At 34.0% G+C, this 72,089-nt stretch overlaps 3 protein-coding genes and 1 long non-coding RNA gene across 7 annotated transcripts; 2 read left to right on the top strand and 2 right to left on the bottom strand.

Annotated features, from left to right (window-relative positions):
* Positions 1 to 4,045: 4,045 nt before the first annotated feature.
* Positions 4,046 to 8,013, top strand: LOC101217744 (bifunctional TH2 protein, mitochondrial). Its single transcript, XM_011661950.2, has 6 exons — positions 4,046 to 4,541; positions 5,484 to 5,592; positions 5,810 to 6,100; positions 6,204 to 6,621; positions 6,720 to 6,983; positions 7,196 to 8,013. Exons 1-6 carry the CDS (start codon positions 4,186 to 4,188, stop codon positions 7,609 to 7,611), a joined length of 1,854 nt encoding a protein of 617 aa, XP_011660252.1. The 5' UTR covers positions 4,046 to 4,185; the 3' UTR covers positions 7,612 to 8,013.
* Positions 8,014 to 29,544: 21,531 nt separating this feature from the next.
* Positions 29,545 to 44,507, bottom strand: LOC101217983 (probable UDP-N-acetylglucosamine--peptide N-acetylglucosaminyltransferase SEC). Of its 2 annotated transcripts, XM_011661949.2 has the most exons (28): positions 44,071 to 44,507; positions 43,407 to 43,552; positions 43,120 to 43,218; positions 42,985 to 43,035; positions 42,067 to 42,183; positions 41,722 to 41,778; positions 40,987 to 41,106; positions 40,794 to 40,856; positions 40,590 to 40,668; positions 40,148 to 40,257; positions 39,983 to 40,036; positions 39,830 to 39,897; positions 39,621 to 39,723; positions 39,221 to 39,423; positions 38,660 to 38,756; positions 38,086 to 38,157; positions 37,919 to 37,995; positions 37,727 to 37,843; positions 37,567 to 37,651; positions 37,324 to 37,491; positions 36,806 to 36,916; positions 36,642 to 36,728; positions 36,423 to 36,550; positions 36,233 to 36,315; positions 36,007 to 36,112; positions 35,765 to 35,911; positions 30,321 to 30,441; positions 29,545 to 30,248 (listed from the first exon to the last, which is right to left on the bottom strand). In XM_011661949.2, exons 1-28 carry the CDS (start codon positions 44,243 to 44,245, stop codon positions 30,135 to 30,137), a joined length of 2,958 nt encoding a protein of 985 aa, XP_011660251.1. In that variant the 5' UTR covers positions 44,246 to 44,507; the 3' UTR covers positions 29,545 to 30,134. The 2 variants fall into 2 exon arrangements, with proteins under 2 accessions (XP_011660251.1, XP_031736234.1); XM_031880374.1 differs by lacking the exons at positions 41,722 to 41,778; positions 42,067 to 42,183; positions 42,985 to 43,035; ... (1 more) ...; positions 43,407 to 43,552; positions 44,071 to 44,507 and adding an exon at positions 41,172 to 41,218 and having other exon boundaries at positions 30,099 to 30,248.
* Positions 44,508 to 44,542: 35 nt separating this feature from the next.
* Positions 44,543 to 47,307, top strand: LOC116401802. 2 transcript variants are annotated; one of them, XR_004214181.1, is made up of 2 exons: positions 44,543 to 45,801; positions 46,788 to 47,307. It is a non-coding gene; the product is annotated as an uncharacterized LOC116401802 (long non-coding RNA). The 2 variants fall into 2 exon arrangements; XR_004214180.1 differs by having other exon boundaries at positions 44,544 to 45,796.
* A 9,246-nt stretch (positions 47,308 to 56,553) lies between these two features.
* Positions 56,554 to 64,577, bottom strand: LOC101218222 (probable plastid-lipid-associated protein 4, chloroplastic). Of its 2 annotated transcripts, XM_011661947.2 has the most exons (6): positions 64,185 to 64,577; positions 63,208 to 63,321; positions 62,927 to 63,022; positions 59,967 to 60,041; positions 57,613 to 57,680; positions 56,554 to 56,838 (listed from the first exon to the last, which is right to left on the bottom strand). In XM_011661947.2, the coding sequence occupies exons 1-6, from the start codon at positions 64,488 to 64,490 to the stop codon at positions 56,766 to 56,768; spliced, it is 732 nt and encodes a 243-aa protein (XP_011660249.1). In that variant the 5' UTR covers positions 64,491 to 64,577; the 3' UTR covers positions 56,554 to 56,765. The 2 variants fall into 2 exon arrangements, with proteins under 2 accessions (XP_011660249.1, XP_031745469.1); XM_031889609.1 differs by lacking the exon at positions 59,967 to 60,041.
* Between the last annotated feature and the right edge of the window lie 7,512 nt (positions 64,578 to 72,089).

Below are 72,089 nucleotides of genomic sequence, written 5' to 3'. Positions count from 1 at the left end.
TTGCATTTGTGGTTTCCAACCTCTCCTTTAGCTCTTTTATTCGATGTCTCAAAGAAGATACTTCCATATCATAACTTTTAATTTTTTACTCGACAACCCGTGGAAGAAACACTTATTTTATAATAATGATCTTCTTTTCATCATTGAGATAGAAAGTGATATCCAAAAATATATAGAACCCAGCTACAAATTTTAAAATGTTTATTTTGGTCATCGTACTTTTAAATTTAAGTCATCTTGATCTTTATACTATATGTGTTTGGGGAAGGAATATGAATGGTAGTGTTATGATAATATATGTTTGAGGGAAAATTATTATTGTTGTAGTATTATGATAGCTTGCATTTGGAGGAAGAGTTATAATTGTGGTGTGTTATTATAACATGTGTTTGGGGGAAGAGTTATGAGTGTAGTATTAAAGGGTTATGAAAAGGTGAAGTAGGGAAATTTGTAGGGTTATGAAAAGATGAAGTAGGATAGTTTGTAGGGTTATTTAACCATAATCCTAAAAAATGGACACTCTTGTTTGGGCCATAATCCTTTTTCTAATCCCCCTAAATCCTCACCTCAAACACACCCTTAAAGTTAGGCTATGATTTATATCTAATCCGTTCGCTTGTATTATAAGTAACTTCTCCTTAATTAAGGTGGGCAACCTTTCGGTGCTTTTGCCGCACATTTTAACATCTTTACAACTTATGCAAAGGATGTATTCGACAATGCTATTGAAAGCGTGTATACAAAATATATGTGCAGCCCAAAGCTTGTATAGTAAAATGTGTGCTTTCACTTGTCAGGCGATTGCTATCAATACTATTGTCTTTCTCTCAAATAAACAATGTTTTAACATCCATGTTTTGTTAAACAAAGCTTATAAGACATACATTCAGATTATCTAGTATTAGTAACACATTTCATTGCTCATGAACTAATTAAACAGATATTGAACATGGATAACAACACAAAAATGGGAGAATGATAGAAGGAATGCATTACTATTATAAACATATCTTTAGGCCTTTCGGCCACGGAGTACATACTGCAATGTAATTAAATAAAAACATAAAATGGATTAAAAAGAAGTGTATCAATCTCTCATACTCTACAACTCTAATTTTTGCTTGATTGTATGGTGGAAATGGTCAAGGAAACACTTTCTTTCCTGTTCGTTCTAAGCACTCACCTAAAACTTAGAAAGAAAAAAAAGAATGGAAGACAATGAACTTGCTATCCGATCCAAAGATTGCACACTTTGTTATGAAGTAGATTTGTATAGGCGAGGAGTGATGTTGACAGAACATTTCACCCCTCATTAATGATTCTGATTAAAGCTATATCACTCTGCGTAGACATCCTTCTGTCATTTTTCTGACATTCGTGTCAACAAAATTTTTGTTTGATTGCTCGTCGCCTTGTTGGTAAAACGTCTCTCCACGTAACATTCTATCGCCAAACTCTAATTCTTTTTGCCTATTATCCTACGATAAAAACATATAAAACGCGATAAATTAGGGATAAAGTTTTTTTGTAATACGTGATACATTTAGATTATATCAAAGTGATATTTAAACGATATTGATATTCTAGAAGATGAGTTGGAATAAAGAAAGAGAAGATGAAGAAAGAAAGAAAAAGAAAAAGAATAAAAGTAGAAGAAAGAAAATCTTGAAGAGGAGTCGAATAAAACACAAAGAAGAAGAAAGAGAAATGCAAATTTTCCACCATATCAAGGGCAAATATGAAATTTATGAAAATATTATATTGGGTTCATGAGATTTTTTTTTGTTACATAGGTCGTAAATATTTTAGTATTTTGTTACATTTATGAAAAATTAACCTTTTAAAAACCTACTATTTAGTTAACATAAATTCTAATATAAATATAAAAAAAAACATAAAAACTACTATAATATAAGATTTGAAAGTTTAAAATAGATAATCATATATATATATATAGTCAGCTTTGAAAATGATTTAGAAAAATTCAAAACATTGTTTGAAGATGCAACATAGTTGTGATACACATTTAAATTGTTTTCAAATCAAATCATAAAATTTATGCCGAATTTTCCGCATATAAATTAGTTCCTAATGAAACTCTAAAATGGATATGTAGAGTCCATATTGTAAATTTGATAAATTAATTACAATGTAATTAAGATTTTTTTAAAAAAAATATATAACAAACCCTAAAATATTTACAACACAAATAATTTTGAAAAAGAAAAAAGTATTAGACATGAACGATTGTTTAATACCATATACGGTAATTGTAATGGATGAGAGGAATAATATAAGGATATAACAACATTTAAAAGAAATTGCAAATATAGCAAAACTATCGCGGATAGATTTGTATCGGTGATAGACTCGTATGATCTTTCGGTGATAGACTTCTATCATTGATATAATTTGAAAATTTTTGCTATATTTGTAAATTTTTTAAAATGTTGTTATATACTTAACTATTTTGAATTTAATTGCTAAATTTGCAACTATATCTCTATAATATAATTACAATGCAAGGATAGACGAGAAATAATATACTTTAAATGATCGTGATAATCATAATAAACGATAGTATTGATTATGGTAAGTGATCGTGTTACTTATGTTAAGCAATCATGTACTTCAATGTAAACTATTATAAAAAATTTCAAATCTAACAATCGTATAATACAATATACACAATCGTTTAGATTTTGATATACAATCATTTAGAAATGCAACGTTACATAGTTCTTTGTTAACATTTTATACTACTTTTCTAAACAATTTAGAATTCTTATTGTAGATGATGATGATGAAATAAACGCCGAATAAAGAAAGTTTGAAAGATGAGATGAATAAATCACAAACAAAATAATAAACCATTGTAAAGAAGAAGAAGGGAAGAAAACAAGAACATATATAAAATTTATGAAAATGTAATCGAATTCATATGTTTTTCTTATTCCGTAAGGAACCAAAAATATTTATGGATTTTGTTACATTTATATAAATTAATCATACAATCAACCGATGCATAATTAATTAAATTAATTAAACTATAAAGACTTTTAAGCAGTCCGACCCCTAAGTCAAGTACACATATGAGAGAAAAAGAATCAAATGCTAAATATTAGATATTCTTCTACATCACGTATAAGTCAATAAATTTGAAGTTTATTATACGTGTCAAATTCTCATGTGAATAAATTGGCACGCTCAATAGATCTATCTTTATCTCTCATCGTAAAATACAAACATAGTGATGTAATTCAAGGTTTGTTCGATTGTTGTTGCATGATTATCATGTATATAAGCTTTTCGTATTGTTCAGAATATCTACTAATGGTAATTTATCATTATGCATCAATTGTTTTTTAGTTCAGTAGTAACTTGTCTGTTAATACAACAATACAAGAACTATGAAAGATAAGTTATAGGAGCAAATCAACACCTTAACGAAAGTATGTAAAGAATGACGTACTTACAAAATGTGAATGAAAACAAAAATATGGTTAAATCAACTTAAAGTCTTGAGAATCAAATGTGAAGCACACTTGTATGGGTTATTGTTTTTTAGTGTCACTTGTGGGTGGAAATTTCATCATAGAATTCTACCTTGTGAAACCAATCATTTTGGAGACTTGCCCTACTACAAAACTAATCGTAAACACATAATTTGATTGGATTAACTTTATTAAACACATTGTAGACTTAATTACGACTAATTTGGATCAAATTGACTTGTTAAATCTAGCCATCATGAAAAATAGAGACTTACATCATCGAAGTCCACAATCTTTTGACTTCAATTTCAATTTGAGACTACGTGAATTCGTACGTATGTAGAAACAATTTGTGATTTGTTAAAAAATTTAGGATTTTGTTTGTTTGTTTAAATGTATAATCAAGTTATGGAGAATGTAGTTGAAATATATTTGTTTTTGAAATGATTATTCTTGGTAATACAGTAGCAAAAAGTAGGAAAATGAAAAAGTATTTGAATCAATTATAAGGAGAAATAAATTAATGAATTGAAAGAGAGAAAAAAAGAAAAGAAAAGAAAAGAAAGTTGATTCATCAAAACTTCCCTCCCTTTCAACAAAGACTCATCAGCAGAGTCCCCCCAAAACCACCGCCGTCTCCCCTTTTCCATCTCTATAAATACCCTCTCCCCCCCCATCCCTTCCATTTCCGATGCGAACACTGTTCATCCCCAAATTCCCACTCAATTCCCTTTTTCTCTTCTCCAATTCTCCATTTCCATTCCCAATCGCCGCCTTCCGATCCCTTTCTTTCCACTCCTTTCACCGATCTCCCTCCTCCGCCGCCTCTTCTTCTTCTCCCACCATGCCTCCCCGTCTCGCTATGATTTCTCATGTCGACTCTGGCGGCCCTCTCGCTCGGAGATTGTGGAATAAGTGCCGTAGAGAGTCGATACTTTCGATGTACACCCCTTTTTGCGTTTGTCTAGCTTGTGGGACTCTTAATATTGATACATTTCGACACTACATCGGCCAGGATGTTCATTTCCTCAAGGCTTTTGCTCGAGCGTGAGTTCAATTCCTTTTGTCCTTTTTTGTTATTGGGTTCAATCTTTATAGAATTGGGTTGTTGTGTAATCCATGATCTTGAATCTTCATTGTATTGGGCTTGTTTGTTTTCTTTATGATTGTTCTGGTTTCTTTGATTTGGTTCTTTTGAACTATTGTTGTGAGAGAAATTACCTGGTTCTTGAATCTTGGTTGAATTTGTTATATTTTATTGAGTAACTTCTCGTAGTAGGTCTATTTGATCAAATTTAGTCCTTTTTTCGGTGTAAAATATTTTCGTAAAATTGATCCTTCAAAGGATTGGAATAGCATTTATTCATTGATAAAGACTCGATTTCTTGCAAAAAAGAAAGTAAGGAAGAGAACACGAAAAAGAGATTAGTAAATACATGTTCTATTTTAAGGCAAGCAATTGGTTTCGATGTTCTTCCCCCCGATGTCATGGAATCTTTAATTTTATGCTTGTTTTACTACTGAGAGATATTGCCACGTTTAATTTATAGGGCCTGGCAGTGGTTGTTTGGTTGTCTTCAGAATCTTTACTTCTTTAATGTTAAAAAGAAAAGGAAAATGGAAAACTAGTAGGGGAAATTTCTTTTCTTGATGACCAACAATCAACAATGATTACAATGAAAAGAAATGCTTAACTATTTGTTCAATTATGCTTTAGTTTCTGCCCATACTGACTTCTTGAAATTTATTGCTTTTTGATGTACTATTGCTGTAAAGGTCCTTCGATTTAGAAAAGTAGGTTTAATTTATAGTTAGTGAAAGAAAGAAGCATGGGATCAGGATATGATTTTGTTGACTATGACTATGTTTTGCATTGACTATTAAGAATGCTGTCTGATATTTAAGATGTTATTTGTCTGTGTTTCCTATCATCTTTCTTAGAATCAAATGGAAGGTTAGAATGTAAACGTATTTATTTGTATAATCCAGGTATGAACTAGCTGCAGAATGTGCTGACGATGATGATGCAAAACATTCAATCAATGAGCTGAGGAAGGCAGTGTCGGAAGAACTGAAAATGCATGCTTCATTTGTTAAGGTAGAAGATCATCCATATTTGATTTCTATTTGTAAACTTCATTTTTTTCTTCATTTTCTTTCTGTTTTGTTGGCAGCAATATGTGTTTCTGTTTGATAAATGAACATATTAATACCCAAGCATTAAAATGGAATCCTGGCATTGTATGTGTTTTTATTTTATTTATTGTCTTGGGGGATGTTACTTGACTCTATTCCCTTGGTGCACAATCTTTAAGGAATGGACTGCTGCGGATGGAAAAGAATCTCCTGTCAACCCTGCTACCGTCAAATACACTGATTTTTTGTTGGCAACAGCTTCGGGTAAGATTGAAGGAGCTGAAGGTCTTGCTAATCTTGCAACCCCATTTGAAAGAACAAAGCTTGCTGCTTATGCTCTTGGTGCCATGACACCCTGCATGAGGTTGTACGCCTATTTAGCTAAAGAGTTTAAAGGAGTTCTTGGTGCTCTCCATGGTGATCACCCCTACAAGACGTGGATTGAAAACTATGCATCTAAAGGTTTTGAGGTTGGTAATTTTGAGTTGTGAATTTTCTCTCCTTGTTTGGATTCTAGTTTTGTAGTAAGATATGGAGTACTGAAATGACTAGCCGTATTTATTTTCATTTCAGGAAGCAGCTGAGAGAACGGAAGATGTGCTTGAGAAACTTGCAGCCACTTTGACAGGTGAAGAGCTTGACACCATTGAGAAGCTGTATCACCAAGCTATGAAACTCGAGCAAGAATTTTTCTGCTCTCAGCCAGTTTCTCAGAAGACAGTACTTCCTTTGATTAAAGACCACAATCCTGCAGAGGATCGACTGGTGCTGTTTTCTGACTTTGATTTGACGTGCACTGTTGTCGATTCTTCTGCCATTCTGGCTGAAATTGCAATTGTAAGAGCTCCAAAACCTGAACAGATTCAACCTGAAGACCAACCCATTACCCGAATGTCATCAGCTGACCTCAGAAACACATGGGGTGTTATTTCCAGGCAGTATACAGAAGAGTACGAGGAATGCATTGACAAAGTCCTGCCTCCTAAAACTGGTAGTTACTTACAACATGGATTTCCTTTTGTTCCAGCGAGTATTCTTTATTTTATGTAAAGAATTGTAATCAATATTGTGAATTTTTTGGGATTGCAGAGGAATTTAAGTTTGAAGATCTGTGTACAGCACTAGAGCTACTCTCTGATTTTGAGAAAAGGGCAAATAATAGAGTCATCGAGTCCGGAGTACTTAAGGGCTTAAATTTTGAAGATATAAGACGAGCTGGTGAACATCTTATTATTCAAGATGGTTGTTTTAATTTCTTTGGAACTGCTTGCAAGAGTGAAAATTTGAATGTTGGTGTCCACATTCTCTCTTATTGTTGGTGTGCGGATCTCATTAGATCATCTTTTAATTCAGGTACATTTCTTTACTGTCTTTTAATAGATTTGGAATTAACCATGTGAATTCAGTTCATAATGTTAGTTAAAGCTATATAATGCATGTGTTCTGTGTTTTAACAATATAGTGCTATCATGCGTTCTGTGTTGTTAAATCTCAAGCTTACTTCCAAATGGTAGCAACCTCGTCCGAAGTTAGCATCATAGTTTTCTTTTTTATATCTGTGTCAGGTGGTTTACTAACTCAAGTGACTATACATGCCAATGAGTTTGCGTTTGAAGAAGCAGTTTCGACGGGTGATTTGGTTAGGAGGGTAGAATCTCCCCTTGATAAAGTCCATGCTTTCCGTAAAGTCCTGGAAAACTATGGTAATGATAGAAACAACCTCACTGTATACATCGGAGACTCTATCGGTGACCTGCTTTGTTTACTGGAAGCAGATATAGGAATTGTAATTGGGTCGAGTGCCAGTTTAAGGAGATTGGCAACTCGATTTGGAGTTTCTTTCGTTCCATTGTACCCCAGTGTGGTAAGAAAACAGAAAGATCTTACCAAAGATTCACGACGTAGTTGGAGAGGATTGTCTGGTATCCTTTACACGGTCAATTCTTGGGCTGAAATCCATGCTTTTGTTCTTGGATGCTAGAACCAGGCTCTTTTTTTGTGGTTCTCATTCATCTCAACTCGTTTGGTTTTTCGATATTACCGAGTCGTTTCTGCATCATCGATTGTAAAGAAGATACAAGTTGATGGCAAATTTTGTAGGGCCAACAACAACGTTTTTGCTGTCGTTTGTCCGTCCTCCATTAATTGATATGTACTTCTGTATACTTTTGGTCAATGTGAAGGAAGGATAGATGAAAAGCAATTATTTGAAACAAAAAGTTGTTCATATTAAACATTTCAAGCTTTTACTGTGTATCCATTGATTGATAAATAGAGATAGGTGCTGTTCTATATTTTGGGATGAATGGCAGTTTTTACAACACAAGACAATTGTAATTTCCTATTATGAATGAAAGAAGCACTATAATAACTTTGTAGTTAACTTTTTTGTGTGTTTCAGTTTAAGAAAATGTTGTTTCTTTTTTTATAACTTGTTATCATTTATCGATTTGTGTTTGCTCAGATTTATTACTAATTTCTAGTTCATACCTTCGTTTAATTTGGGTTATAATCCTCTACTTATTTTATGTATATTGAATTTATTTCAAGTTTATTTATAATTAATTAATTATAAATAGTTACTAAACATACTAACCATAGATGTCTTTTACTTACTACTTTATGTTTCCCAAAAGAAATCAAATCAATTTCATTCTTGGTATATACGTTATTCTTCAATGAATAATAAAAGCAATTTGTTTCATGAATGCTTCTCTTTCTTTGAAGATAACAGAATCCAATTTGATTTTAAGTCAGTTGAGTGTAGTTCTAAACAAATTCAACCCTTGAGGTGGAAAAACAAATTCTTCTGTCTTTCCTTTTTATGTTTTTTTATGTAATATTTATACTATCCATATTGTACAATAGTTGAAGACCTACATTCTTCATATATATATTACATGTTTATACCTTTTCAATTCATCGTGTCTCTACTTTCCATCAGCCAATATGTTATTGATAGTTTAGGTCGGTGATAATTTCTTGATAGAAAGTTTCATTTATCAGTCTTATCGTGTTAGCTGTACTATTCTCATCGCTTGGCCAGCATAGGTCGTCAACTACCCGAGAGGGTACGCAAGGACATGGCTAACGCACGCAAGGAGGAGCTTTCTATCCATTTGCGAGGCAACATCCATCATTTGTATCCTGAAAGGAGAACATGTGTAGACACTAGGCATCGAGAAGTTCCTACCCTTAATCGCAAAGTTCTATACGTCTCATATGTGAACTCTTCTAGATATATCTCGTCTAATCACACTTAGTTGTGTGGATCTCAAAAGGCGACCATATGTGGCATTTAATGACTTCGAGAGGAGCACACCTTAATCATAAGATGGTTGAGTAAGCTATATCACATCAAGACTATTGCATTGCTTAACCGTGTTATAATGCATAGATATTATTTCACTATTTCTTGCATACAAGTTAGTTCACATATTCATCTCGCATTCATTTTCACCCCATTCTAGATTCTCTAGGCATATTTAAGTAGTGTTATTTCCACATTATTCTTTTATATGTTAATTGTTTATTCTTTTATATCATCGAATCGAGAAGTAGATCCTAGAACTAAGATTTGATATCAGTTCTCCATGTTCGACTCTAAATCACCCAGATAAACCTATTGCTTCACTTATATTTAGGCAAACAGTAGAAAAATTTGTACTAAACTAGGACTCTGTGGTTATGCGATGAAGAGGTACATAGTGAGTACTTCATATACAATGATCATGGTCAATGACTTATCGCATAGACACACATTCAACAACAACAAACCATGCCTGTGCAAAATCTAGGTAAGTGTTGCACACTCTTTTCTAGTGCTACAACTCTCCAAACATTTTTTACGCGAGTAAGGTATGCATTTTTGAATGCCTTTTGGCTGATAACTTCTCTAAACCCTTTTAAATCTCCTATTTCACTTCTCTAATAACAAATTCAATCACTTTTTTATTTGTAAGTGCCATACCTCGCCTCAGCTGTCACTCCATGCGACTAGATGGGGTTGTGCTACCAAGACATCCATTGCATACCTCTCGCAAGATGAAGTGTGAACGCCTAGTGAGCGGAACAACTCTCTTCACCATGTCTCTTTGCAAAATTCTGTACTTGAACCTTACAAACCTTCTCAACGCTTTGCAATGGAAATATAACTCTTGAACTTAGCTCCTTCGCCTAATACCTAATACTTAGCTCTAAACAACTCTTGAACCAGCTCCTTGATTGCAAAGGTATAGTGACGCAACTCTCATGTTACATAAGCTTACATGACAATCATTCATTCCCTCCCTAACTTGGCTTCAACACCTGACAACTTGAGGAGGGAAAAACTTAAAATGTAAGTCAAACAGACTTAGTGAGTGATGGATTTGAGAAAACCTCTGTAGGAAAACAATATTAAAATAATAATAAGGTCAGATCATAAATGTAAGATTCTCATCTCATTAAACCACCATCACAACAAGCACAATAGGTTCCATACATTTAAGTCATCATGCATTCCAAACTTATCACCGAGACCTAGGATTCTCCCCTTGCCTAAACGTGGAATTTACATTCAATTAGAGTCACGTGAGTTACTTGAGATTTCCACCAGCGTCTTGTTACATTCCATCTTTTTCTAAGAACTAAGATTCACATTCAATCAGCGTCTCTTACATCATTCCTTGCCTAGTTTTGGGATTTACACTCAATCCCCATCCAACGTCAATATTTCATCACAACTCGTCCTAACTTGGGATTCTTCCCTGCCTGGACCTGGAATTCACATCTAACCAGCGTCACGTGAGTTACCTGCCACTAGCATCTTATGATATATCATATCACACCATAACAAACAAACCACACGATTAATTACAAGGGAGTATTAGCTCACAACTTACTCCTAACATAGATTATCACAGAGATAACAAAGTCATGCAATAAGCATATACACGAGGTTACGATAGAATACTGGTAACACCACCTTTATAAAACAATTCTTTCCAAAATGAAGATCATAAATACGAATGTTTTCAATATAAACAACAATTTAACCGTATATGAATATTCGTTTTTCTTTAGGAAGAATCATGCATTCACAAATATTAATTCATATACTCATTAGAAAACATTTAATCATAAATAATAGTGTAGAAATCACTTTCAAAACATATTGTGTCACTCACAAACAATTATTCATTTATAAGGATCACTCACAAAAATACTTAGCCTCAACTCCTTCCTTCACTGATTTTGGCTTCCTCTTCTCGCCTAGCGGTTCGCTCAATCGGCCATTCAACACTCAAACTTTTCCTTTGTCATTTTCATCAGAAAATCTAACATCTTCAAAAACTCCTTTGTCCTTCAACTTGGTCCTGTTTATAGTGGTCTTTCACATCCAAGGGTCACTTTCATACTATACACGTGTCACTTAACGATTCGCTACACCATGAAGCCAACCCAAACCCGACACATAGACTAAATATCAACGATGATTGGACATTCCTTTAAGATGCCAACCACATTCCTTTAAGCTGTCAACCTTATCTCCTTGGAAAGCGAAAACTCTTTAATCGCTTGACTCTCTCTATCTTCCTGGGAAGCAATAGAAATTTACTTTCCTTAGAGGATCGTCTTGTCATTTCAACAAAACACCAACTTCTTTGTCGAACTCCCTTAGATGTATGTACTTCTCCTTGCATAACTATATTAAATGTCTAGCTCTTGGCATCTAACACATACTTCTTTCTCATCAACTATTCTTATTGTGTCGCGTACTTTAACGTGATAGAACTTAGACTCCACATTTTCCTTCATGTCGCCTCTTCTTTTCTCGCATCCTTCCTCGCAAAAGGCCTCACACAGGACTCCTTTTTTTCATATCACGGCCTCACAGTAAGCAAAATTACTCTTCAAATTAGTGTAATCTTTCTTAGCTACTCGATAAAATCTCTTCATTTTTTGTTGCAAGAATGAGTCAATTTCTCCACCAATTCTCTTTTGCTTCTCCAAATTACTTGATGGGTAAAGGTAATTCTTGCGAACTGGGTGATTATGCTTTAATTCTATGAGATTACTTATTTAATTTTGCATATCAAATTGATCTTGGAGCTTTTTTCCTTTCTTGTTTTCCAATAAAAAAACACTTTATGTATTTGCTTAATCACCCAATAATTTTATGGTTTACTCGCAATATCTAGAAGTGCTAAACTCACTATTAAAGCATGAACGTTATTAATCTTGAATTGAATTCTTTAGCTTTGTCTTGAATCCTATTGAATTTATTCTTGATTGTTCAATTAAAATAAGCCTCATTAATCTTTTTGAAGATAGTGGCTATCCTGCTTTGAAAAGTTTTGATTCAAAATTCTTGTGCCTTATGCAACTCATTGTAATTTTATTGAAACTACTAAGATGAATATTATTGCAATAGTTAGTATGAATCTTGTTCTTTCACTTTATTCATTAAATTATGGCGATTAGTCCTAAAAAGACTAATTGATCAAGGTTCAATTTGATTGCATTGGTATTTATGTTTCAATGATTAGAATCACAGTGGATCACCCAATTCCCTATTTTCATAATTGAAAGAAATATCATTTTTAATTTCTTTAATTTAACTTCCTCAAGATTGAAATCTTTTTTCTCTTTTATTACATTCAATTTGTCGCAATGAAACCCTTCCTAGTTCTACTATTTGATAATGTGTTTAAACACCCGTTATTATACCCTCTTTTATTGGAATAACGAGGTCAAAACGCATAAGAAGAGGATCAATGAGTGTGGCTCACTTTGTAAATTCATAAATATTTAGAAATATAACTTATATAAGTATCATGTTTGTTTTATGCGATTATCATGTTTAAATGCAAGATAAGTGGAAAAGAAGAAATGAGGAAATCATAGAGCACATCTCGCGCAAACGCTACACGATGGAAACTTGCTTGGTGATTAACAACTCCAAACGAGGAACCACGACATCACGCAAGAAAAGCTCACTAGAAGACAAGAATGGTAGTTAGAGTGATGTGACTTCACAGGGCCAGAGTCAGCGCTGACACACTCAAAGGAATAGAAGTTTTCTACTGAAAAGCAGCCTATACAAGCACTTCATCCTCTTCGAAAAGAGGAGACCTGAATGGGCCAGTTTAGAGAGCTTGTAGCTGGTGTCGAGAAAAAGGCTATTCCTTACGATCCCCTAACTTGTAACATTGATTCATTTCCATGTCCCCCATTCAACTGTATATTCTTTATATTTTAAGTTGCACATATTAAATATTGGCCTACGGCCTACATTCTTTGTATTTCTTTAAACACGTATAGCTTCTCAATCCAACATCCCTATACTTTCCATCAGTTAGCGTATTATTCGTAGCTTGGGTAGGTGATAAGTTCTTGATAAGAAGAGTCACTTATAAGTTGTAACATGTTAGTTGAGCTAAATGCATCGTTGGGCCAACATTAGGTTCCAACTACCTGAAAGAAAAAGTATCTAGAACCTAATTAACATGTGCGAGGAGGAGTTTCATCTCCCCTCACGAGATCATTCCTAACATTTGTGTTCGAAAAGAAAAGCAAGTGTGAATAGTAGTACTGAGAGATAACAACCCTTAATCGCGGAAGCCCATATGGGTTATACGTAAACTCTTCTAGATATAACTCAAAAAGTCATAATTAGGCATATGGATCTCCAAAAGCAACCATGTGTGACAAATAATGACTTCAAGAGAAGCATGCCTTAACCATAAATATGATTTAGTGAGTCACATCACATTAAGCTTATCACATTACTTATTCTATGATAATACGTAGACATTTCTTCCTTCATTTCTTTGAGACAAGTTAGTTTGCATCATCATACCTTCTTCTTAAACTCGCTTTGCAAACTCTCGTTGTGTAAGTAGAAATTCTTACTTTTGTTATTCTTTAATTCTTTCAATTCGCCTAATTGACGAGTGACTCCCTAAAAGTAATAACTTGAAACAATTTCTTGTGTTCGACTCTAGATCACCCAAGTAAGCCTACTGTTTCGCTTGCACTTAAAAAAGCCAGTAGGAAAACTTGTACTCAACGAGGACTTAGGTATTATACGATAAAGAGGTACATAGTGAGCATTTTGTATGCCATGATCGTTACCTGTGACTCAACGACTAAAATTAAGTATACAACACAGAAAGATATGATGAGCACATTGCGTGCAATAACCCTACTTAGTAACGTATATACGTTAAGTCACATCAATATATTGTTAGCTACACTATACACATGTGAAACTGTTAAGTCCAAACCAAAATGAACCACTATTCTTTTAAATTTTTTAAATTACTAACCTCTTTGCATTCTTGATTTCAAGTGCCTACCAAAAACTCTCTTGGGACACAACCCCGACTTTCATTATACTACTTGTAATCTAGGTCATCATGCTTGACAGGAAGGATACCTTACAAAATTACCTCCTGCTTAATCACATCCACTTGTTATACCCTCTTTTCCTCCAAAGAAAGAAACCATTACTCACACTTTCTTACCAGAGAACTAGGTAGACCTCATCTTCTCCTTCCTTGTAACCTCCTTAGAAACAACCAACTTACTAGGGAAAGAAAAATAGGAACATAAGAATCCAAACACAATGGAGAATCAAATCTTACCCCACTCCACTTGGGTAAGCTAATGGTAGTCTCATGATCCAACTTTGTAATAGGTGTAAAGACTGGCAAAGAAGAACTCTTAATAGAACATAGGTGGAGATGGCGTTGATGTTTCACACGTCTGACATTGGTTGGAAAGGAAGTTTCCCATACTAGGCGTGGAGTCTACAAACTATGTTAACCAGCTGAGACACTTGGGTAGCCAATTTTTACATATTGGAGATGGTGGTATTCTGATTCTGCTTCAGCTGCAGAGTAGTGTCAGTTAAGTGACACTATGTCTTCCAACGATATGCTACAATTACCATACCCTTGTCCACCTTGACCTCTACCTTTCCAACAATTATGATTGAAAGGCGTACCACCCTTGTGATTTCTAACATAGTTCACCTCAACTACGGACTCTTGAGGTTGTTGTCCTCGTGCAAGAAATACCCCTTCAGTTCAACAAATTTAAATCTAATCTCACTTACCTCTTGTGAAAATGTAAAGGACAAATAGACTCGATATCTAGTCGAACAGCTAGCCATTAGTCAGAATGGTGGAGATTAATATTTTAGTCTCTATGGGGGTCTTATTAACCAAGACTCGCACTACAGTTGCATCAATTATACACCTATCATTAGAGACAAAAAAACTCATGCAGCGCATGCCATTTGCCTGTGTTTTAACAGCTTCCAATACTCATGCAACATCACGCAATTCACCTGCATGATGCCATAAATTTCTTTTCGGATCTTGGTACGCCAGAAGCAGGAAAAAACTTTTTCGTCTAGGCTCATATGGATATGAATCCTGCAGAAAGAATGTACAACCAATATAATCCTTGACGTCATTCTTTTAGAAGAAGGGGAAGGCTCTAAGGTTTAGTTGTTCATCAGTCACTCCACATGTGGCATCATGCCACAACACACAGCATGGAATTCCTTTATTTATTTATGAGAGTCGTCACCTGCAAAGCTTTGAAAAGCAGTAAGTGAATTAACCCCACTTTTAGTTCAAAAATTATCTGTCAATTAAAGATAGGTAATGCAGAGAAACTTCTGGGTAAAGTCAAAAGCAAGAAGATCCCTCAAAGTATGATCTAGCTTAAGTTCCACCATACACTCAACTTCCTTCTCTTGATGCTCTTCCTCAAACGTGCCTTCAGTATAAATGTTATTGTATGAAGCTCTTTACTTTACTCTCTAGTTTCTCTTCTTTTTCGTCTCTTCTCCTGTTTATGCTCTATAAAATACAACTAGTTTCAATTCTGGGTGGATTGGGTCAGACAAATGAAGAGAAAATAAAGAACAGCAAAGGCCTCTATGTTTTTTTTTTTCTTTCCTTTATTGCTATTAGAGTCATCTCAATTTTTAATTAGGGATTTTGAAATTTTCATTGGTTATGGTGGGTTACTGAATTATGAATGTTAGGTTTTGATAATTTGTAGAAATACAAGTTATTATGGCCTTTTAGGTAAAACAATTGAATCAAAACACATGATTATGTGTCAAAAATGCTTAGCTTCTATTGCAAATTCATAAGTACTTGAGAATAGAACTTGCATAAGTCTCCATGCTTGTTTTACTCTCTTTTCAAGTGTTTTATCACAAAATTATAACGAAAAGAAGACATAGTAAATCGGAGAGGACCAACTTCAAAATTTATATCCCAAAAGGTAAATATATGTAGTGACACCGAGAGGTTGTTGGTTTTAATTTGAGGTTGAATATGAAATTCATATCACTTTAAAGGAATCTAACACTTATCATTTCGTGATAGTATTATGTAATGTTTTCTTACACACTCATTTCTCACTGTCATTATTGCATCTCATCTTAGTTTACATAATAACTCTAAATTAAGAAAACACTAAGAATATATAATTTAGTATTGTACAGAGACACGTAAAACCAAGCAATAGAATTCTATTATCATAAAATCCACATGTTCAACCCTAGCCTATTCAACAAAACCTTTCTTTTCACTTACACCTTGACAAGAGAGAGGAAACTTGCACACAATAGGCATTCCAAAGTGTAAGGAATTACGTGATGAAATTATCGATAATGCATCCTTTGTTGCATGTGAAATCTTGTCGTCTAACGTAGGTCGCATGCTTAGATCCTCGTTGATAGATACACAAGTAACCATATTATAGGTTACTTTTTCTTTACAAACCCATGGATTATTACGATCATAAAAGTGCAAACTTCACGTATCAGCAGAAAAAATTACAACATTCTTTTTCTTCCTATCATTCAAAGTACTTTGTTAATCATGCTTGATCTCTCTTTTACCATTCAAATTACCTTCTGGATCGTGTTTGATTTTGATGTTCCCATAGCTAAAACAAAAGGTGTCTGTAGTTGTACTAAACATTTTATTGCTTACTCTATGTCATATCAGAAATTGTCATAAATAGCTATAGAGTCTTCACATCCAGGGTAGATGTGTTGTCTGTTCCAAAGAACGTAACATACAAGAAGCATTAAAAGATTTTCTAAACTGCACCTTTACAACCATGGGTTTTATTGTAACAACTAGTTGTCATTTCTGTTGTTCATAATTCAGTTCTACACGATAGAGCAAAACATATCAAGCGTTATAAGCATTTTCTTAAGGAGAGATTGAAGCAGAAACAATGTGTATTTGTTATCTTCCTACCTCATAACAAATACTGTCAATATACAGACTAAAGGCCTCCCACAGAAACAAATATTTGGCAATTGATTAACAGGTGGTTATGGAAGATATCTTCAAACCAACTCAAGAAGAGTGTTAGAATTCCTATGTGTATAAATATTAATTGTTAAATATATTCCTTTATTGTTTTTCTTAATTTCATAATCGTAACAGGTCTTTCTCCTAGGTAAGAAGACCTAAGATTATGCATATACAATAAGAAAAATTATTTAATATTGAAGGTGGAAATGTTCATTGTCCAGAGTATGGATTTTAGGGGCCTTTTACATGTACCGATAGTTGTAATTAATGGTCATTTTAAGAATAATAATTAAATATATAGTATCATTTTTTTAAAAATTGTAAATATAGCAAAACTATCGCTCATAGTCTCATATGTTTTATGAGTGATAGACCAATATTTGCAACATGGTCTATCGGTGGTAGACTTATATCATGGATAGAATTTGATAAATAATTTTGTTTTATTTATAAATTTTTTAAAATATTGTTATATACTTAATTATTTTGAATCTAATGGTTAAATTTGTAACTGTTCATTTATAAATTAACCATTAACCAAATTTTAATGTTTTAAATTTATATACCCACACAAACTTTATTACATTCTTATTGTTGTTTACAAGTTTAGATACAAATATTTTTTAAATTTTAGATTTGATTAGTTTTTAGTTTTTGAAAATTAAAACATAAAACTTCATTTCCACTTGTAAACTTTTTCTTTATTATTTGCTTTAATGATATTTTAAAATTATATTCAACTTAGTACCAATTTAAACTCTACTTTTTTCAATTATAACTAATAAATATTTAACATTCCAACTTTAACTCTAATAACTCTTTTAGGTCTATCTTGTAGATGTATAACCTTTCATTTTAATTAGAATTTAAGAATCTCATAAAATAAAAAATGTTTAGAAATTAATCTTTGTATTAGACCATTAATCTTGAAATTTTAAATTTGTAACTAATAGTTACATTATATTTTTGGTTCAAACCAAAATGTATGGTACAAATTATTACACACAAATTGAGATGTCATTGATATATGTAGTATTTCTTTCAATGTTTGAAGACCATATATGACACAAATTTAGAAGTTAAAATTATATAAAGTTGTGCCTCGTAATATAAAATTCTAGATCGGTCATTATTCATTTACAAACTAGTTAGGTTCGCTTTAGTAATATTATATGATTTGGATATAATATGTGTGGTGTGAACTTGTGCCCCTACCAAAAGAAAAAAAATCTTGAATCCGCCACTAAACACAAAGAGAATGCAACCATACTTTTATTTACTCTTGAAGCTTTATATTCTGTAGGCATAAATTATACATTCGAAGCTTTATCTAAATTAAATATACTTGAACATAGGAATAGTTGTATACATTGTATTCTTCAGGGTTGTACACATTATATATATTTGTATGAAACTTAGGAATGAACGAAGATTTAAAAAAGAAATAAAACAAAGTCATAAGCTTGAAGTGGATATATTTCTCTCTATCCTATTAAGTCATTATAGTGTTTTAGTTTATGTTCATTATAGTTTTGCACTTTTAAAAATTTAAATAAATTCGTGTGTTTTCAAAAACCATTTTGATTAATGTTTGCAAATTTTAGCTAACAAGTGCAAAAGTCGTCGGAATTACTAGTGAGTAATGAAGAAATTACAGATTCAGTTGAGCATCGATTTGAGAACTCACTGTAGTTGTTGGGATTAAGATTTCCATGTCTACAGGTATTTTTGTCCTATGGAGATTAGATTGAAGAAGAAGAAGAGGAAAAGTGCGGGAAAAGCACAAATCGAAACAAATTTCTATCTCTAATACCATATCATATATATCATGCAAATAAAGGTATATATATATATAACATCACTTTACTAATTTAGTAAAATGGGTATTTGTACATCAACATCAAGGACAAAGGAAATAACCACCAGAGTACTCCTGATTGTTAACTTAATTAACAACATTTCAACAAATTATATTTAGTAATAGAAACCCATTAATTTCAACAAAAGATCTACAAGTACTCCTGTAGTATAGTACTGTCTTTTTTTTTCATGCCCTACATGTATAAGCTTGGCTAAGGGATTCTTTTTATAAAGAAATAATTTACAAAGCTTGCTGATACAGATGGCTCATCAGCGATGCCAACATCAGTACTTTGAGTTCTTAATTCAAAGGCCTGCAGAGGTACATGCTTAAACTTGTGTAATATTTACAAATACTATGAACCATTGGAAGTTAGAGGCTGTGTGCATGGGGCTAACTTAAGCTTTTCTTGATGATATTCTTTTTTGTTTTGTCTTTTTTAAAAAAAATATGATACGCTACTTATCATTTAAGGGAATAAAAAGAGACTTGTATTCGACTTGAAGGGAATGAAGACATTTCGAGAGTTGAAGGATATGGTATTAGAGTGAAACAATGAAAACGTGGGTGATCTTTAGTCCACTGATATTTCATATCGTTTATCAGTACGAAAGTCCTTTCACTTGTTTCTGCTTTATGTGGGCTATGGCATGAGATTGATTCAAGGTTGGTAGGTTGAAGTTATGAGTTTAATTGAAAGGGATCTTCAGGGGTGAAGGAATTTATTTGATGCTTAGAAATTTACCCTATTTGATTTTGATTTGCATTGTTATCCTTAGACACAATCTATCCTACTTTAACAATCGTTGTTTGGGTCATAATCACCTATTGAGTTGCATTACAACTTTATTTTGATCATTGCTGCAAGCTTTTTTTGTTTTTTTATCGTTAAGATATTGAGTTCATTTCAACTGACAGAGAAATATAGAAGGTGAATTTTCTTTCTTACTGTGGGATTTAGACTCAACTCTTCCTTTACCTCTCCTCTGGGCTGATATGTGTCTCAAGCTATTAGGACATCATTTCAAATTTCTCCATCCATATCAAAAGTAGAGCCTGGTAGCTGCAACTAATTTTTTTCTAATGCATATGTTCACAATTATCATGTTGTTGAGTTTTATTAGTTGAAAAATATTTAGGGTCTTAAGTGTTCTTAAATGTAGTGAGATACATATTTTTTACTTTTCAAGTACCATCACCGGGATCACTGGCAGCACGAACACCCTGCTAGAATTTTGAAAGACTTTAGAAGCTGAGTCTAGGAGCATGGCATCAAGTGAAGTCTATACTTTATTTAAATTTTAGTTTACTCTGGTGTACACCAATGAACAATATAAATTCTCACTTAAAAGCATGTTTAAGATTTTTAGTTACTTGTGCTTTTCATTGCCAAAATGACATTAATATAATCGAAGTCCATTCTAACTTTTCTATTTTGTTATTATAGTTCAAGGTACGTGTTTACTTTAAGTTAGTGTGACTTTTTTGTTTTGTTTGGCTAATATAACTTTTTTTTTATTTTGTTTGGCTAATATATTAAAGTTGTGGTTTATTAATCATGTTGGTATTAAATTGTGATTTTGAATTGATATCCAATTAGTTAACTTTGTATGTTTTTTGAAAGTTAAAAGATAAATAATTCTACTTAGCCTTTTTATTTAGGATCTTAACGTTGAGGTACCTACTGAACTTCAGTTATGTGATGTTGTCTCCTAATTTTTTTAAGGAAATTTAACTTTGATTTGAGTTGCATGGTATTTAATTCATCCCTTGTGAGTGCCTCAAGAACCACAACTTTGGAAAGGTAACTACTACTTGACAACTGTATCATTGTATGAAAAATGAGGTCTACACCTGAGTATTTGCCATTGTTCGGCTCTCCGTTCCTCTTTCACCTTCGTTCTCCGGTTAAGGGTATGTAGTTTTTATATTTCTTTATTCTTAACAAGTCAAAATATGGTATGTCTCATGTGGATTTTCATCTCCCTTAAAATTAGGTTTCCATAATCTGATTTTAGAATCTGTGTACTCAAGTTTTTTGTTTTTATTTCAAAAGGATTAAAAAGTGTTCATGGACTGGTCTCTCTCTGCAGGTTCTATTTCAAAATTGTTTAATTGGTCTGAAAAGTGTTCTGTGTATAGATAATTTTTTGTTTTGGGTTTAGATAACAAAAGGAGAAATCTCTCTTACATGCATTTGTGTTTATATAATTTTGTGTTTTGTGTTTAGATAACTACTAACCACAATTGGTTAATTTTGTGTTTTGTGTTTAGAAGTCCTTTTACCTTCAGTTTTGAGTTAATATGTCAGTCACTTTATAATATGCAAGTGTTTGTTTATTACTAGGAAGATCAAAATACCAACTGATCAGCAAGAAGAAAACATAGAAAAATGTACTGAGGATCACAAGAGGATCAATTGAAAGTAAGCTTGTGGGAGAAATTTCAAAACAAGTCCTCAAGAATAGTTTGGGAGCCTTTCAGCAAACTGTAAAGCTTGGAAGATTTTAGAATTTTGTTATTTCAATAGATTTATATATTTGTTTCTTTATACCTCACCAACAGATATTGTGTTTTAGATAACTAGTAACCATAAAGGAGGGTGTGGAAGAAAGGTTCGTAGTGATTTACGTTTTCTATACATTAGATATCACCCCTTTTCAATCTGGAATACTGAGTGGAATTCAAGTATCCTTTCTTGTACCGTTTGAATTACCTCTTTCTTTTCTTTTTCTTTGTTGAATTGTTCTTTTGACTTTGCTTTTATTTTGCTCACATCTTAAAGAAACAAAATTACGAAGTGTTAGTTGACTAATGTATAAAATGAGAATTCATTATTGATTAAAGATGAAAGTAAAGAGAACTAATAAGCTCCAAATAACTTGTCACTCCTTGGAAAAATCCTTGACAAACAACAGCTCATTAACGAGGAAAAAAGTTGAGGGAATTGTCTTACCTTCTTCCAAACTCATTCTAGTCTCTTGTTCGCCTCTTTAAAATCAGTTGTATTTCCTACTGCTCCAGATTCCAATTCAAAACTGACCCTGAAAATGTCATAAATATGAGAAGTTTAGAAGATTGATAAAAACAACAAAGATTATTCAACTGAAATCCAAGAAACGAGTTTACACGATAACCATTTACTAGTGACTTTCTTCTGTTCTACACTACACGTACCTTATTGTGAAAGTAATGTGAAGGTGATACCAATAACTACATAAAATTTTAAGATTCATTGCATGTCACTGTCCTAAATTCACAAGATTTGGTCTGCTCTATATCTTGCAGCAAAAAGACTTACATTGTGAGTGTAGGAATTCAAAAAAACATGGTTTTGTCAAGTAGTATATGGGTAACATTTTCAATCCTTCGACTGTAAAAGAATAATAAAGACATAAAATTTGATTCCATAAAGTAAATAAACATAGAGAAAAAGACATGAAATAAAGTGTGGACATGGTAATTTAATTAATAATGGAAATGGGATTATGGGGATAATCAATGGAGGAGTTAATAGCAACCATTTGTTTTTACCTTCATGATAATTATGTAAGTGATTCAAGTCCTTATAGTAATTCTTCCACTTATAATTTACAAAGTCCTGAGAAATTGATGAGATTGCAACAAGATAAAAAAAATTAGTTCAAACATGGTTGTGCCACTTCAGCAGCAGCATCCAACCATTCACCATTGTTTTTAACTAACTTTCTCTTAATGATGATCAACTTATCTTTTGAATCTTGATATTTACTTGAGTTGATGTAAATCTTCTTTCTTTTTTTCTTCTTCTGAATTTTAGATGTTATATCTTGTGCCTGGTGGAAATCTAGAGTTCTAGATTAGGACACAATTTTACATAAGATTTAAATTCGTTAGTTCATGAACTTCTAATTTTGGGTTTACAGTGTCGTTTGCAAGTTGAAGTACTTGAATGTGCTTGACAGTTTAATGTACTTAACAGTTTTTAAGCATCAACTAAGTCGGATTTTGTAGTAGTGTGATAATCTGTTTTCAAACTTTTAGTTTTTCATTGTTGGGCATTCGTACCACTGGGTATAAGCAAGAGTGTCACTTAAACACTTTTTAGGAACCTCTTTTACATGGATTATATAACACGATGTGTTTTATTTAGTTGGTGGACTGTATTACTCTATTTAGGTTTTTTGTTCTCAAGCTTCACTTGGATCCTTTTATAATCTCTTACAAAGTGTTGAACCTAGTTTGTAACTCTTGAAAACTATTGTGTTTTTATTAGGTCTTTCACCAATATCTGATTGATCTACTGTAGTGATGAAGCTACCAAGAAAGTGATTGATGTTTGGTTAGTGACAAGACTTGTAATTTTTGTTATTCACGACAAATCCATTTTGTATTTAGTTTTTTTGAAAATGTAAGATATAAACAGCCTAAAGTGTTATTTGACTATGCATGCTAACTTTCTAATGAATATTTACGCTCAAACCTAGAATTGTTGCAGCTCCTTATTTGTGTGACTGGACAAATTTGGGTGCAACTCATGATAATCTCACAAGTTCAGTAAGTCAAACTTATCCCTAAAAAATTTCTATCCGACTTTTTTATTGTTTTCCATTACCTGAATTATCAATTCCCAGCTTCTAATTCTTGTCATTAAGGGATTTCTAAGAGTTATGGTTTACAAACTTTCAGTTTTTGTTTGCTTGTTAATTGATTTGCTTGTAAAATTTTCTTAGGGCATATTTAGCAAGTTGAATAATTTGGGAGAATTGGGTTAGTTTTTGTTACTCTTATGAGTTTTTATTGATATTAGTTTAAATGACTTTAAAGTTATACTTTCGTACGGGTGGGGTGGGGTGGGGGGATATATTGAGATATATTATGAACTAATAATTGGGTGAAGTAGATTCGATTTATCTCTCCTTTTAACTAGGCACTACAACAAAAATAGTATACAACGACAGTTATTTTCTGTCGCAAACAAAATCTGTGACAGTTGTTTACAGTCATAGTATCGCCTGTTGTGGAAAGTTTTTCCATGACAGTTTTAAAAAATTGTAACAATAAGTATTTTCTTTTAAATCTAGAAATAGTGGGGGCCAAAATAGTCAAACTAGTGGGAGCTCAAGTTCGAGTAGCTTACTTTCAGTTAGGATCCAAACCCAAAATAAGGAAGTAGATCATGAACCTAGAAAAAGCAAGAGAGTGAGAACCATAAAAAAACTTTAGAGAAGACTTTAAAATGTATAATGTAGATACCAACTTGTGGCAAGAAGCAATCAATGATGAAATGGACTCTCTTGAATCAAATAGGACTTGGCATCTAGCTACAAAGCAATAGGCTATAAATGGGTTTTGATGAAGAAACTCAAACTTGATGGATCAGTAGATAAGTATAAAGCTAGATTAGTAGCAAAAGGTTTTAGACAAAGGAAAAATATAAACTTTTTTTACACCTTCTCCCCAATGACTAGAATCACCTCAATTAGAGTGTTGATTTCTATAGCTCCCCTAAATAATCTCTTAGTACATCAGATTGATGTTAATATTGCATTCATAAACGGTGATTTAGAAGAAGAGATCTATGTGAAACAACCTGAAGATTTCATAGTACATAGTCAATAATCTAAATTTTGTAAGCTAGATAAATCTCTCTATGGCCTAAAACAAACTCTTAAGAAATGGCATAAAAAGTTTGATAATCTAATCATGTCTAACGGATTCATAGTAAATGAGAGCGATAAATACATCTACTATAAGTTTGAGAATGGCTTATGCACTATCATATGCTTATATGTAGATGACATGTTAATCTTTTCAACCAAATTTGTTTGTCAAATGATGTAACATCAATGCTGAGTGCAAATTTTGACATCAAATACTTAGAAGAAGCTAGTTAATGTAATCTTAGGAATTAAAATCACTAGAAATGAAAAGAGAATTTCTTTGGATCAATCTCATTACAAGGAGAATATCCTAAAGAAATACAACTACTTTGATAGCAAATCAGCCTGTACACTCTATGATCCTAGTGCTAAGTTGTTCAAGATCACTGGCAATAATGTTAATCAATCTAAGTATGCGAGCATCATAAACAGTCTGAGATATGTTGTTGACTGCACTAGGCCAGATATAGTTTATGTTGTAGAGTTGCTATGTAGGTTTACTAACAGACCTAGCCTAGAATATTAAAATGTTGTAGAAAGAGTAATGAGATACTGACAACTTGTAGAAATGTAAGTTATTATGACCTTTTAGGTAGAATAATGGTACCAAAATGTGTGGTAAGTGTGTTAAAACTGGTAATTTATATTGTAAATACATAATTATTTAGAAATACACCCTACATAAGCTTGATACCTACTTTACCCCATTTTTAGTATCTAAATGCAGGATTATTAACAAAAGAATAAGCTAGCAAATTGTAGAGGAACTCGCGCAAAGATAAGGTGAAAAGACCAATTCACAACGCAAGAAGAGGTTTGCTAGAAGACAAAAGTGAGTGATGAAGTGATGTGACTTAACGAAAAGGACAACTTTTGACACTGACATGGTCAGAAAGATAGATTTTCCATCGAAATATTCCTATATAAGGGGCTCCATCACCATCAAGAAAAGAGCGTTCAAACATCTGAACGGGCCTGCCAACGCCTAAATGGGCAGCTATTCCGTCGTTTGAAGAGGTGGGTAGAAACCTAGACAGTTGATGACAAGGATTAGCCTTAACATCATCTGCAAAGCACATCTTCATCTTCTCTTATAAGTTTGTAGAATGAAACCCTGTAGTCTGAGTGAAGAAGATCTCATTCTCATCTCCCCTTCACTTGTAACACCTTTCACTTCCTTTTCATTTTTTTATTTCTTTACATTGTGTGTTGTTCATATTGTACCGTGGTCGAATGACTATATTCTTTAATACAATGCGTACTTATACCCTTTTCAATCCATTCATCTTTGTACTGTTCATTTGTATTTATATTATTTGTAGCTTAGGTTTGTGATGCATGCTTGATAAGAAGTTTTACTTATAATTCTTATCGTGTTAGTCAAACTATCTTTATCACTTGGCTAGTGTATGTCGCCAACTACCCGAGAAGGTAAGTAGCAAGGACGTGGCTAACAACCCGCAAGGAAGAGTTTTATCGCCTTAACAAGTGACTTCCATTGTATCTCAAAAGGTGAACAAGTGTGCACAATAGGCGTCGAGATGTTGCTATTCTTAAGTAAAAATTGTATTATTATTTTATTTATATTAGGCATTCCCACATTAGCAATGTGAAACCCCTTTAAATACCCACACATTCACTTATGGGTTTGGGCCCCAAGGAGGAGGAGATAGCAAAAGTGGGTTTGCCGACATCTCCACACACGTGCACCTCTGTCTGTTCCATCGGATCAACATCATTATTACACAATCGTTGTATCCTCCCCCATCCACTATATTTACTCACCTCACTTCTCATTTGAGAACACAACAAACATTCCAACATCTTCTAACTCTCTCTCGACTTCCCCTAGTTTCTTCCATTCTATGTACTTCTACTTTTTCGATCAAAATTTCATTTTCTTTTAGTTTTTCAAGCAAACAAGTATCTATATGGAGTGTTGGTATATACCGGTTGGTTCCAACGCAGTTCCTATCGACAAAATTAGAGGCTATTTTATCCTAGGCACGATGAGATACGTGATATTTGTTTGCACATCCAAGCAGAGCTCTTAAACGTCTTAAAAGATCCACAACACCTCCAACTTATTAACGTATTTCTGTTTTGCAAGTTTTCTTCATACGATGCTTTAGTTTCACGGAAGTGCAACAATAGAAATTCTACTACAAATATTACACCAATTTTAATTTGATTACAGTTGGGTAAACGTGGTCATAGTATTTGAAACTAAAGTTTGTGTTGAACCGTGTGTGTGTGTGGGATGTCACTGACAAGCAACATATATATGAAAAGTGTTTTTTCTTGTACAAATCCAATTCATATTAAACTTTAATGAATTGGTATGCCTACAATACTTGTCTTTTACTGTTATGAGATTAAAGAAAAACATATAATAATAACCAATATTGAAAATAAAATAAAATAAAATAAGACAAAAGAGGATATAGGTATGGATAATAATGAGAAAAAAACATTTGGTGGTGTCCCCAAATATATATGCTCCAAATGGAGTGAGCTGGTGGGCATATGAATATTGTAACCAACACTTTCTTTTTCATTTTTTCTCACGTTATTACAATTAAATATCAATTCTCTTTTGTCCTTTAATGTTGTGAATGGAGTCACATTATGTTAGGCTATTTCTTGGAAGATTCCCCATTTTCATTTCTTTAATATATGTTAAGATTCTTTCATGTTAAATACATATTAAACAAAAAATACCAAAATTCTCTCTCTCTCTCTCTTTTCTTTTTAAATAATAATTCTAAACCCTATCTTCATCGGTTGTGTCATTGAAAGAACAACCAACTACTTGTTCTTTGTATATAAATATATATTTGCCAAGCAAGGCCTAGGCATTCAGCTTCTGATCAATCATCGCTTTTCTTGAAAAACTGTGATCGTCGTGGTGGTCGAACATGGCTGTTTCGGGCAGAAGGCGGCTGGGAAAGGGATGGCTGCGGTCGGAGCAAATTGTTTGACATAATTAGTTTGATGAAACAAAGGTGGCCTATCTTGCTTTGAAGAAACCTTATGAATTATTAGTAGCCTTTATCGGCAAGTCAAAGTTCTTGGCTCTTATTATGCACTCCTCTCTCTCTTTTCCACTTTTTCTTTTTTTTTTTTTTTTTTTTCCTTTGAATTTGGAGTAATCAGGGTTGTTTTTTTTTTTTTTTTTTTTGAGATATTATGATTAACAATAGGTGATAATTTGAAGCTATGACTCGTGATGGAGAAATATTGATATGTGACTTCGTTGAGTTATATGTTCGAATGAGTGGATGTATTGAGAGAGAGAGTCAAGATTATTGAGACTATTTAAATAAAATCTTACAATAGAGATGTAATAATTACCTCTATTTTCTTTCCTTCTTTTTTCGTTTTATTTACTATTATAATTGATTTTTTGGAATGATTATTATTAACATGTAGTTTATGAATTATTTTAATCTAAATTCGGTGTATAATGGCATATTTGTTATAATTTCTTAAGATTAAAAACATGAGATGGTCATCTATATAGCTCAAGCTAAACTTCCATTTGAAAAATACTATATATGATGGGCACTAATTATATATACATATATCGTCTGAAATGAATTAAATTTTAATAAACGTGTTTGAGGAGAATTCTGGATTAATTGTGAATTGTTACATACAAATTTTAGCCAATTTATGAATTAATATATGTCATGTGTCTCCATATACTAATAAGTTTATTTAATATTAATGGAGAAAAAAACAATAAACATGTTTTATTCTTATTTTATATATAAAATGCATTAAACATTAATATGGAGCTTTCCATTTTTCTTTCAACAAAGTCAGATCTGTCGTTGTTAATCATGTAACGTAGCTAGCTAGGAAACTTATAATTACATCTTGAACATTAAGTATTGGGTTCTCATATTTAAATGAACGTAGCTTTCTAAAGCATTGATGAAAGTGTTGGTTGGATGTTATTTGTATTTTATCAAATGTACTTTTAATCACTTAAAAGTTAAAAGTTAGAGATTTGTATCTATTTGATTTATGTTGGTTTTGGATATTTAAAAAATAATTCAACAGAAAAGTCTTCGAATTAATTTGATCAGAAGCTGAATATCCAAAATTTGATGTGGTAAATTGAAATTGTAAAATTTAAATGTTGCATGGCATTTCTTTTCATTAACTATTTTTTCTTTTTATTTGTTTCTCTTCCCCACGCCATTCTTGTTCTTCGTCTCCAATCTCCCTCTTCAACTTCTCTCTCTTACTATTTCTTCTCTCTTTCTTTATAATTTTATTATTAATTCTCTTCATCAACTACCCTCGCCTTCGTCATACCATTACCTTGGTTGCAGCCTCAATCCTGAACATCATTGCACCATAACAGCCATTAATTCGTCCTGAAATTGCAATCGAAACCCCCCAAAATCAAAGATCTTAATAGTTTAATTCGCTCTGAAATTCAATATTTCCTTTTTAATATCAGTGGTTCGATGCCGACGGCCAATTAACAATAGTACCGCAATTTTGTTGGATGTATATGTTATATTCATCTATATTCTTAGAACAAAGTAAATAAACGAGGAGAAAAAACAAGGAGGAGAAGAGAAAAGTCATTCGAAGAGGTGGTAGAACAAGAAGAGAAAGGGTCGAGGGAGGTGTAAAGGAATATAAAGAATAAAGGATAATTTCTTTTTAGAAAGAAAACCAAAGTCTTCAGTCAAAATAACGTGAATTAAAGTACGATTTTCCATCTCACTTAAACTTTGTCAACTCAATCTACCACATCAATTTGCCACTTAGTCAAGTAATCTCAGAGACCTTTTTATTATTCATTTCATGCATGCATTCTAATGTATACTACTTGTGTTCTTAAAAAAATTGAGAATCAGGTACATTTGAAATTTTTTAAATTCTCTCTATATATTGATATAGTCTACTACACAAATACTCACTCGAAATATTAGAGGCATATAGAATAGGAACCGCTAATATTGATGAATTCTAAGAATAAGCTATCACATGTATGTGCTTTTTTACCCATCCACGTCAAAGGCTTAAAACTCCACGAACCTCTATAATCAAATCCAAAGAAAAATCAAAACTCATGCAACAGATTCAAATCAAAACTCATGCAACAGATTCAAATCAAACTGCTTCATCTCCCTTACATACCAACATTAAAAAAAATGGCTCAAAAATCAGCCACTGTTTCTAAAAAATTAATAACAATACAGCTGCGTGCTGCTAACATTTCCTTTTGTAATCTCACCAACAAATGTATGCAATTATGAGCTTCACTCTGCTGCTTGCCTTCTATTACCAACAACCATACCTCAACAACTGAATCAAGTCGAAACAATTTACCTGTTCATTCCACTTGACAATGGCTGCAACTAGAAGCCGATTCTGACGAAACATTATGGGATACAATGTATTGATAGTATGCCGACTAGATCACATCAAAATTACCAGTAAGGCTTACAGATACAAACAATGAGATGAGTTGCGTGAAATGGCCGAGCTGCTGTAGCCAAATAACTTTATCTCAATTCATTTTATGACATCTCTACAACATCCGTTTTGATCCCCACACATATTATACCCCTCATACATATTATACACAAATTTTTTCCCTCTGTTGTTATATACAATCCCGTGTCATCTCTCTTACCTATCTATCGAAGGGATACTCCAAATTGTTTTCAGTCACCTTGAAATGTTGCGGAGGCTGCCCTGAACAGTGCAAGTTCCACATTTTGAAGTATGACCTCTCCAAGTTCCTCACCTATTACAGATATTAGTTTTGTGAGTTCTAACCTAAAACACAAACGTAAAATGTTAATTCACATGAGCATACCCATCGAGCTGTGTCAAATAGAGGGCAAGTCATCCTCACTGCCTTCAATTTGTTGGTAAGTGCTTGCAGTTTTGGCCTGTTCAATGCCAATGTTACTGCCTTCTCCTCGTATTCTTTCATGCTACACATGACAACAAAATAAATCAGAGAACCACCTATACTTTTTACATCACCTGGAAAAATTAGGCCAACGGTAATCATGATTATAAGAATAGCAGTAATCCACAAACGGACCATATCAATTCGTACTTAGAAGCAAATATCATTGCAAACAATAGAAAAAATTGCAGCCTAAACTGCAATGAACATGATACTTCAGCATAGAAACAAACTCTGACCATACCACTGTCACATGGAGGGAAAAAACATTCAAATGATGAACCTGAAGCATTATGTTAGGTCACCAATTCAACTGAAATATTCTAGAAAGTGGCTTCTAGTATTGGAAAGTAGTCTGCAGAAAGAGACGTTAAGCTCTGTACTCAAAGGTAGCCTTCGGGCAACCTTTTTCCTGAGTAATTAAGTAGTAAGGAGACACCTTACACATTGGCATCAGGGCAAGTTGAGAAAAATGGCACAGAAAAGAATCTAAGAGAAGCTTGAAACGACCAAACAGGAAATCATCAACCTCGAGTAGTGTGGACAAGCTGCCTCGAATTGAAGAGAGTGTGGCAGCACTGTTGAAATCAGTATCAGCATTATTGGCAGATATAGCGATGATCAGGAGCCAACCAGTGTCGTCTGAGGTTGTAAGCGGATCATCATCCAAAAACAGGAAGACAAAGCCAATCTAATGGTAAAGTCGACGATCGAACAAAAACAGCAGAAGAAGTCACCGAGATAGCAGACTGCAGCACGTTTTAAGAGGTGGAGATGCCCATCTTTGGAGGAGACAGTTCGGATTTGTGGCTCTTATGGGCAGAGGTACTTCAAATTCATACTCACTGACCTGAAGTAACTGTGTCTGTGATTAGCTTTGAGGAGTAGCGTTGAACTCGTACGGTGGGAAAGAGGATAGAGTGCCAAGACCTGAAGGTCCATCTCTTGAATTGTTTTCACTCGTCACAAGAGAGCGCATTGGTGGGATAATTCCTCGAAATCCAACAGGAAACAACGATGGAGGAGTACTACAGAAGGATTGAGAAGATGATGGCGCCAGTTTCGAAACTCTCTGGAGTGGTGTTGCTCGAAACGTTTGTAATGGATTTAGGTGAGGTAATCAAGTAATCAAGGCCGAACTGGAGTGCTGAGAGATCGTTGAGATATCATGAAGCCAGATGAAGTAAAGAAAAAGCTCAACGAATCGAGAATAAAAAATAGGCCCATGAAGAAAAATAAATAAAAAGGCCCGGCCCAACCCACTTCGAAAACCCTAAAGCAATTATAACGAAAGCACGGAAAGAGACAAAATGTGTAGATTACCCTAACACACGTACTATAACCCAAGCAAAAGTGATGGCAGCAGTGAATAGAAGGGAAAGTTCAACTGTCCGATGCCGATTTCGAAAACAAAAGAGATAAGGGTTTATGTTTCTGTTGTGAAGAGAAGTTTTTTGTACACCATCAGAGCAAAGCAAAGGAATTAAGAAGTACGAGGATGTTCATAGTTGGGAAGGTAATGAAGTAAAATTTTTTTACAGGATCGAGCAAATGAGGGGACCATTGTAGAGCTGCAAGTAGCGAAAGTGGTGGTTGCAACAAAGCTTTCTCTAAACTCAGTCGTGGTTTTCATCCCCGGAAACATGAAAGAGAGTAGTAGTTGAAATCCTTATTCATCGAGAAGAGAGAAGTAGTTGTAATCATTGATTGTTGAGCTACCCACAACTTTATTGCCCAAAGAATAGAAGAGTTGAAACTGCATGTGATCGAGACGATGCACTTTGGATCATGGGAACAAGATTGGCCATTAAGGGCAAAGGAGTGCATATGGGAGTAATGTTAACGTAGGAGAAATGATGATCATGTAGAATTTCCTACCATTAGAGCTGGGCGATGTCGAAGTGGTTTTGGGAATGTAGTGGCTTCAAACATTAGGAGTCACAGAAGAAGACTGGTGGTCCTTAACAATGACGATAGGAAGAGGAACGAAGAAAACAGTAATTAAGGGGGATACAACGCCAACACCAACCAAAGTAACACTGAAGAGGATAATGAAAGCCTAGGAAGACACATCAAGGGATTTCGGTGGAATTTCGGGCATTGAGGGATACAAAAAACCGGAAAATCCTATCATGACCCCCCTAAATACACAAACGAGGAGTTTATGCACTGCTCAATTAATTCTCTTAAGTCATTTCAGATGCCGAAATTTTCTACCATCGCATGAAATAAGTCATCAAATCAATATTGTGGCAGTGAATGTACGACCATACCAATACGCACATCATAAAAGGAATGAAATTGAGAAAATGGTGGATGATATGCTGCAGGCAGGAATCATACAAGCTAGTACTAGCCCTTACTCAAGGTCAGCTTTGCTGGTCAAGAAAAAGGACGGCATATAGAGATTTTGTGTTGGACTACCAAACACTGAAGAATACAGCAATGCCAAATCGTTTTCCCATTCCATTATAGGACTAATTGTTAGACAAACTCTATGGGTCAAAGATCTACTCCACGCTGGATCTAAAATCAGGCTATCATCAAATCAAAATGTGAACAACTGACATCGAGAAACAGCATTTCGGACTCATGAGAGACATTACAAATTCTTGGGGTTATGCCCTTCTATCTAATCAACGCCCCCTCTACCTTCCACAAGCACTTGTGAATCAAATTTTCCAACCATATTTCCGTAAGTTCATCCTTGTTTTTTCTTTTTATGATTACTAATCAACAGCACTGATATTGGTGAACATGTGCACCATTTACACCTCATTTTCCAAATTTTGCAAGAGAACTCTCCCTGTATCTGAATGGAAACAAACCCAAGTTAGTTCAAGAATGTTTGGAATACCTAGGCCACTTAATCTCTACTGAAGGAGTAAATGTTGACTCAGAGAAATTGAGAGCAGAAATTGAATGCCCAACACCAACAAACCTCCAAGAATTGAGAGGGTTCCTTAGATTAACAGGCTACAACCAGCTTCTTGGCAGTTTAGCAGCACCACTGACATAACTCCTCCATATAGCCTCTAGTGGACGTGGGAGGCACAAGATGCATTTGACAAACTAAAAGATGCCATGATCACATTGTGGGTGCCTGCTTTTCGTAACTTTACTCAACAATTCAAAGTTGAATCTGGTGCTTCAGAAATTGGGATGGTTGTGCTAATGCAGAAGCAGTGACCTGCAGCCTTTTTCAGTCCTACAGTTCCCCTCATGCTCATCTAAAATCTGTGTACGAACGAGAACATATGGCAATAGTAAAGGCTATTCAAAGATGGAAACCATATCTTTTGGGCCAACGTTTCATCATCCAAAAAGATCAAAGTGCACTCAAGTCTTTAACTGATTAAAGGGTGATCCAATCAGAATATTAGAAATGGATTTTCAAGTTGCTGGAGTATGACTTCAAAATTCAGTACACTGGGACCGAAAAACAAAGTTATTGATGCCCTTTCACGATTGTCGGTGGTTGCCCTGCCCATTTAGCAAATTTAAGTGTCCCATGCTTACTTGACATTGAAGTGGTTAAGGCCAAAGTGATGAAAGATTTAAAACCGTTAATCGTATGGAACCAACTGCATAAGGATCCTGATTACATTTCGAAATCCTCAATCCACCAAGTTACACTGCACTACAAAGGCAAGTCAGTCTTGTACCAGAATTCTACACTAATTCCAGCAATATTACACGTGCACCATAATTCGATGACAGGTGGGAATTCAGGGTTTCTACGTACGTGTGCAAGGGGAATTATATTGGGAAGGCACGAAGGGAGATGTCAAGAGGTACATGGAGCAGTGTACAGTGTGCCAGAAGAATAAAACAGAAGTTGTGAATCTAGCAGGGCTACTGCAAACACTTCCGAGTTCCTGAACGAGTTTAGGACGATATATCAATGGATTTTATTGGACTGCCACGGTCAGAAAAAGTTGATTACATACTAGTAGTGGTGGATCGGCTTAGCAAATACAGGCATTTCCCACCTCTCAAACATCCTTATATGGCAAAGACTGGCTGATAAATTAATCAAGGGAGTCGAGCACCATGGCCTTCAACGATACATTGTGACGGACTGAACTGTTTAAATCTCAAGGCACCAGCTTTGATGAAGCAGCATACCACCCTCAGACTAACAATCAAGCATACCACCCTCAGACTAACAATCAAACAGAGACGGTAAACAAAGGGCTAGAAACATACTTGCATTGTTTTGTAGTAAGAAACCAAAACAATGGGCTTTGTGGCTACATTGGGTGGAATACTGGCACAATACCACGTATCATGGATCCATCAAGATGACCCCTTATCAAGCACTTTACAACAGACCCCACCACCCTTGATAACCTATGGAAATTAGAAGACTACAAATGCAACTGTAGATCAAATGCTCAATGATCATGGTGTTACAATGAATGCTCTTAAAGAACACTTAGCGATGGCACAAAACCGAATGAAATAAAAATTGAAGGGAAGTTACTTTTGAAGTGGGCGATTGGGCTTACTTGAACATTAGGCCATACCAACAGTTATCAGTTGCTAAGAAGCAATATGAGAAGCTAACACCAAAGTTTTTTGTCCTTATAAGGTGATTGGAAAAATAGGGTGGGTGGCATACAAATTAGAATTTCCATCAAAAGCAACGATTCACCAATCCAAGCTGGACTCCTCTATTGACGGGTGACTTTGAATAAGTGGCTGAACCTAAGGATATTGTAGGGTTTTGTCAAAATCCTCAAACACAGGACGCTGAGCTCCTTGTAAGTTGGATGGGCCTTTTTGATCATGAAGAAAGTTGGATTATCGCTACAGATTTTCAACAGCAATTCCCCACCAACCTTGAGGACAAAGGTTCATATGACCCCAAGAGGTGATGTTGGGTGACAAATTCTACTGAAATATTCTAGAAGGGATCGAAAGGGAAATACAAGTGAAAGTTAGTTACATGGGGGACCACTAGCTTGCACAAAAGTGAGGAGTGGTCAGTCTATAAATAGAATGTTAATTAAGGCAGGCTTTTAGTATTGGAAAATAGTCTGGTGAAAGAGAGGTTAAGCTCTCTTTGTACTCGAGGTATTACATAAGGAGATACCTTACACATTACTTTTAATTGTAGTTTGTGATTTTTAAACAATTAAACGTAATGCTCCTCATGCAAAACATTCACAAACCCACAGTGTAGTGATGGAGATTGAACAGATGAAAGAAGTAAAAGCAGCCCTTTCTTCTGCTGACCCGTTTGGTAACATCCAGTCTTTCCATTACCAAAGAGCAAAAAGTTTCCAGAACATTTAATGATTTTAACAAGCTCACAAGTTGTACAATAATAAAATAATCACCTGCTAACAATCATTTCGTCTCCCAGTCCAGTTGCAAGGCAGAGAGACCCAGCAACCCTAGTAGCCATTTTCTCGAGAGGCAGGGTAATCATCGGTAAACCAGCCCATAAGATGTCAGTTCCTGTGGTATGTGCATTGCACAAAGGCCTGAACATGAATATCACAACGTCAGAAACCAAACAAAAGAAGCAATTAAAATAAACCAGTAAGAAATCATCATAGAAATGAAGATGATGACTAACGTGTCCAGGAACAAATCTGCTAAAGCACTACGTCTGATGTGCTCATTTTTCATGGCAACATCTGTAAAAATTATTTGCTCTGGCTGCACTCCTTGAGCTACAGCATCTGCACAAGATAATCTCATTTACCAGTAGAAATTATTTTTTCAATGTCAATAGCATAACTAACTCAGCACATGAGAATATTTCTATCACCACCAAAAACAATATCAAATAAATCTCATACATGCTCGAAGTCTCATTTCACCAGCAGCTGGGAATCTGAGAAGCCAAAGTGCACTGTTTGGCACACGCTTAAGAATATTACACCTGATACCAGTAGAAAGCATCCAGTGAGATGATAAACTGTAAATAAAAAAATAGAAAAAAAAGAAAGGAAGAAAAAAAACAATGGTCAAATACAGAGATAATGTTACCAGGTGTTGAAGATCTCTGGATCCATTTTGTACAACTGATTAAAGCAAGCAAAAATGAATTTCCCTTCAGGTAACCCATAATCTGAACGTTTATGCTGGCAGTTTGAATCCAACGCATCCAGATTTTTCTGCATTGCACAGCAAATAATGGGTGTGGCAGATGCAAAACTAATAAACAAACTAACACAGCAGCACGAAATTACATTTTAAAGTACTAACCTGCTTATAATCATTAACAAAGTAACAGTGTGGGAGATGAACGATCTTCTCAGAGTAAATATGTGCGTAACGTAAAGGAGAAACAAACTGAAAGCAGAAAAATAAGTTCAGTAGACTTGACAAAACCATCAAGAAAAGAAAATTGTAACCTATACCAAGCTCACCTCATCAGTCACTAAATAATCTATGTAAGTGGCCCCTGTTGTTCCTGGAAACCCCATGTACGATACCTGAATGGGTGCAGGCTGCATGGCAAATATTTCATTTCTAGCTCCCTGCCAAGTTCAACAAAACATTTATCGTACTATGAAAATAATAAGAAATAATAAATAAATATATTAAACCAATAGCTTTAAGCTTTCAAAAGTTAGCATTACATTTCTAACTCAAAAATCATTTCGCAAGACCAAGTCCTCTTAGAAAATAGTACACAAACAACACAGATAACGTATTTCCTATTTTCTATGTTTACTTTCCAATCAATAATCAATGGACTTCACCGGGACTCGAATTCATGATTTTAATATTTGAGCAAAAGAAAAGAAGAGAACATTTATATGAAAAGCAATCTCCAAGATAACTTCAGAAAACGATGTCCGAAGAAAAATCATCAAATAAAAGAGACAGAATCTTAAACAGAAGTTGAGTTTCATCAATAAAAACATGATAGAAAAAACTAAACCTTAGTATAGCCATTCAAATTAATTAGTATTTGAATTTTGTCTTCATTGATCATTTTGGCAATCACATCAGATGTCATGGACGATACATCCACAAAGTGCTCAGCTTCAAATTGAATTCGCTGTCTCCACTCCGTATTATCATTTGGACTCAAAGCATAGCAAAAGACCTAAAGAGGAAGGAGTCAGAAGAAGAAACAGGAGAAACAGGTTTCTCGAATATGTCAAAACAAAAATGCTCATACCTCAACATGTTCTCTGTTGTGCATGCCAAAAACAGATCCCATAAGATGTGACAAGGGGTGATTACCGAAGTCACTGCTCACATAGCTGCAGTTCAACAGAGATTCAGTAGAATGAACAATTTCTAAAGAATAAAAAGGGCATCTTTAGGTAAATACGTACCCAATCCTAAGCCTCTCAAACCCACCATTTCGCTTTATAGCAACTGGTGAAGGGTGATTGAAACTAGGAAGTGAAAATCGAGATGCAATTTTCAAACAGTGTGATGCATAACTGCGGCTGCAATAACAGAGAAAAAACTTGAGAGAGCTGCATTCATTTTGAAGAGCATATGCAAAGGGGGAAATACTGCACCTAATTTCAAGTGCAAGCAATGGGTCAATTGGATAAGCTATTGCATGAAAAGGTTGAACACTTGGTAGAACAGACATCTGAAACAAAGAGTAGCCAGGCACAAAATTACATTGCATAGAAATTGGATAAATAAGTGAGAATGTAAAGTAAAAATAAGCCATACTAACATTAATTTGCCTCTTGATAATCCCCTCTACCTCCGCAAACATTTTATCACGGTCCTCCCAATTGCAGACGCACTGCAAAAGAACATATAGTCTTGTTCACAAAACTTCAAGACTTAACTAATTGGTGTCAACGTAACACCAAGAACCAAATCTAAGAAATTCATCAAGCTGGCCAAAAACAAGGATAAAAGTTACACCAATTGCCAATTTGAATTCTGCCTCGATGCAGAAAACTTGGGGAACCAGGTACCACATGCTTCATAAGACACAGGCATTCACTCATAACAGCTTTAGACCAAAATGTTGAAAATAGGATAATATATAGACAACAGCATAGAAGAAGTGTTCACAACAGAAGCAACAAACATGGGGAGCTTATGGCTGCAAAATTTTGATGTTAAACACTATAATTGAAGAAATAAAACAAGGCTAAATTGAGATGAGTGAAACCTTTTTTCAGTGTGCTTACTGGATCATCTTTTATACAGTCCATGCTTCCAGTAAAAATATACAGTTCATGCCCCTTTTGTTTAACTAAAAACCATGGGAAATATAAATGAAATTGTAACATTACCTGTAAAGTATGCAAAAGGTTGCATGTTGCCTCTGGGAACTCAGGCCGCAGATGCAATGCTTGTTTATAACTCTTGATAGCAGCCTCCACAAGTCCACTATAGCCCAAGGAATTTGAACCAAATTAAAACCAATACAAACAGTAACCATTTTTGTCGTCATCCAATAGAGGGAAAAGTGAATGAAAACCAGTTGGCTCCATTTTTAAGAACTTGTAATGTTAAATATTTGCATCTTTTGTGTATAATAGGAACGGACACTTCAAACATTTCAGAAAACAGTCTGCTTGATCTGAAAACTAAAGCTCCAAAAAAAAAGATCATATAGACATCTTTTTTGTTTCAGTCCTCCCAAGACCCACCACCTTGAACCAGGTGGGCCAGTACACTCTCTTATATTGTTTCAGATGATAGCATTAACAAACCATTAAACATGATGACAACACTTTTTTACATATGAATCTGATGACAACATGATCAAATCATTTACAAATAAGACAAATTGCATGAAAAATTTTAGGGGCACAGTTAAAATTTTGCCTTCAGAGGGAGAGAGGATATACCTGTCCTTGTAAGCTGAAGCTAAATTAGCATGGGCTTCGGCCATGGTAGGCCGGATGTTAATGGCCCGTATGTAGTCCTGAATTGCTTCACTCACTCTACCAATTTCCTTGTAAGTGTTTCCCCTATTCACAAGGCCATCAGCTGCCAATGGATCAATACGAAGGACCTCATTGTAGCAAGAAATTGCATCAGCATAATTTCCCTGCAGTAGTTTGAGTTGATGGGTTAGAGACAGAGAGATTCTAAATGGAAAATCAAACTATTCTAACAGTTCCCAAGCTCCTCTCTTGTGTAATCTTATTCTTGGGACTTCTACTTGTTCCTATTGTTCATTTTGCTTTGGTGTTCTTCAAACCCTTAAGTACAAAAAAAAGACTAAAGCATCTCTGACTTTGTTACCTGTTGCTTGTATATGATAGCGAGATTGTTAAAGGGGGCTGACAATCCAGTAGTTACTCTAAGTGTGGCCTTATAATATGAAGCAGCAGCAGGCACCATATTCCTGTAGGTACAAAAATCAGCTCTTATAAATCATTCCTCAAAGAAGCAGTGAAATAAATAGCAAAGAATATATATAACATCATAATAGTAGACACTGAAACATGTACCATTCCATGTATATATTCCCAAGGTTGGTAAGAGCTTGTGGGTGGCTTGGTTGCAGAGCTAGGCATTGCTTCACGCAGCAACATAATGTTAATCACTGGAAACAAGATCCACAAACTAAACGAAGAATAGATTGACAATCGAAAAAAACATACGTTGTAGCATTGTATAGCCTCCTCCACTCTGCCAAACTCCTTAAGAGCATTACCCTAAAAGATAGTAGAACAGAACAAAGTACATGTTAAGAGATAGTAGAAGATAATTTGAAAACATAATAAAAACTCATGGCCACTTAAGATGATAAATCATGAGGAACCAACCAAATTGTTGTAGGCCTCCAAAAATCTAGGATCACATGTAATAGCTTGCTTGTAATGAAGTATTGCCATATCAAGTTGACTTTGTTCGTAATAGGTACTTGCCAAATTACCTGAAATATTATTAAACACACGTCAACCACAAAGGCAGAGGTGAAAATGAGACAGCTACTAAACAACAAACAAGACATAAACGATAAATTTCACATGTGCAACTTAAGCTACCACTCTTGAGCACAAGATTGGAAAGCTCAGCCCAAGATATTTTTCACAGTAAAACAAGAACACTTAAAATTGATAGAAGCCAAACTGAAAACATGATTAAGTGTTATCTCTTAGAATGTGCCCCAATCTTACAAAAAAAATTATTAGCTCAAGAGGCATCCATGCCTCCATGACACGATAATCTTACTCAAAAACCATCTCATTAAGCATGAACACTTACCATAAGCTATAGCATAATTTGGTCGCATCTGAATGGCACGTTGGTAGCACACAATTGCCTCCTGAGGCATTCCCAAAGCCTGGAAAAAAGCAAAAGAAACCTCTTGTTTTTTCTCTAATACCAGGGTAGAGGAGACACTCTCCAACGCAAGGACAAACACTTGCAGCCCTCGGACCTGCTCATACAAGGCATACGACACCTTACCTTATAAACATTCCCCAGATTCAAGTAGGCATCTGGAAATTGGGGTTTGAGCTTCACCGCCTCCTAAAAGATTAAAAAGTACAAGAACGTTCAGAAAGACAAGTGATTAAGGCAACCAAAAAACCTCCATGCACGGGTTAACATAAGGTATGTTTCATTGTGAAATGTTGTGAAGTAAAAAGAGCAAGAATACCTTGTAGTATTGAAGTGCTCTGTTAAGGTCACCAGATTCCATGAAAAGACCAGCAAGATTCGACCATGCAATAGCAAACGTAGGCTGTATACGTAAAGCTTCAAGGTAGCAGCTGTACGCCTGCACAAAATGTTAGTTTCCTGGACAATTTGCAGACTTGGCATGGAAGTAACAACAAGACCAACCATCATCTGTTCCCTGGCCTGAAGATAAATTGAAAATATGTATCGAACTGTGGATTCCAACACAGTTCCACAAATGAATTGTTTCAATTAGTAACTTTACTGGAGGAAGAGGGGCATTAAGTATGAAAAACTAAATAATAGTCAATAGATGACACTCTTCCTCCCAACTACTAAAAACAAACACAAGTTGACACTTCATTTGATTCTTTTCGTAACATCTCTGCTCTCCTTCATGGCCTTTTTTTTCCATCTCTTACAAATTAGGCTTAGGGATTTTCATCCCTAAAGCCTTTAAGATGTTGCTTTTACTATTTAACTACTAATACAATATCTCAATTTCTTATAGATAAATAAAAGTTACAAAATATAAAAAAGGAGGATATCCATTGTGTAAAGAGAAAAAGGCAGAATTTTAGATCCAATCTCTTTTAGTGTTATCTTCTCATCAATGAAATTACTTTGGATTATGTGAAATTATTTTGTTATGACATATAAATGCACTTCTTCACAATATTGATTAAGATCATGGTTAAACGTCTAAGGTACTTACTTCTTGAACCATCCCTTGTGCTTTCATGAGATTCCCGAGGTTGCTATGAGCATCAACCTATTTTCCAATGAGCACAGAAGGAAGGTATCAAAATTCTTGTTGCTTTGAAGAGGCTTAATTTTTCATGATAGCAACCCAAACATCACTAGATAGTAGAAGAGAAAGAGAGAGATTAAGAGGGAAAAAAACAGGAAAAAACTCCGTACTTCTATTGAGAAAAAAAAAATGAAAAAATACGTGAGGAAAATGAAAAATGCCCCAAGGAAACCCAACTAAACTAATCAAACTGGAGGCTCCAGTTAAAGAAAAGGGACCAGAAAAAGGAGAGTGGGGGTGAGAAATTACCAGAAGAGGATTCAATGCAAGAGCCTGACGACAACATTGTGCAGCCTCACCAAGCCTGCCTTTCCGCATGTATGCACTGGCCAAGTTTGACCATGCATCACAAAAATTGGGTCGAAGCTGCAGTATCAGCAAAATAGGTTGAGGAACACACTTGCACAGGCTCAAAGTGAAAGGAGCCTTGAGAAGCATAGTTCAAGTATAATAGCCCTTAAACTCACCATAAGTCTCATAGAAAAAGAATACGAATTAGAAAATTTGGAAGAAACTCTCCAAAAATTATTTCAAGCAACCCCATCGAATAACATTAAGATTAAACGCTAACAAAAGCAAACACTCCTAGCCAGAAAGAAATACATAGATCCCAACTCCAAGTATTCTTTTTTTTTATGAGAAAAATAGAGCCTCCATTCATTGATGATATCATGATATGAAAAATAAGTTCCAACAGTTAATAAATTTAAATTCCATAATCAACATCTAGAGCATAAAATAAGGTGGAAGCATCATCATCAGATAACAAACCATCACACCCTTTTTGCCAAGCCTTGCCCATCTTAAGAAGGCTATTTAGTTCCTTCAATAGTATACTATAAACCTTAACTACCCGACCAAGAAACCTAGAAAATTGAATTCTATGACACACTATACTCAAAACTCCAGATAAAACTGACTCAAAAAAATGTTAATTTTTCATTTCAACAACTGATATTGAGTGAAAATCACTGAATCACATACAACAACACCATTATCAACAATCTGTGTAGTTGATGAGGGTTTATCAAACAAAATGAGGTCATTTACATCTATCTATACAGCTATGGGCCCAAATATAAAAGAAGTAAATAACTAGTTTGGTCATTGTTAATAGTCATATCAGAATCACTTTAACATGAAAACAGACCGGAAATCTTTACAAACCTCAATAGCGTGTAGATAGTAACGAATTGCAAGATCTATATTTCCTTTTTCCTGTATGGAACATGATGGCAGTAGCATCAGTACCCATTGCATATAAAGAACAATTAGAAGGCCAAGCACAATCACGAGAATTACCTTCCAAGCATTAGCCATATTTCCATAACACTCAGCAAAACGTGGTTCTATACGGAGAGCTTCTTCGTTTTTCGCAATACACATATCAAAATCGCTCAACTGTAAAGAAAAAGTCGAGCATATACTTGAATATCGAATCATTACAGAATTGAGAATTGAGCATAAGGAAATTCAAGAGAATTGGTGAATTAAAGCTATAGATAACTTCATTAACAACAATTCATCATATATGAAGATGGAAAAAATGATGCTTTTACTATGAGACCTAGCCATACAGAGCACAATACCTGATAGTATATGGCCCCCATCAAAAGAAGATTATCTGTGCGAAGTGAATTCCTCTCATATACTAGAGTACTGTGCTCCAGCGCCTGCTTGTAGTCACCATTCTTATACTTCTGATGAGCAAGAGCCAGATAGGTTTCTTCATCAACTATAAAACAAACATGATATTAGAACAAGTATTTTAAAGAATAGAAGTTAAAAATATATATTTTTCATTTAATTTGTGATGTGTAAAGTAAACAGCATAACAATGACGGGGCAGGGAAGGGAAACCACATGGGTTCTCTCTCTTCTCCTCGAGTTCTTATTCTTCCGATGCAATGAATGAAAACTCTAGTTCGAAATATATTCCAAAATCAATAGCAAGAATGCAAGTAACCCCAGAAAAATCCTTGCCAAAACACATTTTTTACAGCATATGACGTGAACAGTATACAGAATAGACATGTAAGAATAAATTAGTCCCAAAGCTAGCGCAGACGAGCATGGCATCCCCAATACATGAACGAGTTAAACCACACAAAAGAAATCTCCTCCAGAAACACCGATCAACAAAATTATCAACAACTAACCACTGCATTAAGTACCTCCAAGAGGTGGGCTTTAACTAAATAACTAAAATTTCATCACAAATCCCCATCCCAATTCAGAAATGAAATGACAGACCTTCATGAGAATCAGGACTCTCGAAGGTAACCAGGCTGAGAGATGGGGTTTCCCCCTTTCCAAGAAAGGATTCGGTGTTGCGATCAGAACCAAAAGCAGCTCGAGAAACCCCAACCACAGCCCCAGTCCCTGGCAGAAGCTGCTGATGGCGAACCTCGCCTTGTACCGACATCATAACCGCGATCTTTAGAGGGGATCAAAAAAATTGGCCACTGCCACCAACCAGATCGGAGGTCGAGCGAGAAAAGGCCACAAAAGAAAACAGAGAGGGGAAATCAAATGGAAGAAGAAGAAGAAATGGGAAAGCTCGGAAAAACCAAACCAACCAAACCCTACGAATTTTCGAGTACTTCTTCTTGGAATATGGTGGGAAGAGAGAGAGAGAGAGAAGAAGGGGTCGAAAAAGGAATTTGTGTTTTGAAGAAGCTGAAATTAGAGAGAGGCAATGCGTATAAATAGGAGGAACGAAAGAAAAAGGTCAAAAGAGAGGAGAGATCTGGAGCGTTGACGTGGACGGTTCAGATTGAGCCGTTGTGTTATTAGATTCGTTTCCTATGGACACGTATTTAGAAGAAAATAGTGGGTGGGAGGTGTATCATGAAATTTTGGCATGAGATCCCATATTCTCTCTTCTCTTCTAAAGTTGTATAGAATTTTCTCTCTTTTTTCTTTTTTATTTCTTTACTATCTTCTGCATTTCAGAATCTTCTTTTTTTTTCTTCTTTCGATTGATACTATGTCCAGATTCTCTTTTCTTTCTCTTTTCTCTAAATTCGAGCACGATCGGAATATTGATATCGTTCACAAGTCTCAGATTCGAGTGCCAATAATAAGAGTTGTGAATTGCTTTGATTGGTGAAGGTAAGAATCTATCTTTGCAAAAACGATTTTACTAACCCTATCCGTCGTTAACTGTTCACATGACTACATCAAAAAAGTTTCAAACCCAAACCAGAATCAACATTTATACCATGATTAAAGTTCTACCCTTCAAATTTGTGGTTATAGGTATTTTCAATCTTTAATGATTTTAGGGTTAACAAATGTCCTTCCTTTTATTTACAAAATAGGTTAACTTTTTCTTTCTTCCATAATTTTTTAATATTTTTTTCAAACTTTATTTGATTTTTTAAGTTTGTGTCAAATATAAAAGATCATGCATGAAAAAAATTGGGATAAATGTAAATGTACAAAAATAGTCAAATCTAATTGATCGTGTTCCAATTATAGTATCAAATTTAAACGAAAAAAATGTATAAAAATTGTTAATTACGCACTTTTCAATATTTAATTTGTTTAACTTTTCATGTGTGATATTCTAATCATATTTGATGCTATTTGTAGGTTTAGCGTCCTAAGCTTTAAAGCATTAAATTTTAAGTTTTTTTATGTAATGTTTTAAATTATTTAATTAATTTCTTGTATCAAATATATTTAATTTATCATTTTATCATTTCAATCGGTTTACTATAAATGTTATTACATCGAATAAACCAATGAATAAATAATAATAATAATAATAATAAAATAAAAAAATAAAAAAAATAAAAAACCTTTTGGGACGCAGAGTCATAGAAGACTTATATTTTGTGTTGAATGAGCTAATTCTAATTAAGATTGGCTCGTGAGAAGAAGATCAAGCTAGACTTGAAGGAGGTAGCTCAAATAAATCATGACGCAGTGACAATAATGTCAAAGGCTCCTCCGTCAAGATTTTTGTGATCTCGTGAGGTTCTCATTTGTGCTTTATCGTTTCTTATAGTCACTGATGATTTGTTTCAAAAAAGAAAAAAAAGATTCAAAATAGTTTCAAGCACATGAAAATGTCATTTTAAACCAGTCTTAGATTCTTTCATCTAAATGTAATTTTCACAAGTTTTCCAAATATTTCATTATGGTCTTTGAATGAATTTTATTTGCTACCCTCTCACAGAAATTTGGTAGGTACTCAAATCACTTGCAATAGACTTTATATCATATAATTTGGAAATGAATGATAACATGTGAAAGTTAATGAAGTAAGTGTGCAACCTAAACTATGCATGAGAGAAGATTCAAACCTCGTCTTGTATATTAACATATAACATGTGCTTATTTTGGATGGTTTAAACATGTAGCAATACTGTGATTCAATTGGAATTAAAAACAAAAAACCATTGCATCTATCACGTGTGGAATTAGCTTAAATTAAAAGCCATTTTGCTTTCTTCTTAGGCCTTCCAAGAATTATGAACCTGGCATGTTTAAGCCCAGTATGGTTTTTTGTTTAGTTCTTTTTTTTAACGAGCCTGGATTGCACACCTCTTTGACAATAATCTTGAATGGAATACATAAACATTTTTTAGCCCGAGTTTTCCGAACAAGCCTGTTCTTGTAAGAAAAAGGTTTCATAGAATTTGTGAGTATGCATACATACATATGTCTCAATCTAGAGGGGATAGATTTTGGGTCAAACATACATATATCAACATATTGAATGTTAAGTAGGAATCCTATTATGGAGATTCTAGTAAGGTAATTGTTTATCATTTTCAACAATATGTTTTACACGCAATGTGATTCTATAGATATTTTATTCTGTTGACTGCGGCTAAAGGAACCCTTTTATCTTCATTATCAGTGTTAATAGCAAGTGTTCTTGTTCCATCGTATGCATATTTTTTGAAGGGTATATTATGAAGCTTTTCTTACACTATCACATTCCATCGCATTGCAAGGATGAAGAAGGCTTCTCGTACTCAAGAGGCATCAAAATCCAAATGTGCACCAGTTACAATCAAATCCAATTTCTAGTACTGCATCATCATCCAAGATTGTGGAGCCTTCAATGTCTCTTTGTGAGGAAATAACTAATGCGTCCATTCAAGAGAACGATGCATCTGAACCTATTTGTAATCCAAGTACAAGTATGGATTTCACTGTCAAGATCAGAAAAGTTGGTCGTATAAGATCGTATACATCCTTGTTGGTTGTTGGAGCAAGGGTGAGGTTGGCATCTATAACACACTGTTGGATAAATGTGTTGTTGATAACTTTGCATTGTGCTGTTAGGTGTGTTTTACCTTTGTAAAGTTTTATTTAGAGTGTAATTGTTATAATGGAAGTGACATATTATTTGTTTGATTGGGTTCTTTCTTTTGTTTTTTTTTTTTAATTTTTATTATTATGGCTTGAAAATACTCGAGGCCTGTTTTGATAATGAAAGTGGCTCTTATGATGTTGAGTTTTGACTATTTATAGAGGATAGTTTCTAAATTAACTTTAAGATTAAAGCGTGTTTATGTGTTTGTGACCGTGACACATTTAAATTGTCATTGTAAGGATATTAATTACAATATATTAGTGTCATCTATGTATATTTATCAACATTTTTTGTGGTGTCTTAAATCACATATCTTGACAGGGGCTTTAATGACACAAAATTTATGTCATTGAAACTCTTTGTGATGTAAATTTTGCATCGTTAAATCCTATTTTTCTAGTAGGTACCATTTGATGCACATCTAATTTCCATAAGATTGCATTTGATTTCTCTATTTGATATATTGTCTATCACTCGACACAGATATATTGTCATTAATACCCTTATATTGACGCTTTAAATGTGTCACCATTATCTATACTTTGACACCAATATATTGTCATTAATGTCCTTACGTTGATGCTTTAAATGTGTCAACTTTATCCATCACTCAACATGAATATGTTGTCATTAATACCCTTATATTGATGTTTTAAATGTGTCACATTTATCTATAACTCGACAAAAATATATTGTCATACACATAATTGTCAAGCAATGTGATTTGACGACGTTGGTTGTGGGTTTGCAGTGGGTTTTGATGTTTTGGCATTTGTTGGAGTCAACTTTAGTCGACTTTCACGGCTTTAGCCAAGAGCAGGAGGATAGAAGGGTCAAGCAATGTTTCTGCCAAGTTTCACGGTGAGTTTCAGCGTGAGTGTTTTGTTTTTCAGTCGTGGTTCTTCATGGGGTTTTTAGTGGATTGTTCGACACATGAGTCACCGATCGGAGGAGTACTCGACAACATGAAAATTCCAAAGTCTCTAGTAAGAGGAGCTAACAAGAAGAAAATCCAAGTATGAGGACTTTGAAGAGTTTGAAGGGAACAATCTGGAAACTCCAATAGTTTCTTCCACTTATGGAAGTTTGATGTTGACAGCAGCGGTTAATTGTGTGTTGGAAATTTGATTTTAATAATAAGGTATTTGTGGTTTCTTGAATTAATTGTATTTATGATTCAATTTATGTCGTTAGGTATAGACATTTAACACATTGTTCGAGCAATTATATTTTTTATATTTTTTTATTTTGTTATTTTATTAATTTAAATAAAGATTTATCATTTATCAAAACTAAACCTTCTATTTTCCAATTTTTTGGTTGTTTTAGCCCAAACCACTAAACCACTCTCGCCAGAAAACTTCACCACCCTCCTAATATCCTTTTTATTCTACCAAACTCGTGCATATTCTGACTATGGTTGTAGCTTCTCATATCTAAAACCCAAAACGTGGAGAAAAAATGGAAAGAAGAAAAGTTGTGTTGAAGAAATCTCAAACCCATATCAAATCCAAAATCTTACATCTACTAAATAAGAAAGAGGAAATGTAAAAAGGAGGAAGAAAGAAAACGTGTTGGAAAACTGCCTCAAGAATTAGCCTGCGCAAAGAAGAAGACAACTTGCTGAAGCTTGCCTAGAAACAGTAAATTATGTGTGCAATTATTTTTAAAGTGTTGCTATATTTTTCCAATACCAACTCTAATATTGCTGTCTATTACCATTTTCCTATTTTCTAAACAAACCATATCTATTCATTTTTTCCCATTTTTCTTTAAAGTAAATGTTAGCATACGATTGTTCTGAAAAAAAAAACCCAAAGAAATAGATATCATCAATCACATGGATAGTTGGTGGGTGGTGTATTTCATCAACCTTGATTAGACGTATTGTCTTTATTGAACAGTAAATTGATGGGACAAAAACTATGCCACATCAAGTGAATCCTATTATTTGATTAATTAGTCCCAATCTATACCACCTACCCACTACATTCATTGCTTTGTTTCTAAAGCCTTTTTTTTTTAGGAAAAAAATAGTTTATCACTAGCTATTTGCATGAAACATATATATAGTAAACGTTGAAAATGCAAATTGTGAGTTGAATTTCAGAAAAAATTATGTATATTGTTGAAGGTTAAATAAAATAAATATTATAATAATTTAAATAGTTTAAATTTTGTATTTGTAAATTAATGGTTGAGGAACATTGGTTTTTACAATGCACATATTTTATAACATTAAGAATGTAATTGTGAGTTGAATTTAAGAAACATTATAAGTAGAGAAATTATTGTAAATGACTAACTGCCTGCCTAGTAAAATTTGGATCAATTTATTCTAATTGCATCTAATCTAATCTAATTCAAAATTAACTTGTTTTTATACCTAATTAAATCAAAACTAGGATTTAGTTTAACATACCTTCGTAGTTCTAGAATACGTGTAATCTATGCGTGATTTCAAATTGAAACGCCATTAGTGTTGATATGCTATTCTTCGAACTTAGAACCGAATTGTAGACCCAATCGGTAGAGGGAGTTGAAAAAAGAGAGATGGAAATAGGGGGATTGTAGGCTTAGAATTGAGGGGTGAAATTTCTTTTGGTGATTTTTTTAAAAGAAAAATAAATTAAAGAGTCGAGACTTTTTCCCAATTTGAAAAAACCTTCTTTAAAATAAGCATTTTACATGGAACGAACTATTGCATTTTCAAATTCACCAAAGTCGAGCACCTTATTATCCATTAACTTGGGCTTGGTATTAACATCTCATGCAACCACATATCCCACTAAGAATTAGTGGAACTATCCAACAAAATATTAGATTTTCCCACTAATTTTAGTTGAACAACAAAATGGTATTTTTACACTTTTAGGCAAAGTCAAACTTTGACTTTTCAAACAAATAGGCAACATTTTGATTTTTTACCATTTGGCCCTCCTTGACTAATTTCGACATTCCGAGTGTGAATTCATATTCACTTTTCTTAAATTCAGATCACATTTGGATATAAAGTTGATCAAAGTTAACTTATTTTTAAATTCAAATCACATTTGAATTTGCATTCAAGTGTTTCTTAATCCTATTTTGCATTCATTGACATTTTACAACTTTGACCATTTCCATCATTTTCAAGCATCCAAATATGAATTCTCATTTATATTCTTGATATTCAAATCACATTTCAACATAAAGCTCTATTTCTTAAGTGATAATCTATAGTTATATCATATATACTTGTCGATTTTTCTCTGTTTTAATTTACTAATTCGAACTATTCGAACTAACCTAATATATTATTTTATGTTTATTCCATATGAGCTAGCAGGAAAACCAATGGACCTATACTAAGCTAATCAATTTGTTAACTATCGAGTCAAGAAGCTTGTGTCAATCAATGAGTAAGAGTTGCTAAGAAGATCAGTGCAAGATGGAGCAAGAACATAGCAAAAACGAGGGAGAACACAAATTATTTATCTAATAAATCTAATAAATAAATAAGGAATATTTTATTTGAGATTTAGACAACATTAATTTAATCCAATGAACAAAAGTCCAAGGTTATGTGATGTTACTTGAACAATATGTGATTAACATACAAATGGTTCATATTCAAGTTGTAACCTAAAAGGTTTATAGTAAATCACTACAAGAAATCGAGAATATCTCGACACCACGATTGACATCGGAATAACAAATGTCGTAAGAAAATGCTTCTCATGACACCGTAGGGAAGGTGTCGACATTGGTAAGATGTGCCAATATCGACAAGAAGATGTTGAGAGAGTATTAGCCTTCTACGACACCGTGCATGAAGACGTCATGAAAAAGTTTTATTTAAATAATAATATAAATTTTCCGCGATCCTATGCATGTAAATGTCGCCATTGCCCCAACAAAGGCCAACGTGGAAGAGCACGACATCGACAAAAGTGGAAAATATTATTAAAATTCAGATTAATCACAACGTGTACGTTTATAGCGTCGACATTTGTGCCACCTACAACGACCACCTACAACGACGTGTCATTGACCATGTCGACAAATGTTGAACTTTTAAATAATTATGGCAGCCTTACGGTGACGCAAAAAAGTAGCACCTCATGATATGTCAGCATTACATAGAGAATGAACGACACACTCACTTTTGGCATCACAATTGAGGGGTTCTCCTGACGTTTTTTAGATGCGTAAGGAGAATCCTTGTTATTTTAGTGTTATGTGTTTAAGGAGAATAAGTAAAAATCGTTGTACATTGTATTGTTTGTGTATATTGTATATTGCACTATATGTGTATATTGTAGATTGTAGATTAGATTAGTAAGAATCAAATTATGTGTATGAATGGAATTTTTAAAATTGTAATATGTTAGGGTTTAAATGATTAAAATTGTGATAATAATGATTGAAATTTTGATTGTGATAGTTATAGAGAGATTTAACTGGATTGAAATTGTTGAATTGATAAAATTGAAAATTTTGAAAAATTTTAAATTGTTGAAATGGTTTAAATACTTGAAAATTGTTGTTGATTTGTTGTGGTTATCCTGCAGTTATGGTAGCCTGTAGTTTATTATTTGTGAACATGATTTCTTTGTTAGAAGTAAAGGTATCCTTTATTTAGTTAGAATTATGGTAGACCTTGTGGTATGATAATTTGTTCACAGTGTTAGGTACCTTCTAATGCTTGTTAGTTGAAAGTGTTAGATAAATTTTTTAGTTTAAAGTTAGATATAGTGAAAGTTGGGATATTGGATACTTGTGAGGTGTGACTTATTCATGGAGTAAATTTAGCATTTGAGAGTAGGAATGTAAGACTAATTACATGTATTTATGTTCTAGGTCTTTAACGATGAACAAGAGTTGGATGAAACTTGGGAATAAGTGCACGATTGAGTATAGAGAGAGAGTTCTTCAATTTTTAGAAGTTGTCAAGTATCACGTCGATGAGTACATACAGATAAGGTGTCTGATAACGTGTATAAATACTCATTATTATAACCTCTTTTATTAGAATAATGAGGTCAAAACACATAAGAAGATGATCAAAGCATGTGACTTACGTTGTAAATACATAAGTATTTAGAAATACATCTTACATAGGTATCATGCCTGTTTTACACAATTACCATGTTTAAACGCATGATATGTGGACAAGAATCAAGGAGCACATCTCGCACACAAACCATACAATGGGAACTCGCTTGGCGAATAACATCTCAAGACAAGAAAACACGTTATCACACGAGAAAGGCTCATGAGAAGACAAGAATGGTAGTTGGAGTGATGTGACTTTATAAGACTGAGGTCAGCGCTGACATGCTCATAAGAATAGAAGTGTTCCGCCTAAAGCTACCAATAAAAGCACTTCATCCCCACCAAAAGAAGCAGGCTTGGAGAGGCCATGAGAGGGGCCTGCATCGGCCAGCAACCTATAGAGTTGGTGGAAATGATTAGCCTTACCACCGTTTGTACAACATTTCTTCATTGTCTCCGACCATATTATAACACAAAAGCTTAGAGTTTGAGGGGAGAAGAGTCCATCCCCCATTCCCCTAACTTGTATTTCATTTTCTTCCTATTTTTATTTTACTATTTCTTTACATTGTATTCAGTTATATTGTTCATTGGCCGAATGCCTTCATTCTTTAATACAATGTATTTTTATACACTTTTCAATTAATCTATGCCTCTATTGTTCATCTGTCTTTGTGTTATTTGTAGTTTAGGTTTATGATGTATTCTTGATAAGTAATATTTATTCATATCGCTTAGTGTGTTAACTGAGCTACATTCTACACTTGGCCAATGTATGTCGCCAACTGTCAGAGAGGGTGAGTAGTAAGGACGTAGCTAACACACGTAAGGAAGAGTTTTCTCAACCTTGCGAGAGGACTTTCTTCATTTGTATCTCGAAAGGCAAACAAGTGTGGACTAAGATATCGAGAGGTTGTTGTCCTTAAACGCGAAGCACTCTATGTAGAATAAATAAGTATTACTAGATATAAACCATTTAGCCAACCTTAGGCATTTGGATCCTAAAAGAAGACCAAGTGTGACATTCAATGACTCCGAGAGAAGCACGCCTTAATCATAAGATAACTTAGTAAGTTATATAGCATCGAGGTGGATATATATCTTATTCGCCTGATAGCATGAGACCTTCCTCCAATGCTTTTCTTATGGAAGTTAGTTCGTCTAAACTTTCATCTTGCCCTAATTTATTCTTCTGTGCATGAGTCTCTATGTGTAAGTAAGTGACCGTAGTTATTTCATTATTCTTTTAACTCCATTGTCATAACACCTAAATGATAAGTAGACCCTAGAACTAATGTCTTAAACCAATTTCGTGTGTTCAACCTTGGATCATCGAAGTAAACCTGTTGTTCACTTACAGTTGGGTGAACAGTAGAAAAACTTGTACCCAATGAGGACTTAGATATTATGCGATGAAAAGGTACATAGTGAACATTTCACATGCTATAATCATGACCCACGACTTACTGCATAGAATTAAGCATGCAATACACAAAGATAAAGTAAGCATCTTATGCACGATGAACCTGCTTTATGACGTATTGCAATCATACAAAAGAAAAACAACTAAGTCCTCACTTGAAATAAAGAGTGACCAGTGTCCATGGAAAAGATGTATAAACTAGAATTGGGACTCAGAGGGTGTGGAGAGACATATATTAATGATTGGAATATGCCCATCCTACACAGATTGAGTGTATCATGGAGAGCCAGTGAACTTGTATAGAGGTATAGAAAGATTTGATGAAGGAACTAGTAGTGACAGTTTCCTTGAAGGAACTAGCAGTGACCCCTTCTATGAAGGAACCGGTAGTAATTCATTTTCTGAAGACAATGAAATATTGAGAATGTTGCATGATTTACAAGCTCCGATTGAATACGAAGAAGAAACGATGAAGGAAGGTTTGAAGAATGACATGTCGTTCAATAGTGATGTAGAAGAGGAGACGACGAATATATTTCAGGAGTTATTAAACCAAGCACGTCGTGAGCTATACTCCGACTGTTCAAAATTTTCATCCCTGAACTTTTTATAAGTTGCATTAATGCATGTGAAAATTCTCAACGGTTGGAACAACGTCCTTCGACATGATGTTAGATAGAATAAAACATGCATTTCCAATGTGTGGTACCAATATCCCTAGCTCATTCTAGGGATATTGGTACCACACATTGTACTGAAAGTACACTTGTGTTTACCTTTGCAAAGAGCAATGGGAAGATTATCACTTGACCTCGGATCACATGGTGAAGGAAGCATTAATGGAGGACATGAGTCTGAAGGTTGTGGTGGAGATCGTTGGGAGTAGACTTAAGAAATCAATGGGCGAGAATGAGGCAAATCAATGGACAAGGATGGTGTGGGAGAGGTAAGCTCATAATATAAAAAGATTGTCACCCTCCCCCTGACACGAACTCGATGGTGATGAAGTAAAGGGTGTATCCTCAAAAAATGCAACATTAGGCGAAACAAGATACCTTTTAAGTGTAGGAAAATAACAACGATAACCCTTTTGAACACTGAATAACCCAAGAAGATATACTTCAAGGATTTGTGATCTAATTTTGTATGACGAGGACAAACACCGCGAACAAAACAGGCAACCAAATATCTTAGAAGCAATAGGAAACAAATTCTTGGTAGGAAAAAGAACACGATAGGGAATCTCACCATTAAGAACAGAGGAAGACATTCTATTAATAAAAAAACAAGTCGTAGAGACAACATCCACCCAAAAGATTTTTGGAACATACATTTGAAACGATAAAGCACAAGCAGTTTCAAGTAAATGCCTATTTTTTCATTCTGCAACACCATTTTGAGATGAAGTGTCAGCACATGAAGACTGATGAATAATGTCATGTTCACACAAGTAAGAGGCAAGAGAATGAGAAAAATATTCACCCGCATTTTCAGTACGCAAAGTTTTGAGAGACATTAAACTGGTTTTTTAATTTAAGTATGAAAGACACAAAATTGAGATAATAACTCAGAACGATTTTTCATTAAATATAACCAAGTTAGACGAATGATCGTCAACAAAAGTAACAAAATAACGAAAGCATGTTTGGGATACAACTGGACACGGACCCCAAATATCATAATGAACTAACTCAAATGGAATAATGACTTGTTTATCGACTCGAGGACTCGAATTAAGACAATGAAATTTAGCAAATTGACACAAATCACAATTTAAAGACGACAAAGAACTAAATTCTGGATAAAGTTTCTTCAACATGAACAAAGATATGGATGACCTAAACGACAATATGGACTTCAAAAGGACCTAACGACAGGACACGCCACAACTTGCGATACTTGATGATAAAAAAGATAAAGGTCTCTCGACTTATATCCTCTACCAATAGTGTGTTTTAATACAATCTATAATCTAGACTATATTATGAAATACATACATATATGATTTTTAAAAAAAAAATAAAAAAAAAATTGACAAACTATTTACACTCTATAGAACAAAATAATTAAAGAACAAAATTCATTACACTTTATTTTTCTATGAAATGTGAATATTTGGTCAAATATTCTATTTTTGACAATTTTTCATATATGTCTTTTATAATAGAATTATAGTATGAAAATTGGATTCATATAAGGACTCTATTGTGAAGATATTATATTTGGATGAGATTCTGATGTTGATGTCATATGGATTGGATTCATATTGAACTGTAGTATAAGAGAGACATATGAATATACATATATGATATTTATATGTTTAACTAATTAATTTTATTTAAAATGTGATTTATTATAAAATTATTTGACTTATTAAAGATCAATTAGTTATGAAATAAAAGAGAGTGAGTGTTATATTTATATATTAGTTGATTAATTCTATGATGAATATGATCTATTAAAAGATTTTTTAGTTGATATGATTAATTCGCTAATTAAAGGTTAATTACTCAAATCTTGGAGCCTCACCATATAAAAGTATCCTCCTTACAACCTTTTTAAGGTTCAAGGGGTTCAATTGGTGAATCTAGCCTCCATCTCCAAAGTCTCAAATTCTAACCCTCATACTCTCAATAATTATCTTCAACCTTTCTTCTTCTTACAAGATGCTAGAGCCCACACATCTAGTTCTTTGGAATCCTAGAGAATAGTAAGAAAGCCCTTGCACTGGTGTTTGTTATTCGTTGAGGAGTTCATGCTCATGACAGAGATGTGGTTTGTTCAGGATTTAGAGAGGATATCGTGAAGGTTGGAATCTACGAGGGTAAGTTTTACTTCTCCTTTTCTCCCTCGTTACTAGCATCCTTAGGTTGTGTGAATGTGTACCTAGCTAAGTCTAGTTTAGTGGCTATTTCTGTATATATAAAAACCGATTTCCATATTGCACGATAATCAAACACTTTCATGGGAATTTGACTCCCTTCAATACTTACGGCATAATTTGGTATATTGCAAAACTATACAGAAGGTCGCCACAAGTTTTATGAAAATATCATGAGAATCAATTTACAGGAACATAATATTTACTCTGTTTTTTTGTGACTTGATCAGGCTTTAGAAGGATACTACTATTAAAGTAAAGAGATCAAAGTGTTACACAGGAACTCGATAAGAAGGATCAATCATCTTCAAGATAAAGAGATTCCCTTTGTCACCTCTGGATATTCTGTCAATATTCAGTGATATATATATAACAGTTTAGCACCCCAGTGATAAGAATGTATAAAAGTAAAATCAATCAAATGTTTGGTGAATGAAAACATAGTTATTATAAATATAACATACAAAGATATTAAGAAAGCTTCATAATATTAAATTGATAATGAATGACGTTTGAAAGACGTAAAGCATGCAAAATGTGGTTCAGTTAATTTCTATTTAAACTTTCAAGTCAACTCATTTACAACATTTCATGACAATATAAACCTTTAACTAAAGGTTTAAATTTTTAATTCATTAATGGTCTTTTGTTAATCAATTGTTACAAAACAAAACTGGTTAGATTGTCTAGTAACCATCACATACAATTCAATAAGTTGTGATCCAAATAAAGATATAATAATTGAGATTTCATAATATGCTGCACAGATAACGTTCAAGTTCTTGTACGGTTGGGTTGGCTTGCATATTTTTTTAAAAAAACGTTGTAACTAAGCAAAAGCATTTTTTCTTCTCTAAACAATTTTGGAGGAAGTGAGTAAGTAAATCCCTCCGAAAGGGAGTGAGTATTTGGAACTTTAAAAAATAGTTTGGTGCATTTAATGCACTGATTATTTATTTGTTATAGATTTTACTATTAAATTTTTATATAAATATCATCTAATCTAACCATCTGTTTGTCTCAGAGATCTAACTGCTTGTGATCCAAACATCAACCAGAATTCCTACAACCAGAACAAAACTAGAAACAGTAAAATAGAAATTCAGCATGACTACTTACCGCAACTCTTCATCCAAATATGTGATCTCAAGTTCACCGCGGGCTCTTCCAGGTGCTTTGACCGGTATCTGTTGATCAAGACATGAAAAGATTTACATCAATGAAATTAGAACTCCGTTGTGAGACCTTAGTGGAATACTATGATTGGCACTTGACCAATATGATTCCGTTCAGCCACAACCAGCCTTACTTCGTCATCAAAGAAAAGCGTTAGGATTGGTTGCTGTGTACAAGTCACGTGAGAGGACTATATATGGCAATATCAAGCTAGCGGGAGGATTAGCCTATCCAAAAATCTCAGTCTTCCGTAGTTTTTAGCTTAGTTTCCGTGAAATGGGTAAATGATTTGATAGTTTAATTTCTAAAAGCTGTCTTTACGTCAGTATACAAATTACCTGAGCTTGAAAATCTAGACAATTTTTTTCAAGAATTCCATATTTCGCATTTATGGTCCCTAATTCTCACATGGCTCTCTCCCTTCATTGTTGCACAATCTGTAAAGCAACTCCGAGCCACTTGTTCTAACACCTTTAAATAACAATATTTTCCTCCAAGAAGCCAATCTCTTCCTTAACCATCTACCACTCGGTTCCGAAAAGAAACAGATTTGAGATTACCTCCACCAAGAGAGACACCTGTCGCATCCTACATAACCAGCTCATATACCCAACTTCCTTGAGCCTAAAACCGTCTGGTATAGGATTATTGCGAGCAATGCAAACCTCATTTTTTTGAGTGGTTGTTGGGTAGAAGATTGAAGGCACACATAGGAGTTTGTGCAAGGATATTTCCTTGAGCTTCCTTCTTTCTCTTACTTGGTTCTTTGTGTAGGGGTGAAGGTAAGAAAACATATTTTGGGGAGGATCAGTTGGTGGAAAATAAACCTCTATGCATTTATGTTTCCTCGTCCATATCATTTGTCCTTAAAAAAATAATCGTGGCTGAAATTATGGTAAGGTTTGGGAGCTCTTTTTCCTTTTTGCCGAGTTTCTATAGTTTGTTTTCTGATAAGAAAAAAATGGATGTCAGAAAATCTTCTTTTTTTAAAAATCAAGAAATTTGAGTTTAAGCACGAGAGAAGGGATGTGCATTTTTTTAGCAACATGGGCTCTCTTTCACCTCTTTCATTAGTTGGTTAATGGACCCTTCTTCCATTAGGGATCTTATCTTTTCTGCTCAGTGGGGTGTCGAGAGATGGTTGAGTTCTTTGTCTAGCAGGTTATTCACGAACGAGTTAACACTCTTGATCGAAATTTTAAGAAGTTGTCTTCGCTAGTTGGGCCATTTTGTTGTATTGCTTGTCAAAGAAAAAGACGATTTGAATCATATCCTCTAAGGATGCCAGTTTGAGATGACTTTTGAGAGAGTCAAAGTTGAAACTTAATTAACACTACTCAAAACTGTTAATCATATCCACCTCCGAGCACAAATTCTTAAAATAAATTTTGCGGATAGTGTTTCTCCTAAACCCCACCCCCCTAGTCAAACACTATTGGTGCTTGACCCTTAGCTGATAGATGAAAAATAGAAACTCCAAACTCAAAGAAACTCATATTTTTATCCAACTCAATGCTGGTTGGAGATAATATGATTCAAGTTATTTAACTAGCATTATGTTAAGATTCTTCTTACTGCAAATAGAAAACTGCAACAAGAACACAAATATCCAAGAAATTAACAAGGAAAAATCCTTGTGATTATATAATTACTTCAAGCAATATCAAGATAATAACTAGAACAAGAAAATATAGATGCACAAACTCCTCAGCACATTCTAGACGGTTAAGAATTCTCTCTCAAGGGCCAAACACTCTTCTAAATTCTTCACACCCCTAGTCATACTCTCTCATACTATTTATAATTCAAAAACCTAACTTAGTATCTAAATACTAGAATGCCCTCTTACAGTTCATCATCAAATTATCCCAATATATTCCTAACTAGGAGCCTTACACATAACCAATTAATTTTACTCTAGATAACTTTTTTTCCATTCCCAACAGAAATAAAATTAAAATGCTTCAAGTCCATTATTTAAAGTCTTTTACGAAACATAGTATGTTTAACTTATTTAAAAAGTTAAGAAGCTTAAAATTCAATTGCAACAGCAAAGCCGGTTTCCTAGGATCAAAAGTAGGCCCAAGGATCTTGATTCTTTCTAAGCAGGGTTTCCAGTAAAAAAGCTTCTTCAATCATAGGTCCTACAAAAGACATCCAAACTATCCAGTACTGTAACTTCTCATTTCTATTATTTAAAGAAAATGAATTCCAGAGTATGGAAAATGCAAGCACAAAATATAGTTTGATCTACATATGGAACTAAGTAGAAAAGTCAAAGAAACCAGATGATTTACCAGACCAAGAATTTTGAATGTGTCAAATTGAACAGCTACTTTTCTTGAATTTAAAGGCTTCAAGTCTGCTGTGACCTACAAAAAAGACAAACTTGAACAAAGCTGGACCTATAAACCAATGTCTCATTATCTAATTGAGAAAAATGGACAAGCAGTTCTTTGATATATTGTGTTAAATTTTATAGTATGGGGCTCCATCTCAAAACCAATTGACAATGAGAGAAGTAGCCCATCTATCTTATATGGAGTATGAGTCCCCTTGGTTTTTCCAACGTGGGACTCTCAACTTCTCCAATATGCCATTTCAAGATGGTGCCTCTTTGGGTTCACCTATCTTGGATCGAATACTCGTTTGGGTCTACTGGGCTCTGATACCATGTTAAATTTGATAGTATGGGGTTCCATCTCAAAACCAATTGGCAATGAGAGGAGTAGCCCATCTATCTTATATGGAGTATAAGTCCCCTTGGTTTTTCCAATGTGGGGCTCTCAACTTCTCCAATATATTGTTACATCCTTTTTGCAATGCTTTTGTTAGAACACTTGCCAACAAAAACAAGATCTTAATTTATTATAATGAACTATAAGAAAATATAAGATAAACCTAATTACAATGCACTTGGAACCTCCTTCTTGAGTACTCTCACCAAGCCCTCAATCCCTCCACAGAATAATCTCTCTCTCACTTACCCTCCCTCCATTTATAACAAGATGTAACCACCCTAGTAACCACACTTACATAATGACTACTAGTAACCACATTTACATAATAACTATCAGTAACCACACTTACACAATAACTACTAGTAACTTCCTAAGTATCTAATTACCCTTATACAAGATAAACCCATGTATTAGAATCTAGGTATCTAGCAGCTTTTTCGGAATCTCAACGGTTAAATCCATATGATCAACATGTTAGGGATTAATTTTGAAATGGTTAAAATCATTTTTCTACCCTGAAACATAACTTTAATCAATCAAAATCAATTCCATCTTTAATTATACATTTTTAAATGCAATTTTGATCCTATTAAAATTGATCTGGCATGATTAAAAGCATTTTCAATGTGATGTTAACCATTATAGAATCACTCATGGGTAAGCCTATTCAACATTTTAACTAAGGGTCATACAATCCTTCACATACCTCTGCTGCAACTCTTTTTCCTTCTGATTGTTATCTCTTAATGAACTATTTGGTGATGTATCACTTGTCCCTTTAATTGCTGGGTTGGTTATTCATTATCGGTTTTCTGGTTTGTTCAGGCTATGTAGTTTAATAGTCCTTTTTATGTCTGTTTGATGCTGTAAACATTTGATTACCATGTGAACTGATCTGGTGCTTTGTACTTTTTATTCTTGTAGCTTACACTTGTATATAAGTATTATTCGGTAAAGATTGTCTTCCGAAGTTGTATACATCAAGTTTTGGTATCTTCCATCAAGTTTTGGTATCTTCCATCACCGGAATCTTACTTCTTTTTTTGATTGATAACATTTTTTGATCGTGTGCTTCCAGTCTCTCCTCTGCGCGTGTTTGAACCATCATTCTTCTTCTGCCCAAAATTTTTTTCACTGATACCAATTTGATGGAACTCCTCTTGAAATGTAAGTATAGGAAAACTTTATTGCTTCAATGACCAAAGTGAATTACAAGAAAAGAACAATTGAAATGAGAGTTTCTCAATTCAAGGAATAAACTCCTTCTCTCTCTGCTATCCTATCTCTCAAGGCAGAGCATGAGCCAATTCATTCAACTCACTAACTATCTTTCCCTCTTCCTCTCTATTCTTATTTATTCTAACCGACTCCTAACAACTTTTTAATCTATTCTGCTTCGCACGTGTGTTCCCTTTCTCTTTCTTTTTCCTTCTACTATATTGGTGGTATGATAGGGGGTCTATCAACTTCCTTCCTAACCAATACGGTCTCCACCTCTGTACAGCCAAAACCACTGCCATAAGCTCCCATTCGTAACTTGGTTTAGCTCGGTCCCTCATTGACAAAGTATAACTGAAGTAAGCAATCTTCGAAAACAACTTCCTCCATTCAATTCGTCAAACAACTCTTCAAAACTAGGTATTGGAAACTTATATGGAATTGTCACATTATTCAGTGCACGATAATCAACATAAAACCTCTAGCTACCATCTTTCTTCTTCACCAATAGAACAGGACTAGAATACAAATTAGTACTTGGTCGTATAACTCCAGATGTTAACATTTCATCCACTAATTTCTCCAACTCCTCTTTGTTGTTAAGCATACCTATACGAGTGTACATTGACCGAATCAATCTCTTTCTTCAAATGAATATGATATTCAATGCATCTCCTTGGTGGATGTTCCTCTGGCCAATCAAACACATCTTCAAATTAACAGTACAGGTACTGATTCAGCAACCGTGGGTAATTCATCAACTCCATATAGTTCGCACCACGACACTTCTCCTTCTATAACTCTACATTCAATTAGGAATCCTTGATTGATGCTGACCAAGACTTTATCAAACTCTTCAAGCTTACCCAAGCTCTAGTTAAGATAGGATCACCTCTCAACACTACATTCCAACCATCTTCATTAATGTCATGCTCAAATCTTGCCAATCAACCTCTGTTACACCCAACGAGTGCAACCATTGCATTCCCATGAATACGTCAACTACCCCTAACTCCAAGGGTAAGAAACTATCTTTTAATTATATATCTAACAGAAAATAAGTGACTCATTTCCATCCATGGATCTGATATAATCCGTTTCAAAACTTGGTTTCAAAATAACTTCATTTGATATGGCATCTGGCAACCGAAGAGTAAAGACAATAGGAAATACAATCTACAGAAATTACATTACATACAAACATAACTCATTGGCACACAAGTTAGGAAGCAGGAGAGAGAGAACGCACATAATATCTCATTGAAAACAAATAAAATAAAGGGAGCAGTAACTTATACCTGGTTGAAGAACGGCCAAGATTCCATATTTTGAGCTCTGAGAGAATCTACATTGATTCCTTGATAGTTTAGTTTTGACCTTAAAAACTTGGGCCTCTGCCAAAACACAACGGTTAAGAATTGATTAAATGATTAATTAAGCCCACCCTATGGTTTCTTGCACCAAGTCTTTATGGTGAGTGATTCTATCTATGGTTTCTTGCATAAATGACTATATTGTGCATATATCCTGGAGTAGAAATAGTTGTGAGGAAACATGTCATAATGAAGTATCCAGCTACCTCAGTTTGCAGAATTGATCTTGAAGTAGTATATATGAGCTCCCATTTTCCATTTAGTAAGTCAGATTTGAGTGGTTCCTTTGTAGGGTTGACTGCTTCAAGCTTGCGTGATATCTGTTGGTAATAATCAAAATGAGAAAAACGATTAACTATGCTATGATTTATTAAAAGTATACGTACATACAAAACGGGACCTCTTCACCACTCAAAAAGTCCTATTGTTTCTAAGGAGCTTAAAAATATTTGGATTTTTGGAGAGCTGGAGAGGTCGTGTGATGAGGAGTTAGGTGAACCTCAGGCATTAGTTACTAGGCCTTTTTCTTCAATAAGAGTCACAAGCCACTTTGTAATTATTCACTAAAATATCTTGAGTTCAACAATTCCTCAATGATTGCAAAGAAATTTGTAAAGAGATATACGAAAGCAAGATAACGGAAAACACATTAACCTATTGGCTATTTGAGAGAGTCGAATTCTCCCCTCGGAAGCTTTTGCCGCCACAAAAAAACATTCATACCCAACCTTCACTATCCAAACCCTTTAAAAACCCCTCATGGTCCACATTAGAGTATATTCCCATGGAGCACAGGCACGTAAAGTACGTAGAGAATCAATATCAAATACATATCTGACACTGATACATCCAGATACCTGGAAGACACATGCTCGAAACATGATTTGATTTTTTTTTCTTTTTTTTTTGATACATGTGTCCCATTCCAAATATATGAAGGGACACGTTGAAGCTATTGATTCTTAGAAGCTGTGGTTTTCTTTTCCCTCTTTGAAACTTAGAATAGGTAAACGGTTAAATAGAATAGCATCATTTTTAATTTCCCCACCAGCCTAATTTCTCCTTTCTAAAATGTATGCCTGCCCCAATCCCCTGACTCTGAAACATCAAACTATCTTTATTTATTAACCTCACTCACCTGGTGGGGCTGTTGAAATTAAAATGCAAGTGAGGGAACCCAAACCTGATCAACCATTTCCTGATCTTCAGGAGTGGCCTCAGCTCCTCGATCAAGGGGCTCAATTGCCTGAAGAAGTTCCTGTTTAAGAGCAGTGACATTATTTCCTTTCCCTTTGTTCAAAAAGGCGGGAAAGAAAGAGATTCTGAGCCTCCACTTGTGAGAAGGTGAAGAAGTGAGGAGGTTAGTGTTTGAAGACGGGTTTGAGGGAATAATAGGAAGGAGAAACCTGGGTGGTTGCGATGTTGAAGGAGGCCAGAGTTTGGTGGTTGGAGTAGCTGTAGATGAAGATAAGGCCACAGCCATAGCCATATTTTTTCTCTACTGAAAACAAACCGTTGCTATTTTTGCGCTCCGCTTCCGTTTCACGTGTACACTGTATTTTAATACAAATTCGATTAAGGGTATAAAACGGGGAAGGAGAATTAAAAAAAAAGAAGAGATTTTACCAAATATTTAGGAGCTATCATAGTCTTTCATACGGTAGGGTCTTACTAATATATAATCCACAATTATGCTAGAGCACGTAAATATTTTAATTTATTTTGTTATTTTAGAAAATGTCCAAAACCAAAATCTCTAACCTCGATTAAGCTGAGTCTATGTTCTTACATATTCTTTTTAGAGTCGTGATTAAATTCACCTACTTCAAATATTTTTCGTCTCTCTACTATAAAAATATATATTTAAAAGATACTTTGTAGTTTTATTATTGTGCGGGTAATTTTATTATTCTTTTTTTAAGTTTGATTATATATTAGCATTTGGATAACATATCTTGAGGAAATGGTTAAAAATAAGGTCTAGTTTGTTTTACAAATTTTTGTATGAGATTTCTAACAAACATTTAATATTATTATTTGGTAGATGGTTAAAAATAAGGTCTCATTTGTTTCACAAATTTTTTTAATGAGATTTCTAACAAATATTTAATATTATTATTTAGTAGACAGCTAAAAATAAGGTCTCATTTGTTTCACAAATTTTTCTATGAGATTTCTAACAAACATTTAATATTATTATTTGTTTTACATAATTTCACACTTTAAAATCGGTATATAATTATCTATGGAGCTTTAAATGACATGAGTCTTTTAATACCTTACAAAAATGTTGGAATTCTACATAACGCCTTGAATTTAAGAGGACACGCATATCACATATGAATGAGAGAGATTTTGAAGATTTGAAAGTAAGGTTGAAAAATATTTAAGAGAATTAAAAGTTACTGCCTATACCAAAAAGATGAACCTTCTTTTTCGGTGATTCAATCATAAGAACTCCAATGTTGGGTGACCTCCTGGGAATTTTCTTAGGATGTATGCGAGTGAAGACAAAACATGATAGGCCTGAGACATTACATATGGTATCATAGAGGAACCTCTCACAGTAAGATGTGATTCGAGGACGAATTAACCAGAAGCCGGTTGACATGTAACGCTCTAAGCTTAGGAGATGGACATGAATAAACCAATATTACATCTGAATGAGAGAGATACTGAGAACATAAAACTAAAGTTAAGAAAAACTTAAGAATTAAAAAGTTACTACCTATACAACAAGGTGCACCTTCCTTCCAATGGCTTGATCATGTGAGTGAGGACAAAATATGCTTTGAAAGGACTCGTATCGGTTTGTAAGAATGATGGAACGTTTCAATCTAGGAAGATGAACAACATAAATATAACTTAATTAGTTTATAATTAATTGTTATTATTAATTTTAATTAACTATTAAATATGAACATATTATTTAGTCTTAATAAATTTCAACTAATATTTTTATCATCAATATTTTATTTTAATTTTTTTGTGATAGAAAAATTACCTAGTCTCCATGCATGTTTTACCACGCGTTTTAGTTTTTTATCGCATGATAATGATGAAAAGAACAAACACAGTGAATCACAAGAAGATCACGTGCAAAAAGCTTATGTGATAGAAAAATTACCTAGTGATTAACACAGCTAGACAAGACGCCACATCATCATGCAATGAAGATTCACTAGATAAGGCTGTTTTTGGCGCTAACATTTGTAGAGGATAAGGAATATAAGCTTCCCGCCCAAAGTAGCCTATAAAAAACCTCCATCTCTACTAAGGAAGTTGGTTGGTCTGAATGGACCAAACCCTAGAGAGTTTCATATAAGTCAACGGAAAGGATTAACCTTTCCCCTTTTGTAGAAGTTCTTTTTCTAGAGCTTAGAGAGAGAAACCATCATCCTCTTCCTCCTAACTTGTAAAAGAGCCAATGAATACATTTCTATGTATTATGCTGCTCGACTCCCACTCTTTACTTTTCGTTTTTGTACTTTCATTGTAATGTTTGACTTTTATATTGTACATGGCCAAAAGGGCTACAACTATCAATACATTGAATCTTTATTCCCTGTAAATCTATCATTCATTTACTGTTCATTTGTCGAAGTGTTATAAGTAGTTGAGCTTGTGATAAGTGAAGGGATAAAAATCCATGATAGTGGAAGATTTTACAGAGCCATTCCTCAATTTAATTTGGAAACCCAAAAATACCAGTACATTGACAAAAATAATTAAAAAACTAGTTTTCTTATTAAGACTTAAAGGATCAGCATGTTTTCTAATTATAGATTAGAGAAACAAAAACGAAACAAAAACTTACTTGTTTGACATCTCATAATCTACAAAATAAATTTTCAAATTGAAACACCACCCGTCGGAGACCTTCCTATCTCTAGAATGAGATTGATTTGTCGAAACCAATTGAGATAGAAAAAAGTTTAGAGATATTTGAGAGAAACTCTTTTGTAGAAAAGCAAAATAATTAGCTTTTCTTTTAGTTTGAAAATTTGTTTTTTTTTTTTTGTAGAAAAACTCTTTTCAAACATTTTATCTCTCATAAATTAATTTTGAATCATATCTAACATTAAATTTATACCATAAAGTTTGATTAACATATAAACTTTATATTATAATGTATCGTCATACGTTATACTAAATCCCAAAGTAAATTTGAACATTTCAAATTACAACCAATATAAATAAATTACATTACCCTTTACGAGCTAAGCAGGGGACTTAATGGACCTACATATCAAAAGCTACAACAATTTGAGATTAATTGGCTAAAACTCATTAACCACACTAATCAATATTCATTAACTGTGTGTACACTACACTAAAGACTCACAACTGAACTTTTCTCATTGTAGATATATTTTGTGTCCATGGATAGAGACTAATAGCAGTAAGCTAGTCATTCACGAATGTTCGTAACACCAACTGGGTCAAATTATCCCTTTATCCCTAGGTTAGCTCTAATTCTTAAATACTAGTGTTCTTCTAATGAACAACATGTTTATGATCCTACTAATAAACATAAACCCCTCTCGTGACGACATAGAGATGGTAGGACCATTTGTTCAAGTCCTAGAGACATCATTTAAGAGAACACTCATCTACTTACCCTAAAGTAGGAAAACAGTGAATTTCATCTTGTGTAATTATGTTCTCAACTCCCTACTCGGTCTTGTCCCCAAACTGATATTCTTATTGAGTTGGCAATCTAGCCACTCTCACCCGTACAAATTAAAATAATCTCTCATGAATAGGAGTTCATAATACATTCAGGATTAAGACTAAGTTACCTAGATCATTCTAGTGATGTAGAAACCTAACTAGTTAACGGAGTTTCATCTAGTGGTTACGTTTCATGGTCCGATGTTATGGAAACTTATTGTATAGGATACCCACTCACATGTCACCTACACGAATGCATTGGAACATTATGTTTGTATCAAATACATAGTGAGCCATATCTACAGTGTTACCAGGATAAGGTACTGAGCTTTATCCCTATACTATAGACCATTTAAGTTGATTTCGAACATTGATCTTTGTATGTCTCTACATACTGTTTAAGACTCATCAAACAATTTAGGATGTTAGTTTATTGGATTTGGATAATTTAGACAAAACTAATAATATAATTAATAACATTTATTAAATTTATAAAAATAACACTTTATTAATAACGGTCAATTGGTTATATTTACAATCTATGGGTTTTAAGACATAAATCCCAACAATAAGTTCTTGAGAAGAGGTCTTTACTTGTAAGGTTTATCGCGCTTAGTTGAGCTTTACTCCATCACTTTTCTAGTGTTTGTTGGCAACTGCCTCGAAAGGGTAATTAGCAAGGACATTGCTTAACGCGCATAGAAAGGAGTTTGGAAACAAACTCCATCCTGATGATTAAACCTCCATCATTTTGTGTTCCAAAAAGAGAACAAGTGTGGTAACTTGGCGCCAAGAGGTCATCACCCTTAAAAGGGAGGTAATGTGAACTTTAAAAGCAATGAAATCTAAATAGCTATGGTTTAAGAACTTTATCATTTGTATCTCAAGAAGGGAACAAGTATTGGTTTAGGCACTGAAAAGTGTCCACCTTAATTAGAAGATGATTAAGTAATTTCTTTTGTATCAAGGACTACCGCATGACTTAATCGCCTACAACGTGGAAATCGTCCTTTGCATTTCTTTATCACAAGTTAGTTCACTCTCCACGTTTCCACCATTCCATGTCACCTTCTACAGAATCTATTGTGTAAAAATAGTAGATTTAATACACATACCTACTTTTGCCTTATATTGTATAAATATTGTATACAACCTAAAGGAGAAATAGACTTTATAACTAAGGGGCACTTGCAAAAATGACAAAACAAGTTATAATAATTAAATCCATAACACACATACTTTATTATTTGCGAAAATGGCAAAAATAAAGTCCAACCCACACATCAAGAGGTAAAATGTCACAAATGCCCTCGTTACTAATATACATTTGATATACCTTATACACATAATACCTCTTGATACACTTAATACTTTTTGTTGATACACTTGATACAGTTGATAGATACACTTGATGTACCTGATACTCTTTGATATACTCGATACCTTTTGATACACACCTGAAACATCTTGATACACATAAATACTCCTCGTTACACTTGATTCATGATACCCCTTAGGCCTTGATACACTTGATTAGTTTGATACATTTAAAAACTTCACTTATAAGTTTGATACACCACTAATAAACTTGTTATGCGCCATTGGTACACTCAACAAATTTGATACGTTTGATGTACATGATATATTTGATACACCCTATGCACTGTGCAAATACACTTAATTAGTATTCTTCACTTTATATATTTGATTGTTGATATGCTTGAAGTCCTACTTACACTTGATATACTATTGATATACAGTTGTAAACTAGATTCATATCCTTGATAATGATTCACTTTGTTGATATGCTTTAACAATATATTGTTGATATACTTGATAATGATACACTGAGTTATATCATTCATATACTTAATAATACTATAATGAACTGCATAAAATTTGAAAAAAAAATGAAAACCACGCAGTAAGTATAATAACCAACTAATACATATAATATAAGTATATCACAACTTTGATATACAAAACTGAGACAAATTAAAACCAAAACAAAATCAATATAAAAAAAAATAAAACAAAATCATTTGAAATCATATTCAACTCAAAATACACATCGAAGAAAGTAAAAAAAAAAATCACAAATGAAGTTAAATTACTCCGATCAACAACATCATTATATTTTATATTGCAATTATTGTACTACTGATATTCTAAAATCAAGATTAAGACAAAAAGAACAAATAATTTTTCTTGTATAAGAATAAATAAATAATTAGAGCCTTAAAAAGTGAGAGAATAAATAAATAATGAGTAGGACATTAAAAAGAGGAAGATAAATAGGTTATTGAATGATAGTTTAGAAATAATAACAAATTTAGATGAAGAGTTTTTTATAAGTGAAAATTTTGCCATATTTACAAAATTCTAAAATAATGTGCTGTATTTGTTATATCATATTCTCAAAATGCTATCCTATGCAATTTTCCTATAACTAAAGCTTGATAGAAATTTCCTAAGTTCAACCTTGGTTTACCTAGGAAGCCTATCACTTTGCCTACAATTGGGCAAATGATAGGAAAATTTGTACTCAACGCAGATATATTAGTTACACGAGGAAAGGAGCATGTGCCTTTTATTGCACAATCTTACATGCAATGACCATACTCGTTGTGTAACGTAGTTGCAGACTTAACACCTCAATGACACACCAATGAATTAATTGATTCTGCGAAGTGGTTTTCGATAAGATCACTAAGATGATGAATCTAGCATATACATCAATCATGCAATCCATGTAATAACCAAACAAGCAAGTTTTTTGCACTGTTGTCGGAAAATTTCTTTTTCAAAATTAGAGATAATGTTTTACTTTGATTTTAGGGAAACACTCAATTTGAGTTGTATCACACGTTTAATCGAAAATGCATAAACACGTCTATGGTAACAAAGAAATATGTGATGCATGGAATTGACCCAAATATTGAGTGAATATTTTGGCAACGACAAGAGAAGCCTTGGTTGAAGGGATTAAAACCAAGATATTAAAGGTCCCTCAAACGCCCGAAGCAAAAAAAGTTTCTATCCTCTTCTGTGGATGATTTTCTTTAAGGCAATTAATTTAGAAAGGTTCAAGCAATTGACACGGTGAAACACTTTATTTTCATTACGAGAAGAAAGGACTAAGAAATCAGTTGCAACATTATAATGAATGATTGTGGACCAAAGACTCATTGTGACAAGCAATAGTGTAAGCGTAGCATAGAGTCATGTAGCAAATAATCAAAGTCGTTTAGAAAGAAGCAACACATCTAGGATGGATGAGAGGCATTAATCACGACGAAACCCTAGCTTGTAAACCCCGAACCCTAAGAAACTTGAGTTTTTCCAAAGATCTTGGGAGGTTAATTTTAAATTAAATTCAGATGGGAAAGTAAGCTTAAGAAGTGTCATTTTAAGTACTTCATGGTAGATGAGAAGAAGGAAAACTAAGAAGAAATCATTAAAAGTTAAGAATCTTAAATTGAAAAGGTGAGAAATTTGGCTAAGTCCACACTCTAGGTGTTTGGACATAAGTAGGCAGCCAAACTTGAGTTTGTGTATGTGGCTGAGAAGGATTAAATAACTTTTAAGGCTGCTAGACGAGAAGACTTGTCTTGAGAGGTTATTGAGCGATGAGGAGTGTCATTAGACGTTTAAGCTAAGCGGCCAAGAGGCTGAGGACCTTCCTTTTAGAGTTTAGTTAGGCGTGGAGGTATGTGCATGCTAGATAGAGCCTGCGGCCATGTTAAGGAAGGTTAGCAAGTCGTGTCAAAGCCTCAAGGTAATTGTTTTAGATGTTTTGAGTGAAGTTGGACGAGATGGTAAGTCGATTAAGTGGATTACATGTGTCCTTTACATGTTTAAGTGAAGTTTCAGCAAGCTGGAGGTGTCCAAAAATTTGCATCAAGGCTCAATATAAATAGGTCATTTCAGAAGTGAATTTCTCCCATTTTGCTTGTGTGTTTTGGTTGATATTACAATCAAAAGTTCACAAGTTTAGTCTATTTTCTAAGCTAGGGTTGCTAATTAAATTTGAGAAGAGGAAGGTTGGGTTGGAGAAAAACTCCACCTTGACGCGATAACTTCCATCATTTGTATCTCGAAAGGAGAACAAGTGTGGGTATTAGGCGTCGAGAGGTTGCCACCCTTAAATGCAAAACTTTATAAGTCTAATAAGTGAACACTTCTAGATATACCCTTGTTTGGTTAGACTTAGTCATTTGGATCTCGAAAGGAGATAAAGTGTGGTGTTTAAAGATATTGAGAGGTGCTCGCCTTAATCATGAGCTAGTTAAACAAGTTATATCACATAAAGGCTTTCATAAAGCTTAATCGCTTGGTACCATTAGAGAATCCTCAACCCCTTCTTTAGTACAAGTTAGTTCATTCCTACACTCCATTCTCACAACCACCTTCA

Source organism: Cucumis sativus, chromosome 1 (genome assembly GCF_000004075.3).
Source record: "Cucumis sativus cultivar 9930 chromosome 1, Cucumber_9930_V3, whole genome shotgun sequence".
In the NCBI taxonomy this organism is placed as follows: domain Eukaryota; kingdom Viridiplantae; phylum Streptophyta; class Magnoliopsida; order Cucurbitales; family Cucurbitaceae; genus Cucumis; species Cucumis sativus.
The sequence above is the reverse complement of the archived record's forward strand: the minus strand, read 5'-3'. Positions and strand labels throughout refer to the sequence as shown.

What these genes read in the sequence shown, in the direction of transcription:
- LOC101218222 (XM_011661947.2), bottom strand. Translation starts at nt 64,490, where the DNA reads ATGGCTATGGCTGTGGCCTTATCTTCATCTACAGCTACTCCAACCACC. An exon ending in ATCAGGAAATGGTTGATCAG is followed by an intron (nt 63,322 to 64,184) that starts GTTTGGGTTCCC and finishes TATTACCAACAG; the next exon opens with ATATCACGCAAGCTTGAAGC. An exon ending in GATCAATTCTGCAAACTGAG is followed by an intron (nt 63,023 to 63,207) that starts GTAGCTGGATAC and finishes GTGTTTTGGCAG; the next exon opens with AGGCCCAAGTTTTTAAGGTC.
- LOC101217744 (XM_011661950.2), top strand. Translation starts at nt 4,186, where the DNA reads ATGCGAACACTGTTCATCCCCAAATTCCCACTCAATTCCCTTTTTCTC. An exon ending in TGCATGCTTCATTTGTTAAG is followed by an intron (nt 5,593 to 5,809) that starts GTAGAAGATCAT and finishes ACAATCTTTAAG; the next exon opens with GAATGGACTGCTGCGGATGG. An exon ending in AGTCCTGCCTCCTAAAACTG is followed by an intron (nt 6,622 to 6,719) that starts GTAGTTACTTAC and finishes TTGGGATTGCAG; the next exon opens with AGGAATTTAAGTTTGAAGAT.
- LOC101217983 (XM_011661949.2), bottom strand. Translation starts at nt 44,245, where the DNA reads ATGATGTCGGTACAAGGCGAGGTTCGCCATCAGCAGCTTCTGCCAGGG. An exon ending in GAGTCCTGATTCTCATGAAG is followed by an intron (nt 43,553 to 44,070) that starts GTCTGTCATTTC and finishes TTTGTTTTATAG; the next exon opens with TTGATGAAGAAACCTATCTG. An exon ending in CTATCATATACAAGCAACAG is followed by an intron (nt 39,424 to 39,620) that starts GTAACAAAGTCA and finishes AAACTACTGCAG; the next exon opens with GGAAATTATGCTGATGCAAT.